This window comes from Gouania willdenowi, chromosome 3, assembly GCF_900634775.1.
Source record: "Gouania willdenowi chromosome 3, fGouWil2.1, whole genome shotgun sequence".
Classification (NCBI taxonomy): domain Eukaryota; kingdom Metazoa; phylum Chordata; class Actinopteri; order Blenniiformes; family Gobiesocidae; genus Gouania; species Gouania willdenowi.
This window is the reverse complement of record NC_041046.1, coordinates 39,974,713-40,046,801: the sequence shown is the minus strand read 5'-3', so window position 1 is coordinate 40,046,801 and position 72,089 is coordinate 39,974,713. Positions and strand designations below refer to the sequence as shown.

The 72,089-nt window shown below is 38.4% G+C and overlaps 3 protein-coding genes across 3 annotated transcripts; 1 reads left to right on the top strand and 2 right to left on the bottom strand.

The window, feature by feature from the left end:
• The first annotated feature begins 26,036 nt into the window (after positions 1-26,036).
• On the top strand, positions 26,037-30,700 carry LOC114458180 (immunoglobulin superfamily containing leucine-rich repeat protein 2-like). Its single transcript, XM_028440484.1, has 2 exons — positions 26,037-26,168; positions 28,022-30,700. Exon 2 carries the CDS (start codon positions 28,022-28,024, stop codon positions 30,119-30,121), a length of 2,100 nt encoding a protein of 699 aa, XP_028296285.1. The 5' UTR covers positions 26,037-26,168; the 3' UTR covers positions 30,122-30,700.
• Positions 30,701-34,579: 3,879 nt separating this feature from the next.
• On the bottom strand, positions 34,580-49,326 carry LOC114458192 (receptor for retinol uptake stra6-like). The gene is made up of 17 exons (XM_028440512.1): positions 49,123-49,326; positions 48,804-48,870; positions 45,991-46,076; positions 45,763-45,902; positions 45,465-45,631; positions 44,462-44,569; positions 41,387-41,454; positions 41,016-41,095; positions 40,200-40,261; positions 39,950-40,112; positions 39,790-39,865; positions 38,408-38,541; positions 37,286-37,403; positions 37,103-37,204; positions 35,989-36,152; positions 35,789-35,926; positions 34,580-34,872 (listed from the first exon to the last, which is right to left on the bottom strand). The coding sequence occupies exons 1-17, from the start codon at positions 49,221-49,223 to the stop codon at positions 34,640-34,642; spliced, it is 2,007 nt and encodes a 668-aa protein (XP_028296313.1). The 5' UTR covers positions 49,224-49,326; the 3' UTR covers positions 34,580-34,639.
• Positions 49,327-53,556: 4,230 nt separating this feature from the next.
• LOC114458083 (photoreceptor-specific nuclear receptor-like) lies at positions 53,557-63,660 on the bottom strand. Its single transcript, XM_028440338.1, has 8 exons — positions 63,567-63,660; positions 61,514-61,664; positions 60,642-60,745; positions 58,959-59,264; positions 57,106-57,284; positions 56,025-56,265; positions 55,314-55,419; positions 53,557-53,689 (listed from the first exon to the last, which is right to left on the bottom strand). The coding sequence occupies exons 1-8, from the start codon at positions 63,658-63,660 to the stop codon at positions 53,557-53,559; spliced, it is 1,314 nt and encodes a 437-aa protein (XP_028296139.1).
• Positions 63,661-72,089: the final 8,429 nt, after the last annotated feature.

Below are 72,089 nucleotides of genomic sequence, written 5' to 3'. Positions count from 1 at the left end.
ATTTCACTCATAACATCTTAACATATAGTTTGTACATGAGATGCAGACGGATTAAGATAGCGAGCTAGCTAGTGTTAGCTTAGTGGTTAGACCGTGAGCAAGCTGGTAAACATGTATAAAACAGGGAACAATGGTCTATATTAGTGTACAAAGTGTACAAAATCCCGAGTCCGGGCAGCCCGAGTCCGAGACAAGACCGAGTCAAAATGCTTCAGAGTCCGAGACGAGACCAAGACCTTGAAAATTTGGTCTCTAGACCAAGACCGGTCTCGACTACCACAACACTAAATCACTGTTTATTCTGGTTTATGAAGCACTGTGTTTTTACTCTAAAGCACTTTGTGATTTCTATCTATGAAAGGTGTTATATAAAACAAATTTACTTACTTACTTACTTACTTATAGAGCGGGGAGGTATTCGGGAGAATAGACACACCTGAGTGAAGACAAGAAAGTGGGAAGAGGACTCATTTACTCAACTAACACACTGACAGCACTGGGAGTGTAGACAGTACAACAGTAACAAACTACCAACAAACTTGATATGATTTAACAACATCCGTGAAACAACGAAAGAAGTCTAATAAATAAAACTCACAACCATTTGAACTAGATGTCACCAACCAAACCCGATGCGCTACTATAGAAAAAAAATACATGTTTTTGGTAATAACCATAAAATTTGTATCTTTAGGTTTTTTACACTCCCAGTCAATCTGTAGCATCTGAATTCACCCTGAGAGATTTTGTAGTTTGTAGCCTGTCTTCGTTTGTCTTTTAATTACTTTTTCCTACTTGTTGGATTTCTTACAATTAAAATAAACAATATTTCTCAAAGATGGCATGATGTCATCATGTATATTTAAAGCCCGTAAGTGGGGAAAAAAGCAAAGTACAGCACTGAATTGGAATGGAAAAGGTACAGCTTCTGTTGTTCTCAGCTTGGCGGTTTTTATTTCAAGGTCCACTAGTTTTTGTTCTCATCTATAGCAGTACTTATACTTAGAGCACTAATATTCTGTTTTTCCAGCTTAGAGCAGGTACATCCTGCTCAATACTCTCGACAGAAAATGGAGAGAACATCTTAACAGGTTTGTTCTAATGACTGAACAGGTATTCTCAAAATCTCTTGAAACTAATGCATTTGCTAATGCACTAATGCAGTTTTTATGTTAAAATGTAGAATATAACAAATGGAGTGGAAAAACAAATCCTACAGGAGGATGTAGAGCAGAGATACGTAACTTTTTTCACAGTGAGGGCCACAAAAAATGTCATAGTCAGATCCGGCCACATTATGCATGTCAGCATTTAAATATTGACCAATCTAAGCATTAACATGGAAAAAACATTCATGTTTGTGTGTTTTTGACGTCATTTCATGTGTATTTGGAGTTATTTTGGGCATTTTGGTTCTTGTTTTGTGTTTTTTTTGGAGTCATTCAGTGTATTTTTGCGTATATTTCCATCATTTTGCATGTTTTTGGAGTCATTTTGGCCAATTTTTGTTGTTTTGCGCTTGTGGGGTAATTTTTGTGTATTTTTGTTGTCCTCTTTATTATATTTCTGTCATATTGCATGTTTTTGTACCAATCTAAGCATTAACAGGAAAAAATAATAGTTTTTTTTGTCATTTCATGTGTATTTGGAGTTGTTTTGGGCATTTTTTTTAATTGTTGTGCTTTTTTTGGAGTCATTCTGTGTATTTTAGTTGCCATTTTGTGTATATCCCTGTCATTTTGCATGTTCTTGGAGTCAAAAAATGAACTGTTTGTGTGTTTTTGTTCTCATTTCATTTGTATTTGGAGTTCTTTTGGGCCTTTTGGTTCTTGTTCTGTGTGTACTGGAGTCCTTTTGTGTATTTCTGTTATCCTTTTGTGTATCTTTCTGTAATCTTTCATGTTTTTGAGTCACATTTGTGTATTTTTGTTGTCCTTTTGGATGTTTGTAGTTATTTTTGTCTTCTTTTCTTTGGGGGCCACACAAAATTAGACTCATGTGACCTCCAGTTACCCATGTTTAATATAAGTGCATCTAAATGTAAGTTCTGCAATAAGATAACTAGTTGAAAGTCTAAAAAATGCTATACCTTTATGGTGGATTGCTGATCCTTGTTCTTGTGTAAAGGAATGAGTGCTTGGCCCGGATACCTGCAACAATGACCTGCTGTTGTGTGGAATTTGATGTATTCTGATGGCATTCCTCGTTTGTTTGCGTGATAGATCCTCAGCAGTTTCGTCCTTGCCTTAGCAGTGGCCTGCTGGTTGATCTCCTCCTGCATCCTGCTGAAGGTCACCACTGATGGGCCAGAGGAACCAGAAGCGATCCATCCTGAGACGGGATGGGGCTTAACAAGGCCACAGAGCTGAGGAACCATCGGTTAAACAAAGCTTTGTTTTGTGAGAAGATAAAGTGTTGTTTAACCCTGAGCCTGCACCTCTACGCTCTAAACAAGGAGGGGAGGGGCATCAAAAACAGCCTTGAGAACTTGTTTTTTTCTCATCAAGTCAGCAATTTTTTTTTCTCCAGACACGAGATCTCCTTCCTTTGTTGGCGTCATTGTCACCTTAATGGATCTTTTTGTGGCAGCAGAACTAAATTTGATGTAAGAGTGTCCTCTAAAAGATAATAAAGCTGGACATTATTTATAGGCTGTCCTCTAAATGGAAAACTTACCACCAGTTTTGTGTTCAAAGAAAACCTAAATTTAGGCTCTGTGATATGCTTTTGGACAACGTGGAGAAAATAAAAATATAGTAGACGTAAAAGTAAATGAGCCTTTATAATTATGAACAATGCATCAAAAATAAATATGAACCATATTTACCCTGCTGGTAATAACTCTATGCTGATGTTGCCTTTCTCTTTATGTGCCTTGTTGACTATCATATGTCTTGATTGACTATCTTACATTTATGTATTTATTTACTAGGGGATGAAGACAGGTTACTTTGAATGTCCTCAGCTTTGAAGTCTCCTGGTGGCTCGTCAGCTTATGCCTATAGTTGCTTACATAATTAAAGCAGAACTAAGTAACTCCCTCTAAAGGTCCCTTTTGGTTATGTCACTGTCTTAAAAACCCCGCACCCCCTGCCAACTGCCCCACCCCACAGCTACATGCGTACCTTTGCTCTCCCAAGACAGTATCAACCGATCATTGAAAAATCCTCATACAACAGTGACACTAAGGGTGCTTCTGTGGACAGGCGTGCCAGTGCATCATAGACCAATGTGCAAGAACCGCTACTGCAAACCCAAGCGCCGCCCTGGGCCTGAAAATGCAGTCAAGCCACCAGAAAGAGCGGGGGCCAAGGAGCCACAGGTCACCCCCCCACGGCCGAGCAGACACCCCTAAGATCCCAATCCTAGAGACAGCCACCGCCCCCCGCATACACACCCGAGAAAGCCCCAAGGCGTCAAGGACCCAAGACACCCCGCTACCGACTCCGACCCCCAACAGCCAGACCACCACACTGGCATGCGGCGCGCTCAGTCCTGAGGCGGTAGAGCCGCAGACCCTGGCCTCGCAGGGCACTGCCCAAGCAGGGGCCCTCCTGTGCTGCACTCGCAAGCATGCAAGGGCACGGCCCGCGCCGTCCGCCTGCCAGACCCAAAGAGCACCCCCCCCCCCAGGACCAAGAACCCCCAAGAGCGAGCCCTCGAACGAAGATCCCCGGGGAGAGCCCCCCACCCAAGACCACAAACCGGCCACAATCCACACAGCCCCAAATGGTGCAAGGACAGCAGCCCAGGCCCCGCCGTACACCGGACAGCGCAAGCCACGGAGTAACGTCCCCCACCGGCACGTGAACGACCAACGGCCGCCACCGCGGGAAGGAGGCACACCAACGGCACACACCCAGTGCAGTACAGCAGCCCACAGCCAAGGCTCTCTTTCAAATCCAACAGCTAATCTTACTATGATTGCTTTGCTTGTTTAAATGCATTGAAGTGCTGCATTGTTATTGACTGATTGGCTATTTCAAATATCACACTAGTGACCAAAAAGGAGTAAAATAAAGGTAACGTGTGTCTAAAATGTCTGTTTCTTCAGTAGTTTCTTCAAACATCTGGAAGTAAAGTCAAAGAGAAAAATCCTCTTTTTCAGACCGTACGAATCCCGACGGAGCCTTCCCAGCTTGACTTTCTCTAACAAGATCAGCCTCTGCCCATATAGATTCTATTACTGCACCGCTCTATTACATTACATCTCCATTTACGAAGCTTAAGCAGCTCGGAGCACGGCTTGGGTGCTCGACCTTGTCAAAGAGGAGAAACTCGGACCGGTCGCAGAGAGATGAGAGAAAAAAGAAAAGATAAACGTCAGAGAGATTGAAGGAAGTGGTGAGAAGAGGGACGGAGGAGAGGGGATTGGGGTAGGTGGGGGGGCACGGGAACATGGAAAATCGATACACCAGGGGAGCAGCAGGATGAAGATTGAAGGATGATGTTGAGAGGATTTAGGGAAGACGAAGAGGGAGGGCGGTGACGGCCTGAGCTGAATACTCATCGATGGACGCCGGGACAGTAAATAGCAGCTCGTCTCCTGGGACACATGGAGGTGCTGGGGGGGGGGTCACAGACCGCCTCTTCTGATCGAAACCTGCCGGTTTTCATTCACCCCCTGATCTGAAACACGTCTCAGAGACGGACTTGAGCTTGTGACAGTCCATCTGCTTCATTGTCCACGAGAAGAAACACGACAATCACATCCCGGAGTGATTTATATTTCAAGGTGAGAGTCAACAAAGAAAAACAAGTTATTCTGTCAGTCTTCACACTTTGGTGTCTTTCACTATTGTGACAGCTTCCTCTAAACACCAGAGGAAAAAAGCCATTAAAGCCATTATTGATTTGTATTATTTACAGTGTTTACTGTTGCCGTTCCTGTGATGGACTGGCGTCATGTACAGGGTGTACCAGTCTAAAGTGGTCTTTGTTGTACTTTGATGCTGAAGGTCACAAAACTACAGACAGAAAATAACCATCAGTGCAGCGTGACATCAAGGCTATGGAACGTCAACATCAAATCCACAACTTATGATGTGTATTTTGTAGGGGTGTAACAAAATAGGTAACTCATGCTACGATATGAAAAAAAAAATTAAAAAAATTCCAACAATGTGTAACAAATCTCTGTTAATGAAAAACAACTCGACTGCAAACGTGTGAGAGTGTGTGGGAGTTTTTAGCTTTACAAATAAAGAATGAAAACAAATGTACCAATCTAACTGTTTTTATTATTATTTCTCATTTCTGTAACATATGTTTTGAACGCTGTATTATGGACCTGCCAAAATAAATCCAAAATACAGCAGGAAATGTTCGGCACCCACTGTAACTTAAATAAGGAGAGAGTAAAATTACTCAAATTAAGCAGTGTTATTATTTATGATGTTCTACATGATAAGTCATACAGCACTCGATACACTTGCTTTAATATGGGAGATACACTTTAACATGGAGGGACACACTTCCTGGCAGTTGTTAATCACTAAGTTTGGCAACAGTTAAAATAGAATGAAAAGGTATATATAAGGATTAAAAGCATTTCAAAGTCCAACAACATAGATTATGGCATTAAAAGTCTCTAACAACGTACGTGCTACCGTGGCTAAGAGATGCCAAATTTGTCCGGGGAAAGTATATTAGCACAACACCGCTCAATGCTCCTTTAAAACTTATTTACTTGTTTTTTTTTTCGTGAACATTTTAATTTTATATCGCTATTTATTGTGCCATGAAATTTCGTTATATTCCTAGTCTTTTGCGTTTTTCTCTGATATTGACTCACATTCTTCTCACCTTCCTTTGGACAAGACATGCCTTCTGTGGGCTGATTGGTATCAGGGTACATTTTCCCCCCTCTACCTAACCCCTAACCCTGAATAGAATGTTCCAATAAGATGTAATTGCACAAAATAACTTCCAATCGAAACACATGATTTTGAAAGTCGTGTCCAGCAGCACGAAAATAGAAACATGTTACCAAGGGATGTCAAACTCATTTTAGCTCAAGGGCCAAATACGGACCAGTTTGATCTCTAGTGGGTCGCAGAGTATAGGTGGGGGGTGAAAACAAAAATTTTAATATTATTGTGCCTTAGATTTCAATACTAGTTCACTTCATTTAAAAAAAAAGATTTAGATTTTGTTACCAATTTTTGTGTAATTTAGAGGAATTTTGTGAAATTGTTTGTGAAAAATTGAGACTTTCCACCATTTACAATTAAAAATGACTGCATTCATGTGATCTAAACAAAGGAAAAAATGCAAGCCCCAAAAAACATCGTGGAGTTTCATTAAATTGGTGAATTCGATCTACAACTGGATTATTTGGCGTTATGTGTTTTGTTTTTTTTTTTATAGTGGATGACAACTTAAATCAGGAAGACAGCAACGTTTTTTCTGACTAATCCTTTTCATATGTGATAGTAGAGCTGGGCAATATGCCTGAAAAGTGTATCACAATATAAGTGTTTCATATCGGTCGATATCGATTATTATTTATTTGTTTTTTTTAACCTATTCAAACTAAGGACCAGAATAAAAAAGGCCAAATTTAAATACTTTTATTTTAAACATAATATTTAACATTTAAAAAGGTCAACAAAACTATGGAAAAAAACTAAAAAATAAGTTATATGTACAAATATAGATATTAAATAAATGCTTAATCAAAGAAAATGTGCAACGCAAGTTTGTAAATAATAAATCAGCGCACTGTGTGTGTGTGTGTGTGCGTGTGTGTGTGCGTGTGTGTGTGTGTGTGTGTGTCTGAGAGCAGTGGAAGGGTGAGCAATGGCAGCGCGCACTGACTGCGGCGATTACTCGGGTCATCATTTCAGGTGGTAAAACATGAAACTACTAATGGACACAGCTACTTTGGAGCGGCTTAAGCTGTTCCTCTGTCTAAATCCCCCAGAATGCCTTGTGGTTCTGGTTCAGGGGCTGTTTCCAGGTCAACGGAGTTCAGTAAAATTATCAAACATTCTATCGCACATATTTTCTATTGATATTGATTACATCTCTATCGCGATATATATCGTTATCGCTTTATCGTTCAGGCCTATGTGATAGATTTGAAAGGAACACATGGACACAAAAGAACGTAAAGATCAGTGACACTCTCAAGATTATCTGAGGAGGGACATTTTTTAGAAATTTAGAGTAGCTGAAAATCTGACACAAATGTCATTTATTAGTAATTCAAAGTAGATTCTTGTAACTCTCTGACATGATGCCACGCCTGATGTTTTACCTCTGATCAAAAAAAACGCCCGCGGTGAGATTACATAGAGTGTATTTCTATCTTCCTGCTGGCCACATTCAGCCCACATGGATGTCTGAGCCGCGGGCAGACGCTGCTTAAAGGGAAGCTGGATTGGTGATGAGACCGTCTGGCAAGTCCATCCAATAGAGGCAATTTTACAGCCCCTCCAGGGACAGGATTGCAAATGCACTCCCTCCTCTTCCCTACTTGCATGCCTCCATCTCCTCCGTCCGTCTGACGTATGCATGAAGCGAGGTGGGGGTGAGAGGCAGGCAATCTCTGTGTGTCCCTTCAAGCTTGTCTTATGGCTTTTCTCTGTCAGGTCAATCTCTGGGGACACTCTGGGAATCTGGCTCTGGAAGCCATCCATACGCTCCAAATTAGATCCTGAACCCAAGCATCCAACCTGTCTGACTTTGCATCACCTTATAAACTACATCACCGCTATTCAACTTAATTTTCATCTGCCCAGATTTTTTTTTAAACTAACCATTATGAGATATATTCCACTGACATTGAGTCTATTTTTAAACCAGCGCAAATGTATCAATTAAGAATAATGCAGTTCCATTTTGAAGCTTAAAAAGATGTTTTTCACTCACTTTAGCAATATGAAACATCATGGCTGTCAAAGTAAACCAAGTTTATGACATTAGGTGACAGTTTTTAACTGTTGCAGCCCTGATTGAGCTGCTGATCTACCTGGTTATTGTGTTTCATCTGTAAAAAAATGCACTAAGGAAGTATCAGAACCAGCTGAAACTCGTTATTTAAGAAAGAAAGCTGATAGCATACACAAAGTTTAAATGTTTAAAAGTTTTTGTTACTGTTTAAAAAATATTTTTGTAAAATACTTTTCTGCTGCTTTGATTCTAACATATTATGTTGGGTTCATGTCACAGATGTCAGTTCTACCTCAGGTGTGTAGTATAAGTTTCCAGTATAATGGTTGTAAATGTTTAAGACTTTAGGTTGGTTCTTCTTCTGTTGCGCAGTTCTTCACAATGTAAAAAAGATTGTGACATTTGCTGATCATTCGGCACTGGTGACCAAGATGAAACCTTCCTCTTGTTCATCTGACATCCTTCCTTGAAGGTTCTTTCAAAAAGTGTTTGAGGAAACTGGCCCTTGGGTTACCAAAATGGTTAACCTCTCACTGTCTACTGGTGTGTTTCCGAATGCTTTCAAACATCCCGTTCCTGTCTAAGATCCTTGAGAAGGTGGTCTGTGAACAGCCGACATTTTTCTTGGATCAAAGTAACATCCATTAGATGTTTCAGCCTTCGCCACTGTTGACCACCAGGTCCTGCTAAGAAGATTGAGGGATCAAGTAGGACTGTCAGGGTTAGTTCTACAGTGGTTCTCCTCATATTTATCTGGGCGTACCTTTAGTGTTACAGCTAACCAAATAATGTCTGAGTCAGCGGATTTGTTGTGTGGAGTCCTATAAGGGTACATTTTGGGTCCTGTCTTATTTTAGTTCAATTTTTCCCCTTGAGAAAGATCGTCCAAATGTTTAGTGATGTTTCTTACCACCTATTTGCTGATGATATCCAGCTTTACTGCTTCTTTAAGCCATCTGAGATCCAGAAGCTTAACTCCTTACTTCATTATTTAGTGGAGATAAAACTATGTCTAAGCGATAACTCTCTGCAGCTCAATGCAGACAAAACAGAAACACTGGTTATTGCCCGTTATAACTCAATACCAGGGATTAAACAGTACTTTGGTGACTTCGGCCAGTCTGTTAAACCAAGCCTTAGAAACTTGGGAGTAATCTTTGACAAAGACCTGTCATTAGTGCAGCACTGTAAGCAGCTTCTTTCAACTATGGAACATCGCTCAACTCAGGAAAATGGTGTCAGAATAATTTGAAGCTTATCATTCATGCTTTTGTGCCTTCAAGTTTAGACTATTGTAATAGTTAGTTTTCTTGTCTGTCTCGACTGCAATTAGTGCAAAACTCTGCAGCGAGAATTCTGACATATTCTCTATTCTAAAAGAGCTCCATTGGCTGGCAGTGTCTTATAGGATCAATTTTCACATTCTGGTTCTAGCTTTCAGAGTCTTGCAGGTTCAGGCTCCTTCATGCATCAGTGATGTGATCCAACCTTACACCCCTGCTCGGGCTCTGAGGTCTGTGGATAAGAATCTGCTGATGGTTCCTCGCGCTCGTTTTTGGACCAGAGGAGACCGATCCTTCCAAGCTGTTGCTCCCAGGCTTTGAAACGATCTCTGTTGACACCTTCAAGACATATTTATTTGTTCAAGCTTTTTAATTAGCCACTCTTGGGCTACTATTATTTTGTGTTGCTTTGGCCTTTTATATTGTGTGTACTTTTTTTTTATTTTAAACTGTTTTGTGAAGCACTTTGTGAAAGGTGCTATATACTGTCAATAAATGTTACTTACATATTACTATAAGTATGATCTCAAGTGGGACACAGAGATGGGAAATCTAACAATTTCATTTAGCATATTCCACGTGATATAAAAGTATGTAGCGTATAAGGCATCGACAATATCCAAGCAATAGGTGAAAGGTAGTGGCTATATTTATCTAATTTGGTGAAATTTTGTCAAATTATTTGTGGATTGAGCAGGATTTTGGAAAAATCTGGTTTCTTTTAACAATTTGAGGGTAAAAATGACTTCCATCGTGTTATACAAAATGCGAACCCCTGCAAATATTGTAGAGTTTCATTGAACTTCTGGCAAATTCAATGAAACTCTACTTGAATAATTGTAAAGTTCTATTCTTCCAAATAAATCTGTGTATTATTTTGCATGGATGCCAATAGTTATGTTTGGATATGACACAGTGATTCAAAATTACTCCCAATTTCTGCTTAATTTCTATAAATAATTCTCATGAAAAGTTTCTATTTTTAATATTGCCAAAAATTCCCAAACTCAAGTTCCTGTGGAAATTTGCCAGATATTTTACGCCCTTTTGCAACTCTAATGAGAGATCCACAACTAAATTATTTGGTAATTTACACTGTTTTGCAGCCATTTTACTTTCCCCTGCGGGCCGATTTGGATGTTTTAAGGTGTCGAATTCGGCCCCCGGGTCTTGAGTTTGACACATGTGGTGTAGAGGTCTCCAGTCAAAAGCCGATCCTTATCCTGCTGTGTGACTGTAGAAAAGCTCTGTGGGTTTTGTTTTGTTCACCAGTGCAGAACTAATGTTCTTTGGATCAATAGTAGCTCAAAGGCAGGGCTGAAATGAAGCCTGTGCCACTGCAACATTAACACGGCTGCAGCCCCACATTTTTCACGTGTGACTTTTGAAAGGTTTGAACCTTTTTTTTTTACTTGCTCTGGTGGTCTTCAGGTGGCATATCTTGCGTTGACAGAGGTTTTAGTCATTCCTTTGATATTCCACAGGGTAATTCATGTTTACCATTCTTCAAGCCAGCTCGGAACTAAATAGCCTTATCGGAGCGCGCCTCGTGTACGGCTTGTCAGAGATGATTGTTTTCTGAGGACATCACAGGCTGATAGGCAGATACTGCTGCGTGCCAACTCCTCGTCAATTCTCAGAGTGAGTGCGTGTGCGCCGCGCTGTGTTATCAGGCGGGAGATTGATTTCTGTGTCCATCTTGTTTGCCCTTCCCTTTGTGTTTCCAAGCTCAATTTGAGTAAGGCCTATGATGTATTGACGTGCGTGTGCTGCGAATTACGCTGCTAAAAGATGCAAGTGCACAAAAAAAAAAACCTCAGAAACAGAGTCCCTCCATTCGGGGCACGTCTTCATTTCGAGGCGAGTGTTTGATGCCTTCGCACAGATGCAGCTAATGTTTGCCGGCTAAACGTCTCACTGCGGTGGCGAAATCGACGAGATTAAACCACGCTAAAATGGGATGTCAATGGTGAGTGATATAGGGAAACTATTTGCCTCGTGGCGAAGATGTTTTTTTTTTTTTTTTTTTACCCGCCTTGAGATCACATTCATCACGGAGCGGCACAATAAAGAAACAAACACCATCACTCTCTACCACATGAACCCATTGTCTGCTCACACACACACACACACACACACACACACACACACACACACACACACACACACACACGCTCTTTATCCACTCACCCTCCTCAAACTCGGGCCTTTACTTCATTATCTCGACAGGCCGTTAGCAGTCCTGAATGCTACACATCTAATTAAGAGACTTGTTTAATTAAAAAAGAGGCAATACGCCTTTAATAGGGACTAAAAATAATGAATGTGCCAGCATGGGACCCAGTAATGACCCAATGAAATACTTTCACTGAAGAGGGATTGTTATGAACGCTGCCGCCTTCGCTTTGCCTTCGACTTCTTCGACCTCCGAACGTCTGAAAATCCGCCATAGTTGTTTGGTCAAGAGAACAAATGAAACAGTTAGCGCTTGTGATAGATGCCACCACGACTACATTAGCTGAGCAGAATATCAGATGCCAAAGAGAGAGGGCATGCAGCTAAATGCCAGAAGGCCACAGCCATTTATCTAATGTTTGGAGACTATTATTATTATTATTCTCATTTGTTCAGTGTGATGTACAGAGTGAAGAGTTCACTAGGTGTGCTACTGTGCTAATGCTTGCATTTGTCAAGGTTTTAATGCTAATTGACGAACATTTGACCCTGCTTCCACTTAAATCTGTATAAAAACTGTAATAAACACCCTGGAAAAGAAGAAAGTCAGTGCGGGAATCAGACTGTTGGTAAGGTTGTCAGAGTGAGGTGAACAAATATGTGAAGAAAATGCAAAAACAACAATTGTAACTCAATTTAGCAGAAAGTATCAAGATTTACTACCTCCACCAAGAAGGACCCAAGAACCGGAGTTTATTTGTTTGATCAAAAGTACTTAACGGATTTGGACAGAATTTTAACCAAATATAAACCTTGAGTCATGGAAGATTCCTTTAAAATTTGGATCAATAAACTGATTCAGGATCATTAAAAAAAAAAAAAAAAAAACAATCTCCGTCTCTCATAATTGGCAAATTTCTTTTAATTATTATCTAAGAGAACGATCTTTATGAAATTTGACTCAGTTATGTCAGGTTAATTTGTCAATTGCCCCACAGTTTAATTCAGATTGGATCCGGATTGCGCATTTCATCACGATTTTTAAAAAAAATGATTGTGCCCATACATTTGGACCTACTGTATGGCTCTTAATGGTGATGAAAATTTCTTCCAAGTCTTTCCAAGCCCACCTTAAAATAGTCGACTCTTCCGCACCCCTTCCATAGTCCTACCCCAACATTCTCTTCCCTATTCACTTCTCCCTCACATAGGTGTAATGGCGCGTTAACACCAAACGCGTTTACATTCACAATATATGGTGGACGCGCTTCTTGGGAGCGTCGGAGGTCCCGCTGTGTGTCCCGCGCCTCCTGTGTGGCACGTTTTGAAGCTTTTTGTGCGGCGGACGCTTTTGACGTGCATCCGGCACTTCCAAGCTGACGCTAGAGTTGGGATTGTTGAACTTTTGGGGCATATCGTGGCGTGTCGACCAATCAGGAGCATTCACCAAACGTGACGTATTCAAATTAAATGAGAAGAAGAAGAAAGAAAAAAACAGGAGGCGGCGGCAGATGGACAGGCTCTTCTGCTGGAATAGAGCGCCTGTAGTTGGGGTCCTGGTAGGAGATACGAGCGCCAATGCCGGTCAGCAGGTCATCAAACTGGGCACGGGAGAGATGGAAGTAATATTCAATTCTCTGTCTTCGTGACCAAAATTCCTTTTTTTCAATCAAAAGATGCTCAGCAAAGTCAGATATGATAGAAAAACAGGCCCTTTATTGCCATGAATGCTCTCAGAAACACTGTGAGATGTCACAGCAACTCAAGTTCCAGTAAATAAAATGACTTGTTTTGTGTGGATGAAGAGACTCGTCTTCTCTCACCGGAGGTAAAAACGGAAATGTGCGCAGCTTCTTCACAGTCCTCAGGGTCTGCAGGTTCAAAAGGAAACAAACGGATCCATTTGATATGCATGAAAGATGTTGACCTTTGCCATGACCAACACTACACTAACCCTGACCGCTGCCCTGTGCTCTTCTCCACTCGCTAAGCTTCAGAAATATTGCCTCTTATGTTGAGCAACAAGCATTCATTCATTACTGCTTCAAACGCAGTGTTTGAAGTCGATTACGCCAATCTCAGCTTGGCCTAAAACGAACAACGGGGACACTCATCCTTGACTTCATCCTCCTTCTTCTCTCTTAGCAGGCTGGGTCACGTCACTGCAGTGTTTCTGGCCTTGTGTGAGGAAATTTACAGCCTTGTGCAACCATCTGTTGTGTAGCGAATGCTTGATGCTCAAGCTCCCTCACCTTCTTGAGCGCGCTGCTTTGTGTTGTAAATGCACCATTAGCATTCATGAAGGTATTTACATGCATTTCCGAGACACGCTCTTGGTATTTATATCACGGTCCACACACTGCCGGAGTTATGGTGTTCACCCAAGTTATAATGGCTCTCCTTTGAGGGACGATTGACTGAACACCTTTCTTCCTATTTAGTCCATCTGCAGATGAGAATGTTACATGGTGTGTAAAACCAGGACTTTAAATTACAGGAGAAACAAGAATGTAATGTCTTTTCTTTATTGACAATAAGGTGTCTGAGGGATACAGGATTATGTAGATTAGATCAAAGGTGTCTTGAAAAAAACTAGTTGCTGTAAGTATATACTGTATAAACTGGATGTAGGTTTTTGGGGCAATTGCACCTCGGGTGGTAGAGGTGTTGACCTTCTGAGGGAGACCCTACATTATTGCTAACCACTAAGCACAGTGGATTAGTGGTTAGCATGTCTGCCTCACAGCAAGAAGGTCCTGGGTTCAAGCCTTGGGGTGGATGCTTGGGCCTTTCTGTGTAGAGTTTGCATGTTCTCCTTGAACTGCGTGGGTTTTCTCCGGGTACTCCGGCTTCCTCCCACAATCTAAAAACACAACTGTTAGGTTGATTGGAGTCTTGAAATTGAAATTGAATTGAAATTGTCTTTGTGTTGCCCTGCGATGGACTGGCACCCTGTCCAGGGTGTACCCTGTACCCATTAAGAGCCTGAAAAACGGGTCTGAAAATGGATGGATGGATGTGGCTGACCACTAGAGGGGGAGTATTACAGTATGCGTATATGTGTAGTATGAGAGATGTGTATGTTTTTAACGTTATCTCATCTTGTCTTCACAAATGAATATGTTCAGCAAAATGACAATAAAGCTAGATTTGGGGGGGGGGGGGGGGGTGGGTGACGACGACGGTAACGACTGGGGTATACATTTATTAGCAACCATCATATTACCATAAAAATATCAATATTAACATTAGCTAATATATAGCATACAAGTCTCCCAATCTATATTACATGCTTTGTTAGCACTTAGCAGAGTTTATAGCTGCTATCTTATTAGCCTTGGGTCAGCTGTAGGTTCAGCTAATCATAGCTAATGAAACAGTTTGTTTTATTAAGATCCCCATTAGCTGTGGTAACGCTCTTATAGCTAAAGGAGGATACGAACAATATAATATAAGAAAAGTTACCCAGCAGTGACTTCGGTAAAGTCCAGCACTTCAGGAGCATGACTGGTCCGGTATGCTTTCACTTCGGTAGTTGTAATGTCCCCTTGGTTGTTTATTTTAATATGTTGAATATATCCCTCCACAGCACATATTGTAACCCCTTTTGCCTGGATCTGAAGGATATCGCGCAGATATTGCTTCAAAAAGAGTCATGAACTTGCATGGGGAGACTTATCCCAGCCATTACAGACGAGGTCAACTCAGGAAAATGACGGACATTCCAAAAGTAAATAAGGGGGCGGGGCTTTTGCAAAAGGTCAATTCTTCTTCACAATGAAAATGGTGGAGCAGCACTGCTCCCAGCAGTTCATGTATGGTACTGCAGCAAAAATGAAGCAGAAAGCGGCCGCCGGTCTGATTTTATCATGAATTTACAACATTAAACGATGCGTCAACGAATATTTTTGTAGTCAACATTATCAATTATGTTTTTAATCATTTTTGCATTATTGTTTATGTTACACACATTGTGGTTGGTGTGAATCTTGAGACGGTTTATATATTATTTAATTCTATTTTTTCTTATGACCACCATGGCAAGAATCTCAAACTCCAACTATGTCTTTATTCCTCCCAGAAAATCTGTATCTATCCATCTATCTATCTATCTATCTATCTATCTATCTATCTATCTATCTATCTATCTATCTATCTATCTATCTATCTATCTATCTATCTATCTATCTATCTACAGTATCTACAGTATCTATCTAGTGTTACCTATTGTACATCAGACTAGCTTTTCTTCTCTTCACAGCCTGTGTGATGACGGGCTCGGTTTCAGTATCCTGACGAGCACACGGACAATGTAGTCTTAATGGGTTGGTGAGTGCTGTTTTAATTTCCCATGTGGAGGCTGGGCGCTCACTTCTTCCTGACCCTGGCGTGTGTCGGACAGCCCTTCCAGAGCTCAGCGGAGAAAAACGGCCTTATTAGCCCAGTTCATTAAAATCATTAATAGTCATGAAATGAGAGGAGCCAGAGTCCAAAAGGCTTAATGCTCCATCCATATTAATTAGACGCCCACCAATCTGAAGTGAGAGAGAGTAGGGTAGCACACACACACATAACGCAACACAACCACCTCACACCCACCCTCTGTCTGACCATTAGAAGGCTGCCCTCATGTTACTACTTGCGATTAAATTCAGTTTTAATTAAAACTGATCACATTAAGAAACCGATGTGCTTAATTAACTGGACTCTTGTGGAAGTCCCCTCCTCCACATCTGAAGGCACCGCATTGTAAAACACTTCCTGTTCAGGGTGGGCCAGGTGAAAGCTCCCCACTGTCTTCTCCTCGACGTTGCCATCAGCACGCCTCTTTAAATTCCCTCAAACTCATCCATCCTTAATGAGTCAGTTTAAATTCACCTAATTTAAGGAAAAAACCTTCCATGAGATTAAATCAGAAGCGGCAGTTTTTCTCCCGCTGCGATGAACATCCTCAAAGGTATCATTCACCACTATGTGTGAGAGAAAGATTCAAACTGTTCTTTCTCCGTCTCCTGAACTTTTAACCACAGATGTAAAGAAGAATGACATATTCTCGCCAAGTAGAAGTACCATTACTTAATCAAGTCACACATAAAATACATAAAAAGTAAATTAAATTAAATTGTACTTTCACCCCCTTGTTAATTTTTGGTAATATTTCTTGCCACGGTTCCCTTGCAAACAGTTAACATGTCATGTATAAACTTAAAAAGGAAGAGATCAGATATTGCACGATTGGAATTTAATTTATTTTCCACAAAGGCATCTGTATGAAATAAAACGTTTGTCAAAATGTGCAATTCTTTTCAAAAGAAATAACACAAATGAATTAAATTCAAAATTAAAAAAAAAATATCAATCTCTAAAAATAAAGCTAAATTTATGAACTCTAAAACAATGCCATGTGGGCAACAACATAATAGGTAGAAACTACCACCTGAACCAAAGAAAGTGGAGTTAAACTAAGAACATATGGATTATTTTCAATGTGCCTTCAAGAGACCATGAAATGGAAATTTAAAAAAATATCACAAACAATAATAATTTACTCAGTAACGGTTGGGTTTATGAATGTAATTATTTACTTTTCTTCTTTTAAAACATACTTAAATACCAGTAAAATTATTGATTTATGAATATACTCAAAAAAGTAAAAGTACTCATAAAAGCTACTCAATTACAGTAACTTGAGTACTTGTAATCCATTACATTCATCTCTGCTTTTAACTTCCAAATGTTTTTGCTTTTTCATACAGTAGCTTCATTTAAAAGTAGAAAAATCAATCTATTACCACCTCCAAAGAGTTCATATTTTAAACAGCATTTCTTTGTTTGTGTGTCAGAAGCAGTTCACAGATTCTGATCAGATTTTAAACAAAGATAGACCTCACAACGTGAAGGATTCCATTATATTTTGGAGGGGATTTGGACCAATATATTGATTCTGGATCAGTTTAAAAAGATGTCACATTATTGGCAAAACTTCAACAAAAATTTATATCTCGATTTTTATTTGATTGATCTTTATGAAATGTAACTCAGTTATGTTGGGTTGTTTACTTAACTACCTCTACCAAGTTTCATTCTGATCTGGATTCCGCATTTCATCACAATTTCAAAAGAAATTCACCTATACTGTATGGTTATTAATGGGAATTAAATTTCTTCCAAGCCTTTAAAGTATGAATCAGAATCATTGATCCAGATAACTTGTTCTACACTATTGTGCCCTAGTTTTAATACTCGATAGTCTATAAATTGTGTATATTTTCCTTAGTTGTAAAGCAATAATTTACAGATGTCTGGATAAGAACATTAAAAGTTTGACATGACTGCTCTTTATCCTCTTTAGGTTTGAAACTGAATTTGTATTTGCAAAGCATCCTTTCTAAATCCGGGTATCATTCCTTCATTCGTTTTTCATTATGTAACAAAAACATGATAAACGAAAAAAAACACTCATTTGATGTTTGTTTCCAAAACCAAAATTAAAAAAACACTTTTTCGCTATTTTGCTTTGGTACAGAAAACGAAAAAATGGAAAAACGAACACCTTATTCATTTTCTCTAGTACCGATTTGCCAAAGTACGTGACCCGGAAGTGAAGCGTTAGACATTCCGAGATATCTTTAGCTTTGCAACACTTAGGAGTCTCTAAATCCTCTGAAATGTTCGTGAGGAGGTTCTGTGCCCAACACCAGCTAAAGCAAAAAAGACACGTTTCGGATGCACAGTTGGAAGCAGCGATCTTGTCATGCCAAACTGCCGTTAGCATAGCCATTAGTGTCGGATGAGAGTACACTTCCGGGTCACGTACTTTGGCCAATCGGTAATGGAGAAAACAAATAAAGGTGTTCGTTTTCCGTTTTTCGTTTTCTGTACCGAAGCAAAAGAGCTTGAATTTGAAAAACAAGGCGTTTTCTGTTTTTTCATTTTGGTTTTAGAAAGAAATATCAAATAATGAGTGTTTTTGTTACATAATGAAAAATGAATGAACGAATGATACATAGATTTTTCTACCCTTTCTGCCAGTAATCGACCTATTACACTGAATGTTTAGTACTTTTCGTCAGAATCTGTGTATCATCGAATGATACACGGATTCGTCTGGTTTTCTACATTCCCATTCACTTCGTAGCATCGTATGGCTGCTCTCATTTCTTTTTCTTAGCCCTCCGCTCTCTTTCTCTTTATCCTTTCCTGTTTTCCTCCCTCTTCATCAATGTCTTCCTCTCCCAGCTGCCCAAACACACAAGCCTCCTGCTAGCAGGGAGAAGTTATGGTTTGTGGCTTGTGATCTGACAGCAATACAGCAGAGGGCGAGATAAGGCTGTGACCCCTCCCCCCCCAGGTCAGAGAGGATGGGATGAATACATTTACTCCCATTGTGAAGGCAGTAGCTGGACGCTAGTAGACACTGGACTATAAAACTATTGAAAATAAATACAACATGCGTGGAAAGAAAAAGCTAAAGAAGAAAGACTTTCTTCTACTTCCTTAAACTACATAGAGCCAGGTTTGTCCTAAGCTACACCTCGCAAACCCTAAATCCTGCTGGTTTTAGACATCACCCAGTTATGACACCTCAATCTGATAAAGTGTAATCATGCCACTCAGCTGAAGACTTAGGGGTGGATTCACTATGATCTGAAATAAAGGGTGGTAAACCAGGTGCGTCCCTAAATCCTTTGGTGGCGCTGTTTCCTCACCTGCTGTGGGGAATTCACTAACATTGCGGTACTAATAAGTGCACGTATAGATGTGGTTGAGAACGCCCTATTTAAATGAATATTTTGCTCGTTTTACGTGGAGAGGTGAGTGGAGAGAAGCACAAAATGAATAAAAATGTGAAGAAGTTAAATTGGAGGCAAGTAGACGTATCTGTCTGCTGCACAAACATTCAATCATGTAGAAAACGAAATCAACGAATAAAAAAATGCTGTTTAATAAACTTTAAAACCTATTTTTTACTATATATTTTTTTCCCCTTAATCTAATGTGTCTGCACCGTCAGTTCCTGTAACTTTGCTCTTATCAGTCCATGGAAAACATCATCCAGCAGGTCTGAACTCCTGAGTACCGCTGTGTCACACACACTGAAATGTGAACATTGTTCCATTTCTGGGTAAATTGCGCAGCTGATCATCTGATTCTGGTCTGATTCTCTTTGCCATCAACACGAGACTTTGGCGATAAAAACATAGAGATGAAGACACAGGAGCTCCCTGGAGTGTCCGAAGCGACATCCATGGAGCTCCGCGCACAGCGACCCTCTGCACCACAGCGGACACACACACCGGACTCCACACGAGCTGCCTGTTTCTGTCCCTCACACACACTCAGTGGCTGTTAATAATGCCTATTGTATTATTTAAACTATTTTCTTATACTTGAAAAGTTAACTGGTGCCTTTTTTCATCTCCGCTGTGTTTTGTGTCAACACTCAGTGCAGCTGTGATCTCTGTGTGTGAGATTGCACCTGCCTGTGGGTCGTACTATTTTCAGGGCAGAAACAGTCACCGCAAACAGTTCCAGATTTGATGAATTCCATTGCGTCCACTACTTTAATTTCTTTGCATTTCCCCCTCCCATTTATTTGGACCTTGTATGAGATCTGCCAACATTACATATTCATCAGAGGGAAACGTGCTAAATGGATTGTGGGCACATTTTCACGCGCTGAACATGCGTAGTCCTCATTCCCTGGGGTTTGTACCCATTATTAGTGCATGGCGTGATGTTTACACATAATTTAATATCCCTAAACCTTTGGTGACTCCGCCCCTTAGGAACAAACCTCTCAGCTGCGTTAAAGTCTGTCTGCAGAGATCCTGTGATGATGAACTGGATGAACTTCTTTAGTACAATAACCGCCTGAGCCTGTTCCTGAGAGAGGTTACTTCATCAAGAAAAACCTGAACCCAACCCTTAACCTGGTAAATCAGATTTTACTTTGTACAATACATTAGTGTTGAGCAAATGTCCCCTTTTTGAGTTTGTGGGTGAGAAAATATCTGAGTACTGTATCGTTGTACTTACAGGAACCTCATAAGAGAACATGTGGTGGTGTTATGGAAACCCCACCAAAGACAAAGGACATAGCGCAGGACTTTAAGTGGCTGATCTCTCTCCTCTGGCACGTCTGGGATGTACCATTATCAAGTTTGCAGCTAAAGAAAAAGCTAAATAATTTGTTGATCCAGGAAAGGATCAACCTGTTCCTACAGGTTATCAGTCATTGTCTGAGGAAGCCTCGGTTATGAGGGGAAAATGTTGAAGAAGAGAATTCAGCACAAAAGGTTTTTTATGGACAGTGCTAAACACCCCCTGCAGACCAACATCACGAAAGGAAAGAATCACAGTCATTGCACTCAGGTCACACAACGGCTCCACTCAAAGATGGGAAAAGGTTTTTGTCCCAACAGTCATCAGGCTTTACAACTCCTCATTGGCCTCATTGGAATATTATTGACAATATAGTTAAAGCGACCGACAAAAGTGTTTCTAGTTCGTCCCAATTTGAAAGTTTGATCATATCTTTGAGTGTGTTCCTTGTTTTGGGTCGTGTGTGTGTGACCATGTCCACTGAGACCATCATTTACCCAGCAGCCAAGAAGCAAACACAACCTGCTGCCACTATTGATGGTTCCTCCTGCAGCACCTGTTTGGATTGGGTTCAGAGGTCACCAGTCACAGGCAATCAGGAGTAAATGGAGCCTGTGTAACTCTAGGAAAAAATAAAAAAAACCTAACGACAGAGGGCTTTAGAACAAAGCATAGGCGCTGTCCTCTGTGTGTGTGTGTGTGTGTGTGTGTCATCATTGAACTCAACCCAGCCACTGTAACAGGATTAATTCCTGTTTATTTCTGAGTGTCTGACCTTGCTGTAGATCCTTTTATCCTCACCTTCATCCTCCTAAAGACTACAAACCTTCACTAAAAAAAAAAAAGTGAAGTCCTATCGTTTTTATTTTTACCTCAGTGAAATGACTGCTGGGTGACCGTGCCCTATTTCCAATCCTTTTATTCCACTACCGTGCTTTAACACTTTTAGCTCCTCATACAGTCAGGCTCATCCAACACTGGTTTATTGTCTTATTGACTCTACGACAGCAGCGATTTTAAAAGTGAGGGTGTTCTAAGGGTAGGGCAACTGTCGACTCCTAATTTAGTTTATTAAATTAATTACTAAAACCATGATAAAGCTGCTATTAGGTCAGTGATGCTATACATGTGGCTCTTTATGTCTTAATTTTGTGATTATTTCCCCCCAAAAAATGAAAAGGTGGAAACTTTTTAACCCCTTTTTGCCTTTTTTTTTTGGCCATTTTGCAACTTTCTTTGTCCCATTTTGACACTTTTTTTTCGGATTTTAGCTCCATTTGCCAATAAATATCCCTTTTTCCAAATGTTTGTTCATTTTTGCAATTTCTTTTTGCCACTTTTCATCCAATGAAACTATCTTTTGCCCAATAAATACCTTTTCCCCTGCATTTTGCTCCACATTTTTGCCCTTTTTCACTATTGTTTACCACAATTTGCTTATTTAAGCTTACTTTTGCCATTACATGCCACCTGTTTCCTTTTTTTGTTCATTTTTTGTCCACTCTTGACTGCATTTGGCATATTTTACTCCTTTCTTGCCACATTTTTGCCGCTTTTGGACCATTTTTTACCACCTGTTACTCATTTTTTGTCACTTCACTTACATTTTACTCAGCTCTGTTAACTCTTTGTTTACCTTCTTGGAACAGTGGCTAATGGCTGGCTGTGATTGGCTTTGATCACCATTCAATCAATCTAACAGGACCAATATGTTTTCATCAATGAATCCCTCTGTAGAAATGGGTGAGACGCTCCTGCTCTCTGAGCCTAAACGCTGACATTCACTGGCATGGATGAAAAACTGGTGAATCCATAACAAAGACCTGCTCCAGGATGAAAAATAGGTTTTAAAAGCACTGGTCCACTGTGCCTTAACTCATTCTTACATCATCATAAAACATCATCCAATTTACCGTCCTGGTCAGAAAGGAACCATAACACATTTGCATAATGCAGCATCTTCACTATGTTAATTCTTTCCCCTTGTGTGTGTGTGTGTGTGTGTGTGTGAGAGGGCTTTATTCTATGGTACCAATAAGGTATAAATGAGGCGCTCCAAAGCCTTCTGAAGCTCCTCATGCAGCTGGCGGAATGTGTGCAATGCAGCAGGGTATCACAGGAGGAGCAATAGAAACACATTACTGCTGAAATCACATTGCTCTCCTCCACTGAGGGGTGTAAGTTACCGGGGAAATGGGATGGAGCCCACAGGGGGAGGTGACTGAGTGTGATGGAGGTGGAGCTGCAGCTTCAGCCTCTCCACAGTTTGCATAGACACGTGATCTTTTAATTTCCCTGCCTGCGTGAAATATGAAAGACGACTTGATGGAATTTAATCTTGGTATGATTCAAATGCAAACCAGTGCAGACTGGGATTGGTTAAAGAGTAAAAAAAAAACTCTATTTTGGATATTTGTGATGCTGTGTCACTGCTGTGTCTACATCAGGGATGGGCACAGGTGTGAAGATGAGTTATCCTACTCAAGTAGAAGTACTGTTACTTGATTATACTTGTACTCGAGTACAAGTTCAAGTCAGTCATTCATAAAATACTCACGCACGGTAATGTAAATTAGTATACATCTATATTCTTCATGCCTTTTACATTATTTTCTATTTATATCTCTATATAAATCTTCTTTTATTGTATTATTTATTTTATCTCCTTCATTGCACAATTTTTTTGGTGTCTTTTGGGTATTCTGTGTGTTGCCTTCTGTTGCTTTTTTCTTGCACTTTATCTGAGCTGTAATGACGGTAAATTTCCCCACTGTGGGATCAATAAAGCTACTCTTTTAAAATAAAATACAATAACACCAATAAATTCAACCCTAAGCCTTCAATATGCCTTCAAGAGGCCATGAAACAGAAATATAGAACATAATCACAATAACTAATAATTTACTTGGTAAAGGTTTGGTTTGGAAATGTAATTAATTACTTTAATTCTTTTAAAAAGTACTTAAGTACAAGTAATATGACTGATTTAGAAAGTACTTATTAAAGCTACTCAATTACAGTAACTTGAGTACTTGTAATCCATGACTTTTACCTTTGGGGATGGGTAACTCTGATCACATGTGGCTGTGGGGGCCACAAAACTGTCTGTCTAATCTGAGGGCCACATTAACAACATTCACTGTATGTAGGCCTTTAGAATCATGATTAAAGGGTCAGTTTTTAGTCATTTTGCATATTTCCCTATCATTTTCAGATTTTTATTGTCGACTTGTGTGTTATGGGTTTCTTTTATGGGTTAAGTGGGTTTCTGTATTTTTGATTTGATTTTGTTTATTTTTATATAAATCTGTTGGCTTCAGAGTCATTTTGTGTATTTTTGGAACCTTTTTGTGCATTTCTGTTGCTACTCTGTATACTTGTGTGGGCATTTTGTTTATTCTGCTGTTGCTTAATGTGTCTTTGGAGTCATTTTGTGTATTTTGTTCAGCTTCATATTCATTCCAACTTCTTGAATTACAATTTTTGAGGGATTTTGTTTGGGGGGCTGGACAAGGGCCACACGTGGCCCCCGGGCCACCAGTTGTCCATGGCTGGTCTATATTCTGGAAAGGATTTCATTTTTGTTTGACATTTTTAAGAGACATCCATGCCACCCTGTGGCTCAAACCAGCTGGATTCCCACTTTTTCCATCGATCCATCTTCTAAGCTCTGAGCCAAGAACAGTCAAGACTACGCACCATTCATCCTCCCACACACATTCAACCCAAATCAACAGTATTGTATTGTTGGCAGAGAATCAATAGCCGAGCTTGCACATTTTAAGTATTTGGTCTTTTTGTATCTTAAGGACTAAAAACCAAACCCTCAGAGCAACAGAAACGCATCTGTTACAAATGGGTTGTCATCAGGCACTCAGCTGTATGTCTGTTTATCATCATTAATGGACATTTATGCCATGTTTCATGATGATAAATGTAAGCATGTAAATACTAAAATGGTTTGGGTTTAATTGATAACCCTGGGGGGTGGGGGGGGACACACCAAAATCTATTTTACTACTACATAATAATCATTTCTAATGACAAGCTCTTTAAAATAGGATTTTCAATAGAAAATTAATGAATTGAAAAGTAAAAAGGGGATTTTAAAATGGTTCATGCGAGACATGATTACAACATTCATTGTATTTTACGTGCTACCAATAAAAAAAGACGTGCACATGCATTCAATAATCACTGGGTATGAATGCATGGATCTGTTCGATCCATAGCGCTTGTGAAAACAGTGATCATCATATTCTAGTGATTCTGAGGATGGAAACGCCACCAGAGGCGTGTGTTTCAGTAGATGTCAATCACCTGGTGCTGAGGCAGTGACATGAAGTCTCAAAGAGCAGGAATTCATAACAAAGCACGTGGAAGGCCACGTTATATCTTATAGTTTACATGATCTCTGTGGTGTGAGTGTTTTAGAATAAGGAAATAACAAACATTTGACCACATTTGTACTTAGGTCAACATTAACCAAAGTAATTTATTACTTACACATCAAAGTAAATCTGTTTAAAAGTCAAACTTTGATGCAAATCATCTAAAACATTTCTCATAATCCATGTTTTCCCACTCATTTTCTCTATCAAACTAGCAAACTGATTTATTAAACTGCATATATTACAACCTAAGAAATGTATCTACATATGTCATTTACATGTGGAAATGTTAAAATAGGAAACAATAACACAGTGTTTTTCTGGTTCACCACTTGAGACTGAACTGAACGAACATGAGTTTGTTTGCAGACACTGCCCTCTGCTGGAATAAAGGAGATTCACAGAAACATCTGGGCTTTCTTACTTTCATCCCTCCCGTGACGTGTATCAAGTATGCAAAACTTGAAAGATTATTATTATTATTATTATTATTATTATTATTATTATTATTATTTTATTTATTTTTTTGTATTCAAGACACTTTGATGAGAATTGCTGCATATTGTTAACTGCACTTTTTGTTGTGAAAAAATCACAATAGATTTTGTTGTTGCTCATTTGATTCCTGAAAACATTTCTTTTTTGTGTTTATTTGATTCCTATTCAAGCCACTTTGATACAAAGAATGACTGTATATTGTAAATATAGGCTAAAAAGTTTCTTTTTTAAAAAACATTTTCGGTTGGTGGTGTGCCTTTATAGAGTTAGATTTGTGTCTTCATTATCCACATCATTTACAACACACTTTTCAACCAAAAGGAAAATCACTTGAATCAAAATGTAATATTTTCAATCAAATGTACATTTTTGTCTTTTTTTTTTTTTTTTTTTTGATTGAAAAGTTTTTTTGTTTTTTTTTAATTATTGAATAATAAAGACACAAATCTACCTCCATATGCCTTGGATTTTTTTTTTTTTTCAATGAAAAGATGTACCTTGGCTCCAAAAGGTTGAAAAACAGAAAGCTTTGTGTATTGATGATGCATGAGCTAAGTTATTATTTGAAGCTGCAGAAACGTCAGAAGCAGAACAAATGAAAGTGGTGCTTTCCCCTTTAATAAAAGGCTGTGGAGATGTGGGTGCAGCTGCTCTGTCTGATGGGATGGGATGGGCTGTGGAGGACGAGCACGTCACACAAACCGGGCAGGATACGCGTGCACAGACTCAGACTGTCTGAGAACCTGTAGACAGACAGGATGTCACTGCACTGCGAGCATCAGCTGACTGGTGTGGAGAAAAGATAAACTACCGCACACAGGTAAGGTCGTCCTGCACAGTTACTCTGGTCTGTGAAGCTTTATTACTGGTGCTGCTCTTCAGCACCAAGGACAGCAGCCAGGGTTTGCTGCGATGTGTGAAACCTGATGCGTCAGACTGTGATACAGCAGGAATTCAAGTGCATCTCATCAGGGCTTTTCCTGTAGTCAGGGATTCTATACAGCTAAGGCTTTGCCACCAACATCTTAAAAAAAATGTTTATTTTTAACAATGTAAGAAAATACAACTCACTGATCCTATTTCCTTAGTAGAAGAAAAGACATCAATCAGTGTTTTCTCTCAGATTAAAAACATGAAAACTGAAGAGGAAAAAAGAAGTTGCACTAAACGTCCAAAACACACGCCAGGAAAAAAGAATACAGTTCAGTTTTTTGGTTACACTTTACCTGAAGTTTTATAAAGGCTGACATTACATTGTTATTGAAGGCTGTTATTAATTGTCGTTTGCTAAATTATGACACGTTTGGAGCTATGATAGCATTTTTTGGGCTAGGTGGAGGGATAGTGGGGTTAGGGTAATGAAGGGTTAGGCTGGGGTGGACAACTACAGTCTTCGTGGGCCGGATTCCTGAGACTTTTAGATGTGTCCCTGCTCCAACACACCTGGTTGAAACCAATGTGTTGTCATTAAGCTCTGCAGAAGCATGATAACGTGTGTGTTGGAGCAGGGGCACATCTAAAAGTCATAGGTATCCGGCCCTCGAGGACTGGAGTTGCCCACCCCTGGGTTAGGGTAATGAATGGTTAGGGTAATGAAGGGTTAGGGTTATGAAGGGTTAGGGTAATGTCAGGTGTAATATAATAATAATAACAGCGTAATGTCAGCCTTTATGTATAAAACTTCAAGTAAAGTGTTACCAGTTTCTGATTCACACAGATTTTCTACATTTATTAATTATATGTCAGAGCCAGAGGCATGAATAACTATTAGAAAAAATATTGCACAATGCAATATATAAACTCCACCATGAATAAGAATTTAATTCAATTCAATTCAATATTATTTATATAGCGCAAAATACAACAAAGTCATCTCAAGGTGCTGATAAGTCCATAGTCATTCCAATAAAAACTTACATACAGAAAACTGAATAGGAATCCTAAGTAAAGTCCCACAGACGGACGCATTGAAGTGTTTTTACTTCATTCTTACTGTGAATTCTTGTTTTTTACGAGACAAGGACTACAGTAAATAGCTTGACTCCTTTTTTCTTCTAGTTTGTTCCCGGTATTCCCTGTGATATTACGTCACTCCGCAAGACATTCAATATCGGTCGGATTCAGATCTTTCAGCGTAAGCTCCAAAATAAACATCCACCATTGTTTTGCTGTCAGTCCATGAAATAACCAGAAATGTGTTGGGAAGTCACTATAGCAGAGCTTTTGGAGAAAATACAAGAAATCACAGTAAGAATGAAGTAAAAACACTTCCATGCATCAGTCTACGGTACTCCACATCCCACAATGCAATGCACAAAACTTAAGAGAGTGTTTACAGCTGAGCAGCAATTTAAACTTTTTATATCTTTTTTTGAGCAAATGTTGTTTTTTTTGTATTATTAGGCCTACACTAAGTCTTTATTTAAAGAATATTTATATAATCTTCAGCAGCTTTAAAAAGCACATTACCAATGAATTGAATTATTTCAACTAAAAGTGTGATTGTTTGTGACTGTCCTAGTAATGGACTGGGGCTTCATGCTTGTTTTGGATATTTTTATGAAAAGTATGTAGACCTGCTTTGAGTAGAAAATAAAAAAGGTCGTCCGGAGGTTAGTTATCAGAAAATCAGGGCTTGTCCCCTCACCCTTATTGATTGATTTTGTGTTGCAGATGCAGAAAATGGAAGCTGTCTTTTTCCTCTGGGTGACTTTATGGACGTCTGCCGTCTTCCCTCCTGTTCTCGGCTGTCCTGAACTCTGCACCTGCTCAAATAAATACAGTCGACCTTTTGCTGAATGCTCTTTTAAAGACTTATCTCAAGTCCCTGATGGTTTCCCTCCAAACGTCACCACCATCGGTCTCTCTGCCAACAAGATTGGTTTACTGTCTGTTAGCAGCTTTGATAAAGCCACTGGGTTGATGTCTCTGTGGTTGTCCCACAATAAGATAGCCTTCATAGAGAGAGGAACTTTTGCTCAGTTGCTTCGTCTGCGTAATTTGGACATCAGCCACAATAAAATAGTGAACTTTCCTTGGGGGGATCTGCACAATCTAACAGGGCTGCATTTGTTGAAGATAAACCATAATGAGATGTCCAGTCTGCCAAGGGATGCCTTCGACAACCAGAAAGAGCTGCGCTCCCTTCGACTTAACAATAACAAGTTTGTGAGCCTTGCTGAAGGAACGTTTGACGGTTTGGTGTCTTTGTCTCATCTGCAGATTGCCAAAAACCCTTTTGCATGTACTTGCTCCATGGAATGGTTCAGAGACTGGATTTCAACCAGCACCATCTCCATACCTGACAAGAAACTCATCACTTGTGCAACCCCCAAGAAACTCAACGGTCAACCCATGGGGAACTTGGCTCAGTCAAAATGTATAAGCCCAGAAGTCATTATACGACCTGAGTCAAACGATCACAACAGAAACTTGTACGAAGACACTGAACTGGTCTTAACTTGTGAGGTTAAAGGAAACCCTAAGCCTGAGGTCACATGGAGCATTCACAGCAAACGCACAAAGCTTGAACTTCCTCTTCAGTTTATTGACATTGACTCAAGCGGAGAGTTTACAGAGGACTCCATGGGTCCAGTTACAGTCTTTAATGATGGAACTCTTCTCATTTCAAACCTTAGAAAGGAAGATAGCGGCAAATACAAGTGCTTTGCCACAAATGAACTTGGCAGTGCAGAGGATTTTGTAACAGTCAAAGTGGTGGCATCACCACAATCAATGGAGGAAAAAGAGATACCTTACCAGCACACAGACCCATCTATACACCAAACAACAAAGAAAATACCAGCCTCGGATTTGGTGCCACCATCTGAAACGGACTCTGTGACGACTGCATTCAACGCTATAACCGAAAACGTCAGTACTTCTTTGGAAAAGACAAAAAGAAGTGCTTCAAATTCCAGTAAATGTGGCTTGACAGCAAACACTAGATATGTATCTGATCATAATTTTAGCACAAGTTTAGATGACATCCGCCTGCTCACGTTTGACTTTGGTGTTATCGTGTTGGGAGTGTCCGAAACTGAAGCAAGAGTGCGACTCAATCATCGACTCATCCCACAATCCTCAAGTTCAAGTGAGGAACGTGTTGATGACAGTGGTGAGAAGCAGGATCTTCCAGATGCCTCAGCAAAAGCTCCATCTGGCGGTTTGTACCTGTGTGCTGCTGCTGACCAAAAACACTCCGCTGTGCAGTGGTCGAAGATCAAAGACAGCATCAACACGTATCTGTTCAGTGGGCTGCGACCTGCCACTAACTACTCCCTGTGTCTGACCTACCGAGAGGAGGACTGTGAGGTCCAGGTGATGTTCACCACTAGAAGACGAGTGACAAACCTGCTCATCATTGTATCCGTCAGTATCTTCCTCCTGACCATCTCTACGGTGCCCCTACTTGCTGCAACCTGCTTCCACTTGGTGTACAAGTACCGCAGTAAGACCTATAGGCTGATCCTAAAGGCCAAAAACCGATACCACGTGGAGGGAAATCTAACTTCAAACTTCCGCGTAACTCACACCAAGCTCCAGAGAAGGCTTAAAGAAAGCCATCTGGATGAAGAGAAAGAAGGGGACAGTGAGAGCGGAGACGGAGAGAAAGAGGCCGAGACAGAAGAGAGTGTAGTGACCGACTCTCTGTGTTTGTCCCAGTGCAGAGTGAACTTAGAGGACTGTGAGGCGGAATCGGAGTCCAGCGATCGACTGCCTTTGGGGGCAGAAGCAGTAAACCTCTCAAGAGACATCACGTCACATCAGTAGGTCGTAGTTTGTGGTCGGCAGCTGTAACTCTCATGCACGCTCTTTTAGCAACAAGTTGTATTGTCAGGTAGACTCTAGTTTTAATAGAGCTGAACAAGTCGTGTTACTATCTGATCAAATTAATCACATCAAAACAGTAGAATAAAAAAAAATAACCCGAAGACCTGAACAGAAAACAAAGAAACCAAAGCTTGTTGAGAAAAGGAAACATTTAGATTTTATTTTGAAACTTTATTTCGTCCCACAATACTGATATAGGTGGATAGCTTTCTCTAAACAGCCAAAAAAAAGTGTAAACATGCACATCTGGAATAGACTGGTGTTCTGACCAGGTTATATCAGCCTTGTCTGGATAGAATAAAGTAGTTAACTGTGACCCCTAAATCAGAGTGAAAGCAACAAATGTGATTCTGGATACTGTGATTCTAGAGGGAACTGCCTCACAGTCAGTCCACTTTCAACACACTCCAGTACAGTAGGTGGCAATTTGCACCTATTCAAGTTGGTTGGAACACGCCAATAACCAAGACAGAAGAAGTGTGATTGTCTGATCTGAGGGTCACATGAATTAACAATTATGTCAGCATTTGGAATAATGACCAATGGCAGGAAAAAAACATTGGGTTTTGCATGTTTTTGTTGTCATTTTGTAAATAGTTTTCATTTTTGTGTACTTTTAGTTGTCCAATGCAACTTTTAGTATTTATTGTTTTTGTATTTTCATTGTCATTTTATATCAGGTTTTGTTATTTTATTGTCATTTTGAGTATTTGCCTGTTCATTTTGTATGGTTTTCGAGTAATTTTGTGTATTTTTGTTGTCATTTTCTTTATCTTCCTGTTTTGTTTGGTTTTATGCTTAGTTGTCTTTTCTATTTTTTGTTAATTTAGTGTGTTTCTGTTGTCATTTTGTGTAATTTTGTTGTTATATACATTCACAGGATGATGGAAATTCATTCTGTTTTTTTAAAAAGTACACGTTTCATTTTTCAAATGATTTTAATTGAATCAGAACTAAAGGACAATGATTGATGCGACAGCCTCTAAGTGCTAAAATCATGGGTTCAAGTCCTACTAATCCTATCCCAGTGCTCCTTTACAATAGTATTCTCATTTTGTGAGTAATGGGCAGCAGATTTATATATTCTTCTATATATTCTTCTATTTTTTAAATTTATAACCTGTAGCACTTTGAGATTGATTTTAATGTAAAGTGCATTACTGATAAAATGTGTTATTATTTATATGCCGCAGTATATACAAGGGAATGTTTCCAGTCCAATATTGATAATCACAGTAAAATAGAAAACACTCCTTAAACTGGGGCAGTGCTTTGAACTCAATTGAACACAAATGTGTTTTCTTGTGTGTATTTTTTTAGTAAAAACATATAAAGATCTCCAATCAGTGAGTTCAGATGATAGCTTAGGAAGTAAACAATATTGTGTGCTTCAGCTCTGAGCTGTATTAGCACTGGTGTGTTGAAATAAATGTGCACCAGTGAGAGTTCAATATGGGACATTGATTCACCGTCATCCACTGGTCAGCACACACACACTCACCGATGAGTATGTGTGTGAAATTGCTCCCTCTTTTATCTCGGTCATGTGTCCTTCCTGTTGTGGACCACTGTTTTAGAAGACTTGCATGCTGCTGCTTATTGTATTTATCAACACAGGGTTGACTGTTACAGGTAGTCAGTCAATACTGTCACTGTTAAATCCTTAATGTGCCTCAATAAAGTCTGAACATGTAAAAAAAAAATTAAAAAAAATGGTTAATTTCTTAGTTTTTAAATAATGTTTGATAAAACATTGTGGCTCCAATAGATGTTTTCTTTTATCTGCTGGGATAAGGAAGTTTGTTCCCTGTCTGAGGCCCTACTTCACAACTTCCATGACTTCGTTTTTTTGTCAAGTCTTGGTGACAGAAACACAGAACGTTTTCAGAGGTCTCAAGGAGTCCTTATCCTTAAAGGTCTGCACAGGCACCAAACATACAGGTGGTTTTAACATTATGGCTGTATAGTGGAGCAATAACGCCAAAAACAGTCCGATTCAGGTCTAACACTTTTAAGCCTCTATTACCCATTTTAATAGTAAATGAAACTAAGTAAGTAACCAACCTTTATTTATAGAGTGCTTTTCACAGGTAAAAACCACAAAGTGCTTTACACAAAATTCAGTATCATCCCGTCTAAAGAGAACATGGACGACAAGAACGGGAGAACTGTGGGTCGCCAAGGGCATTGGAGGTGCCCCGTATTTAGATGAAAAAAAAGGGAAAACAACATAAGGAGAGATGAGCGTGAAAAAAAAACAGATTATGAACTGAATTCTCAAAAAGAGAAACAAAGTACAGAACCAGGAAAAAGGAAAACCAAAGTAGAGAAGACGTAGAATCAAACTTTGCTCTGATAAGTCACATGTTATGTTTCAGAGCCGAGAGTTCAGCTGGTAGTACGGGTAGGGAGAGGGGAGAGTGAGGACAGAGTGTCACATCTGTTAACATCCCGGTGAAAATGGACACGGTTTTGGATGAATACACAAAGAGTCTCCAAATAGCAGCAGACAAAACAAGCAGGCAGATAGGACAGAAGAAAAATACCACCACCTTCATCAAGAGCAGAAGTGTTCTTGTTTGCTTCAGCTGAGTATTTTACATTATTATGTTCTTAAAGCATTGAGCATTTTAATAAATAATCTCAAGCACTTTTGAGCCTGCTCTTGACCAATCACCACATATGGATTATGACTCATGAGGGTGTTTCATCTTTGCGACTTTTGTGGCTATTTTTAACGTCTTTTCTGATTCATAGCGCAAAGAGGGCCAAGCCCAACACTGACTCACTATTAGGTGGTGGGAACATGAGGGAGATGTAAAGCAAAGAAGATACAGTCGCTGCCCAACCGCTGGACCCACGGCCTGGGCCTGGATAGGCAGAAGATTGCGTGCCTGGATGTAATGTAATGGGGAAAGTACCCGTCCCGGTTGCCTCCCAGAGTCGAATTGTTCTGGTAGTTTAAATATACACAGAAAGCTTATTTTAGCCGACAATAGTGGAAAACTGTGGGTCAATAAAAGGTAAATACACTGTATATGGGCCTCCTTGTACACTAGGGTGGTTCACACTAGGATGCTATGATGAAAAGTTTTCCAAACTTTGCTAGATCACATTTTTCCTTATTTCTAATGACATTTTGAACATTTGTACCAAAAATATTTGCCAAAATAACATCAGTAAAGGGTGACACATAATTTGCCTGTTTTTATTTGTCAACCAAAGAATGCATAACTTTCACAGATATCAGAAATTTTAACAATATATAAGAATGGTCATTGATAATTTTTCTCTGTAGTTATACTAAATGAGTAAGAACATTACAACAGTTCAAACACTATTCCTGAAAATAGAAAACATTGTCAACATTGGAAAAAAGTTTCTCCCCCTTAAAAGTGCAGCAATTGACTATAACGTCAGTTGAAAGAAGGAAAAAAGCGATCTGGCAAAATTTGGTGAAAATTAATTTTGTGAACCACCCTATAGACCCTTTAATTGTTTGTAAACATTGTGACGTATTTTGTTGGGCGGGACATAGCGTGGAGGCAAACCACCATATATATGATCACTAGATGACATACCGGCACTGTTATACAATGGGGAGCAATAATAAAAACGCGGCGCCCATCTTACCTCAGACAGCTGTCATTGGTGCATGTACTATTTAAATAACCCTAACTTGCTCAATTTTCAAACGGCAAGCGGAGATTTCAACATGTACAAGAATCCTAGTTCATACCTACATATAATAAGGTTTGTAATAAGGAAAACCGTTTGTAAATTCGTCAATATTTCATCGAGTTAAGGTATTTTTGTTTAAGCTGATAACTCACATTCCAACAGCTACTGTAGAGCGTCAGAATGTCAGAACGTTAGATGTCTGAGGTAAGATGGCCGCCATTAAGCTACGCTGGCGAATCCCGCTTGTGTCATCTAGTGTTTATATATATATATGTGTGTGTGCGCGCTTTATTCGGCTGCATTTCCAGTTTTTGCCTCTGGCCATTGAGCTTTGACCATGTTGTTTGTTTGTATTTCAGGAATCAAAAACTGGATGCTGGGACTAAATAATGAAACCACTCAAAATCAGTTTGTTTTGTTTGTTTATGTTTATGGGTACAGTAGTAAACATCTCAGTGGCTAATCTAACTAACCACCTCATCCTGATCCAAATATCCACCTTTACCTGCCATGACTTCTCTAACCACTAGAGGGCAAATATAAATACACCTGGGTAATTCCCAGCAGCGTTTTCATTGACAAGGAGAGAGAATCCAGCAGAAAAACTCACATGCTCACATTCAGATCTTTCTACAAGTGGAGGTGATCTTTGCAGAGGAGTCAAACAGTTGTGAAAGGGCCTTTAGGGGTCCTTCCAAGTCTATCAGGAGGTGGAGTTGATGGTGAGGCGTTTCTGTCCTGTCTTTGATCTGATCTACACAGAACAGCAAAAGGACTTCAGTCAGTTTTCTCTGGTCCTTTTGGGACGTCGGTGGATTGAGCTGGTTCTGCCACGGCCTTGTTGGATTCCTTCCTGGAGCTTGGGTTGGGGGTGCCGTTAAGCTGCGTGGTCTGGAAGTGCTTCCTTGAGCCCAGCAGAGAGGGGTTGTTGACCAGCGTGTAGAGAAGCTGCCAGCGGGCGCGGACTCTCCGACTGTTAGTGGTCTTGCTGGGCCGGTTCTCTGGGTTGCCTGAAAGCACGGAGGAGGAGGAGGAGCAGGCTGAAGGAGAACAAGACAATGTACTGAGTGGCTGAAGGTCCAGGACCAATGAGAGGGTTATAATCCAATTCCTCAAAGGATTCTAATTCAGGAACAAAGTTTTAGTTCTAACACATGAATTTAATGACTAGTTTATCTCTAGAGATAAAACCCATAAGACCCTTCGACCCTGAACGAGAACAAATGGGCCATAGGTGGAGTTTGAGATTCTTGCCGGGGGGGATAAACGAAAAAAAGGAAGTAAATATATGAAACGTCTCGAGATTCGCACCAAACACATTGTGTGTAACAAATACAATAATGCAAAAATGATTAGTGACATAATTGATCATGTTGAGTACAAAAATTTGCGTCAACTCGCCGTTTACATCCATCGTCCCGAATACGGGTCAAAATGCATGTTCTCACTCGTTCATGCTCTTAAGGGATTAAATGCTTCTCAAATACAGCAGCATATCACAAGTACCAAATGCCGTTTGAAAGCTTAGAATCTTATGTTTTCAACCATGTAAGCCATTCTAAGACACAACCATCACAGCAAAAAACAGTTAATTATTTTGTCAAACTTTGAAAAACAACCATACATGAACTGCTGGGTGCAGTGTCGGTTCACCGTTTACATTGTGAAGACGAATTCAGCAACAAGAGAAGAACCAAGTCACATGACCCGAGCACCAAAAAATTACTAGTATCTCTAAATGAACAACAAATGAATTCTTATATATTTTGTCCATTCACTGTTTCATGGCACTTAATGTAATTGTAAATCATGTATATTATATTAAGAAATTAACTTGGGAAAACTGTAATGAAAACTTTTGACCACTAGGGTAACTCCGCCTATTTTCACGAGTTGTGAATATTCTGTTTGTTGTTCAGCTTCTACCTTCCTCTGCATCTCGGATCTTCTGTCCCACTCGACCACCCTCGATCATCAGGTCCAGCATCAGTCCACAGAAGGCCTTCAACACCGGGTGTGTCTGACTCACTTCCACTTTCAGGAAGTGGCTGTAGTATTGGAAAGCTGGGCGGAGCAAATAGAGGCGTGGTTGGTGGCAGCTCTTCTTTGTGCTTTAATGTTTGTACCTGGGTCAAAGGACTCTGCAGTGCGGTGCAGAAGACTGATGTCGATGCGGCCCAGATGGATGATGTTAAATAGGGCTGTGATCACGATCCTCCATATTCCAACAATCAGCCCCACCACCACATTGACCAGGAACAGCAGGTAGGTCAGGAGGTAGAGGCTCTCTCTGAAAACCATACCAGATGAGACCTTCCTTAAAGGGATCCTCCACTGTTTTTACAAATGTGGCCTAAAATCTTTGAAATGTCCTTATTAGAAGATCTATGCCTAACAAAACACATTATTTTGCACCATATTTGTTGTTATTAATTGATAAAAAATGGGACTACTTTAACAATTTTAGAATCTGTGTTCTGCCATCTTGAGTCACGTGATTGATGATGTCACTCACCCCATTGGCCTGTAAACATCCCAATGTTTCCTATTGGAGTGAATCATTCAGCCAGCTTTTCATGTCATTTAGCAGATTTTTAGGTCAAAATTACAATTTGTGATGCTTTTGGTTGCTCTGAATAATCAGGAAAAGTTAAAGATGTCAATGTAAAGCTCTTTGGTTTACCAAAAGAAGATAAAAATAATCTGACTGCAGGGGGCGACAGTTCCAACTCTGCAGTTTGGTAGTAGACAGTGAAGCAGAGAAGAAAAGCTCTCGTAAGGGATCTTTACTCTCCCTTAAACAGTGTGCGGCTGATGGCTGAAGTCAGAGAATAAATCACGGACCACAAAAACTCTGCCAAAGTGACATTTCTGGTGTTTTCACAGATTGAAGGTTTTGCCAAAACAATGGCGAATATTGATATTTTGGCTTTCCACGGAAACACCCAAACACGGACAAATTTAATGTTTCAAAGATGGATATCATATTACAGGGAACATTATAAAGAAACCAGATTAAAAATGGTGTCAAGCGAATCACTGCCTTCCTCGTCTGGCGAAGAAACATGAGAAATGCCAGTAAAAATTAAGTAAAAACACTTCTTAGAGAAAATGTTTCTGCTTCGGTGTCGCCTTTGCATTTTTCTACGGTCTTCCCAATCCCACAATGTTTCATATTTCACACACCATCCACTACTGGATGAAACCACATCAGAAGCAGCCTAAATCTGAACAACAGACCTGTTCTTCAGGTCTCTTGTTCCTGCATCCTTCTTGATGAAAGCAAACCTAGCCGCCACATGTTGCAGCACCGTAACCAGTATTACAGTAACCCAGGCCGGCCTGACAGGGACATGGTGAAGACAAATTAAATTATCTGTTATTCAATGAAAAAATAATGCAGAACAAACGCTAAGGACTCACCATGCCTTTCCAGCTATCTCAAAGACCATGAGGTTACGCTGGTAAAAGACGGGGATGATGACCAAAAAGACCAGAAACAGGAAGCAAATGAAAAACACAACGGTCTGGATGACCATTCCTGTCAGGAAAGCACAGGAATCAGTCGCAGCCCGACAGTAGAAACAATGACAACATATTTCATTAACTATCTCTGCTGCTTCACTCCTGATGGGAAATGCTTCAAAGCAGTTCACAGATTTTTTTTTTTTTTTGTTTTTTTCTTCATTAAACATAGAATAAATAATATCCCACTGTTTTCATTTTAAATCCTGAAAAAAAATGTAAATATATAAAGTAGTAATAGAAAAAAACACATATGGAGAAGCCTGGTGGAAAGCTGTTGAAAAAAGTACTTCAAATGTGTGTATTTTTGTTTTTTAGAAATAAATGTAGACATATTTAATATTTATGACTAAAATGTGAGGTTCCCGTCGGCCACATGTGTCAAACTCATGGTCCTGGGGTTGAATCCGGCCTTTTGGAGCATCTAATTCGGCCCGCAGGAGAAGGTAAAAATGACGGTGAAAACATGAATTATTGTGTAAATGAAACTAGACAATATTTGCAGGGGCTCACATTTTTTCTGGTGCTTTTATCGCATGGTGGCAGTCATTTTTAATGTTAAACAGTTGAAAAAGCTCAAAATTCTTACAAAATTCTTCAATTTTCCTCAAATTATTATGTGATATTTCCCTTATTAAATATAAATTGGTCACACAATCTAAAGTTGATTTAAAGTTAAGATCCTGTTGGGACTGATATATATCCCTATTGTTTGGATTTTGTGGGTTTCTTACATGTTTTGTATTTTATGTATACATAGAAGTGTAAACTAGGGCACAATAGTGTTGAAATTACACATTTTCCCGCATAAAATCTTCGGCCCACTTGAGATCAAACTGCTTTGTATTCGGCCCCTGAGCTGAAATGAGTGTGACAGCCCAGCCCCAGGCAAAAACCTTCACACTCAAAGAAAAAAGCAACCTGAAACCCACAACTGCTTCCCTGTATACCTACATGTCCTGCTTAAGTATGTTTTAAGGTTAGGAATTAGGCTTTATTTGTGACTTTAATTCTCTTTACCGAGGCAAGCAATGGCAGCCTGGTATCCTGTCAAACCCATCCAACAGACGACGCCGACATTAGACGGACTCATGGTCTTCTGTGTGTTATAGATGTTATAAATGTCTCCCTTATAAAGTCCTCTTAGATTTGACCTGCAACAGATACAACCAGTTTAGTAAAGCAAGCAACATCCAAACAGTATTTAACCACAACAAATAAGACAGGAGTGTCAAACCCTTTACATACTGTTTGTTTTTGTGCATGGGGTTAACACTAGCGCTCATTCAGGTTCATTTAGAGTTTTTTAAGTTGATACTTTCTGAGTTCCTAAGTGGGGAAATCCTGTAATTACATCAGCAGCATCAGAGCGGCTAACATTCAATTAATTTGTAAAAGTAATAAATAAAAATTAAAAGCAGCCAGAAAGCAAGAATTCACCCTTTCAGACATAATAAAGATATACATCACACTTTGACCCTGTGAGCATTGGTGTGTGTGTGTGTGTACGTGTGCGTGTGCGTGTGTTTTTACAACAAAGGCCATTTGAGCCAAAGTCACTTGTGTAATACGACACAAATTGGAAAAATGTTGCTTCTCGTGTCAAATAATGTTATGAGATTAATCAGTTACAAAGTCTCTCATTTATTATATTGTTTGTTTTAATGGAGTCATATGAATATATACAGTATATATATATATATATATATATGAAACAGAACATGAAAATCTTGCTACAGCCCAGCCCCAGTGTGTACGTCAGACATGGGCAACTGGTGGCTCGGGGGCCACATATGGCCCTCAGTCTAATTTGTTGCTGCCCCCAAGGCAAATCTCCAAAATTTGTAATTCGAGAAGTTGTAAGGAATTTAAAGCCCAATATATTACAAAGTACACAAACACACAAAATGACTAATGAAACAGAAAATGACAACAAAAGACAGACACAGCAACGTCTTAAACTAACAAAATTACTACAAAAACATCGACAAATTACAAAATAGTTCCAAAGACACAAAAACTGTTAACAAAAATACACAAAATGACAGGAAAACACAGAAAACAACAAAAAACCAGAAAGCGACCCCAAAAACACACAAATCCACAGCGAAAATGCCAGAAAAATAGAAAAAATTACCGCAAGAACACAAAAATAACAAAAACACATAATGACAAAGGAGCAAACAAGACTACCCCCCCCTAATAATGGTGGTCATATCAGACAATCACATTTTTGTGGCCCTTGCTGCGATATAGTTGTCCATCCCTGCTGTACGTTTGTGGTCGTCCACATTTGTTTAACTGCTTTTTTAATTGTGGTTGCTCAAGATTAATTGTGTTTTGTCCTAATTTGTGTTTGGTTTGTAACTCTCATGCAATAAAGCAACATCTCATACACCTACCTGTGGAGGACCATGGATCTCATGAGCATGACAATACTGACCAGACAGGACAGGGTCATTGCACAGAGGTAGCACACTGAGAGCGGAAGTAAGTGTGTCAGTGTCATGTTTACTTTGAACGCACATAGATGAATGCTAACAGGAAGTAAGACCCAGCTACCTTCCAACAACCACGTGTAGAAAATGACGATTTGGACCACCTCCATCCTGTCGTCTGACAGGATGATGCCAAAGCCCAGCAGGAGAAAAGCGATGTTTTCATCGATACCAGCCCGGACGATGTGGAGCGTGGGAACAACCAGGACCACCAACAATAAAGCAGTCTATCGGCAAAACAAAAGAAATAACATAAAAGAAACACCAAACAGAGGATGTGTTTATGATGTCACGTGTGAAAAGTGAAAGCTCACGTGGTAAACTGCAACGCAGGTCACAAAAAGTGTTACCGCCAACTTGAGCGGAAAATGGAAAACTAAGAGACAAAAGGAAGGTACATGGTTACGCAAACCAATTATTAGTTTCAATTATTTTTTTATTTTGGTTTATTAGTTAATTAAACAGATGCATTATAATAAACACTTACATATCCTACATACATATCCCATTACATATCCCATGTCTGCAATAATACAACAAACAAAATACACAAAATAACTCTTAAAAAAAAACATACACAAAATGACAAAATAATATACAAAACGAGAGGAACAAAAATACACACAATTAGAGAAAAGTACACAAAAAGACAACAAATGGATATAAATTGGGAAACTACACAAACCCTTTGTTTTTATCATGGATTAATGCAAATATTTGTCATTATCGAAAATGCGTATGACATGGACGTTGATAACGTGAACCTCAGATCAGATCAAAAATCACATTTTGTTGCCCCTGCTGTGAAAAAAAAAGTTGCCCATCCCTGGAATAGTGGGTCACAAGCAAAAAAAAAAAAAAGGAGGGGGGTTAAACTGCATTTATTCAGCCATTTATTTACATTTCTGACAAAAGCTGGCATTATTTATGGCACTTGAATATTTCAAAGCAAAGTGTTGTGGATTTTTAATTAATATTAAGTAGCATTAAAAGAGAAAAACCATTATTATCACAGGCTGACAGATGCATTCACCTGCAGATACTCTAACTCATTTCCATTGGAAGGACCACCCTGATGAAGGCCAGGTGTACCTAATGAAGTGGCCGGTTATTTGTATAGGGACTCTTACCTTTTTCAGGAATATAAATGTAGCTCTTCACTACTTCCTTTATTCTCTCCACCAGTGTTTTCTCATCTGAGGCAGAGGAGCTGCAACAGACATTAGACAGTGAAAATGTGTTTTTTTAAACTCATTATGATGGTTAAAAAAACCCAAAAAATCACCCATTTAAATGAAATGACATGTATACAGTTTATCTCTAAAAATGATGCTACAAATATTAGTTTAAGCACAATCTAAATGTTGTATTATAATGTTAAAACTGTTAAATTCTGTCCAATCAGATTCATTACTTCAAAGTTTTTTTACAAAAGCCAACTCATCTGTTTCCTAAAGTGCTGCTATAATCTCTGTCATGCAATCATTTGATCTTTTCTCACCTGTTAGTTAAACCTTTCTTCTTCAGAAGTAACTTCACATAGTCTGTGTAATAACTGCTGTCAAGATCCTGAGAGAAACAACATTGAACATAGAATATGATTGAAAACTTTACGCAATATTTTATCTGTGATAAAACAAAAGCCACACAGATGAGGTCTGACCAAGTGTGTTAGAAGTAATGAAGGAAAATAATAAATACAATAGGATGATGTACATCATGTAATAAAATAAATACTAGTGTATGACGTTTCTAAAGAAGCTCCAGTTATGTACCTGCGAAACATAAATAAATTGTTAATTATTCATTATTACTGATCTCCTGTGAAATGAAACAACACAAAATTGCAGGGCCAAAGATAATATTTTATATAGAATTAACGGAAATCATGCAAATAACTTCCTGAAATGAAAACAGCTACGACACAGACATTGACGTGCCGTTAGGGTAGGCAAGGTAGGCACTGCCTACCCAAGGGTGAATTGATATTTTTATTATTTGTTTTAATTATGATATAAATATAAATTATTTATTTTTCAATTTCCGACCTATACCTACCTATAACTTTGTGCGTTTCAAATTACTAAACAGCGCTATTTCCTCGTACAGCTGCACAGTCTCACTCCGCTGTAAGGCAGGAGGAGGCCACACCCTCCAAAAGCACGTTGCTGCTCTGCCTCTGCCTCTGTCTCTCCCTGCTGACAGTGGAAGATGTGGAGGACATCTATCTGCTAGGGGTCATGATCTTTGGCCTGCTAATGATAGGGGTATGTGTATGTGCATGTGCCTTTCTGATGCATCGTAAGCTGAGGCGACTTTCAGAGGATATGAAGGTACTCCGAGAGAAGAAGAACTTTTTGTTTGGAGAGTTGGAGGAACGTAAACAACGACTGGAAAAGAAAGCTCAAGGAGATACGGAAAAAAAGGACAGTGAGGAGGAGTAACAACAGGAACAATGACTGCAGACGAGAACACATCACATAAAAAGGACAAAAAAAAATAAATAAAAAATAAATAAAAATTAAAAAAAACGTTAATGAAAAGATGAAATTATGAAGAAGATGTGAATGTTTGACTAGGGAAGAAACGAGGTTTGATGTAAAATTATCTGTGTTCAAATCAGGGGACGGATCTGGATAAGCATAATGCTTTTTTCCGTCGCCCTTTCCGGCATGCAAAAGGACAAAAAAAAAAAAAAAAAAAAAGAAAAACCAATGATGTGATTTTGCTCTGAATGTCAAAATGAATTTCTGTGATTGCAACCATGTCGGAAATGAACTGAATAAATAAATAAAATAGAGTGTTTTTACATGTTTGTGCATGCTCAGTCAGTTTCCCAAGATAAAAACCAATTACGTTAAATGGCAGCTCTACGCTGCCTTTTGTGTATTTTAAATGCTATAGGTACATTCAGAGTGCATTAGTGAATTGATAGAGCGTGGCCACTACAGCTGCTACATTCTCTGGCTAGTGGGCGGGATAACACTACAGTGTGGATGACATCGCTAGAGACGATAAAGTAACTTTCTTTTGAGGAAAAACGACAGCTTTTAAAAGATGGAGACCAACACCTGAGCTACCAGACCTTCAGCAAAGGTAAGGTCAGAACATGTTTCATACTTTTCACAGTGAATGGTACAAAAGGAAGGATTGACTCTGTGGATGCTCCTCACTGAGGCTGTTCTGAGTTGTTGTTGTCATTTTCTCTGTGTTTCTTTGTTTCCAACACAAACAACAGATAAGCTGACGTTTTATAAGATATATGTTGTTGGGAGAGTATGGAGGCTATATTAAATATGTTTTTATGTTTCTTTAATGGTGTTTAAGATGTTGATTTTTGTTTGATTAACACTTGCCAGCAGAAACATATTAAATTGTCATTGGTGGTCTCGATTTGCAACGTGCCTACCCAACCCTAGTGGTCATGGCACGTCACTGGACACAGAATATATATTCACATGTTTAGGCAGAATATGTTGCATTTTTACCATAATTTATCTATCAAATGGGTGGCTAAATGTGTCGCAAGTGCTTGGAAGAGATAAACACATGTACTTGTCAAAGATGATGCAAAATCTCTCACCATACCAGCCATGCATTGCCCGATCCCGTTAGATCTCGGAAGCTAAGCAGGTCTGGGCCTGGTTAGTAGTTGGATGGGAGAACACTGAGAATTCCAGGTGCCACAGTGGGGTGGCAGTCACCCAGTGGTATCTGTCATTGTACCCTTGGGCAAGGCACTTCACCTACATTGCCTAGTATGAATGTAGTGTGTGAGTGAGTGTTGGTGGTGGCCGGAGGGGCCGATGGCGCACTATGGCAGCCTCGCTAGTTTACCACCACTAAGTATAGAGTGAAAGAATAATGCCTTAATTCTGTAAAGCGACTTTAAGTGTCTATGATAAAGCTGATGCATTATTATTACTACAAAAAAACGTGAGGCTACACCTTTGAGCTAAATCTCCTGAGACTTCAGCGTCTTGTTTCTCATTTGTTAACTTAATTAATCCATATTAAGTATTTTTGGAATGATTTAGGCTGTTTAGTATGTCATCATCTATTATCAAAGTAGGCAAACTTATAAAATGCACTGAAAGCAGAAGCACTAAAACTGGTACAAAACTCACAATTTACAGTAAGGAGAAGATAATCTATTTCCAAAGAGTTAAAGAAGATGACTTCACATTTTAAAATCTGTAGATTTGTTCCGAGTCCCTGTAAAATCAAAAAGGGATGAAAGCGTATTTTCTTTGCTGCTGGTTCCATGATCATTTAAAAAGACTGGCCAGGCCATCGACTGAAACCTTTCTGTTTAAAATGAGAAAATGAGTCACTGCTCTTGTCATAATCTGCTCCAAGAATGCTGAGTTGAACCAAAAGCAGCTTATTCTAAGCATGGCTGTTTTTTTTTTTTGTTTTGTATTTGAAATCCACACAGGGAACTTGATCTGCACCAGGAACTGCTGTGAGCTCGGCTTAAATGATCTTACACACGTGCTTGGCAGGAGGAAAGCTGTGCAACCACAGGAGAAACAATGTTTTTTTGGTTGACTGATCTCAGAAGGCCTTTTCTCACCTCGTCAGTCTCAGGTCCTTTGACGAACAGCAGAGGAAACTGGATGCACAGATACGCAAGGCAGGCCATCTGAGGCAGAGTTCCCAGCAGAGCGTAGAACTTATAGATCTGTGAAGATAGAAAATACTAAGTCAGGGCTCTCGCCAGCGCTGTTGAGCATAGGGACCCCCTATGGTGTGATTTTGATCCCTGACGCTGTGATGTCTGCCCCTATACCGTAGGGGGATTTTCTGTTGTTTTTTTAATCTGTTCCGTCATAATACTTGTTACACACTTGGACTCAAAAGGGACTTCCAGGAATGCACAGGTTGTTTTAACTCTCTTTTTAATCTGTAATATTGAGAAACACATACATCAGCTGCATCGTCTCTTTAATACAGAGGACTTGCTCGGATGCTCCCGTCTTCACTTGAGGACCTCAGCAGCTACAAAGCTGGCTCCTGTGTTGCCTGTGTGCATCCTCCGCTACGTAACCCATAATCACCGTCCAATATAAACAGTTTGCTTCAACCGCCAGCGTGTAGCGACGCATGAAGCTGCTCGTCATCCTTATAACTCACAACGGATCATTCTACATCAGCGCACGGTTGTGAATACTGTTGGGTTCAAACAGTTTCAGCTTAAAGAGACATCGGCTTCATTCGTGTTTGGGTCAGGTGTTCTTTTTTAGCTCTACTGTGTGCATCCACCGCTTCGTAACCTATAATCACTGTCCAATACAACTAGTGTGCTTCATAATCTAAACAAAAACAATCAACTAAATAAAACAATTCAAAAATATAAAATCAATGAGTTGGGGGGAGATGGGGCATGACAGTAACAGTCCCAATATTACTGCGAGTCCTACATAATACAGTATATATATAGTATAATGTGATTTAAATAGTACTCATCAAAACGATAATGAAAAAAATAATTCTTGTTGGGGTTTTTTATGTTTAAGTACAGGAAAATTACATGTTTTGTGGTCAGTGTGTATAAAACAGATATGTAGATGTTTTACCTCCAGAGACTTTGGACAGTCAAACTTCTGCCACACAAGGACCCCAAAGTGAGTGAACGAGAGGAGTGTCCCCAGAACGTAGCCTGTTTTGAGCTGTAAGGTGCTGCAGACCAACAGAGGGTAATAGAGGAGCGAGTAGTAGAAAATGGCAATGATCTTCATGTATTCTACAGGACAGAAAACAAGGAGAAATACAGTTAAATAAACAAACAATTACCTACCCCGTAACACATGAAGTCAATTTAAGGCCCTATTAGTCATTCTGCTAAAGAGAAATGATGAATGTCAATAAGTTTACCTTTTATATCTGCTGGAGTGTCTTTGCAGAAGGGAAGAGGATCAGGAGCGATGACCAGCATGGCCAACTTACTAAATACCAACCCAAAAACAGCCATGATCAGCCCTTTTTTTTGAGTTTGGTCCAAAAAGTTGGCCGGACTGAGATTACAAAAAAAAAAAAAAAAGATTTAGGGTTCACACATGGAGGAAAACGTTTTTGTTTCCTTTCAAAAATACAAAGATTCACCTGAAAATGCTGGAGGATCCTCTTGCAAACCCCTGGCAGAACTTGTGCTTCCTGGTGAGAGCTGCTAAGATCAACATGACCACGAGCTACAAGAAAGACTTTTTATGTTTGTGCATCACTATACAAAAAAAAAAATAGAGTGAATGTGTCTAGTTTTCAACATGACCACGAGCTACGAGATAGAACAACAGGAAGAAAACAATTTCATCTTTCTTTGATGTTATCAGTGAACTAAAGTTGGTTTCTAAGTTAAAACTAGAATGAATGCTTCAATGTGAAGAAAGACATTCAAACTGAGTTTAAAATGACAGGAAATTAACATTTTTCTGATGATGTCATTCATAAATTATCTTAATAAACATGGCAGACCTTGTCGTTTAGTATTTCCTTTCAACTTTGCTTCAACATCATCTTTCTGATGAATCATTGTTCGTTATTTTGTGTTAAAATACTTATTTCCGGAGTTGCTGCGTTTGCCACTTCTCAGAACAGCATGAAAAGCACTGTTCGATAGATTTCTGAGTGCATTCTAATCCAGACCTTTCCCTAAACAACCCACACCACAGAACTCACTCACACGTGTTGTCCCTTACAGGAGAAAAAGCCATAAGTGGCACATTTTATGGAGCTTAATAAATGTAACAAATTTAACCCAGAATAGTCTTTCTAAGACTTTACCGAGTCAAAAAAAAAATATTGACATTTATATTGTGTTGCATTTTGAGAAAATATCGAGATATGAATTTTGGTCCATAACGCCCAGTTCTAGACAAAACCCATACTTGTTTCCAGAACCCTTGCTGCCCTTATAAAACATGTAGAAATATAGCAGGTAGTAACACAACATAGCAAAACTTACAGCGATAAATCATCCTCTTTGGAAAAAAAGTTTCTTCTTGAGCTTTTGCAGCTGTCAATCAAAAAACTAACTTCAGTGCTATTTTAACTACACTCAAGCACATATGATTGAACCATTCAGAGAAGAATCATGCAACAACACAGATAGTACACCTACAGTAAGTAGTGACTGGGCATGAGAAATGTATCTGTAAGGTTGTGAGATGTGATCTCTCGGCATCAATGTCTTTGTAACTAAACCAACCACAAAATGGAGTTCCATTTGTGTTCCTTACTTCCACTCGTTAGTTTCTACACAAATTAACACCTGATTCCAACAGCAAACTTTGTCAAAGCTTGAATCTCTGTAACTATAGGAAAAATGTTCCGAGGAAACACATTTGAACACTGCTGCCACAGTCAAGGGTATCCATTCACTCTTTAGTCCTGCATGATGCTATCATGATTTACTGTAAGGTTGAAATCAAGTGACGTAAACCAGATGTTGTAGGGCCTCCGATTTTCCGTGATCTTAGAAATATGGACGGACAATACTGAATTAACTTCCAAAATCAAGTTGCAATTGCAAATTCACACTGAATACTCCCTCACATGCATGTTTTAGTAAAATATCATGCGTTTACTTTCAATTTGTCTTTGTGAACAGTCAGTCTGAGAAACGGAAATGTAATTTATCGTATAACGTGATTTGACCTGCTTGCACTCAGAGATGAAGGACGCTATTTTCCCCTCACTCCCTCATTTTTTCTTGCTTGCTGCTCTTTGTCTTGTTTTAATCGAACAGGAGTCTCTATCACCATCCCAATCCTGAATCTAATTATGGAATTGATTATATGGTCTTTCTTCGCTTTTGGTCAAATCTCTCTACTAGAAGAACAGGCAATGGGAGAGTTCGCAAGTTGCAAGTCCTGAGGACGTGGAACCACCAGATTGGAATTCATGATATTGGGTCTTCTGCTGATTGGATCTGGCATTTTCCTGATTTATCGCAAAATTGGATTAAGTTGGCAGCACTATAGAAGCCGCAGTCATCGACGAAAGGAGCCAAACTCTCAGAACTCTCTCAGAACTCTCAGATGAATTTCACAGGAAATGGCCAATATTGATCGAATTGACCAGGAACAGTCGGGCTGGCAGTCACGTTATGGCTAGCTCGTCGTGGTCTGTTTTTTTTTTTCTCTCCAAACTCTTAAAGGAAGGAATGTTGATGCGACGCTCTGACCTCTCCCTCACTTTCCATCTACACCTGGACTCAGCTCTGCCAACAAACTCTCGAGGTCATCTCTATGGCAACGCCGTCCCACGTCATTGGCATTTGAGACGCACTGTGTGAGAGTCAGCAGCAGAGTCCGAGTAAACAGGCTTATCTCAACAAACACTTTCACTTCTCCTACATCACTACATATCCTGTCTTTGTCAGTTTTGTTTAACATCATGTTTTGGGACAATATCATCACACATTTCCATGATATTTTTGGCTTTATAAAGTACAGCAAAAAGCCGGACGTCTAATCTCACGCTTGTTTTGGTGCATTTCTGTTGTGTGTAAATATGAAATTATTGACGATAGTTAACTCCATTAACTCTATTTAGTATGTTTTGCATGATTGTGGGAAGTTGACAAGCCTGTAATTATATTTAATTAGAACAATGCGATGAAACGGACACAAAAAGAAACGTAAACTGAGATGGCTGAACTCGGAAATTGGGAAATTTGAGCCTCTACACATTTCAGACAGACAAAACTGAGTTTTAAAAGAATTATAATATTTACATAAGAATGGATAATTAATATAAACTCCATATTCAACATTCAATAAGACTCCATTATTGCTAAGGTTTGTCACTTCTAAAGCCTTATGAGAACACAGTTTAACAACTGATCGTCAGATACATTTAAAAACATCTGAACAATTATCAGAGATAAGCGGACATTTAACATGTACTGTACTTACAGATATGGACAGTATGCATATGTGAAAAAGCCTGTCATCTGCTGTCGGGTCACATGGTAAGATTACTCTGTGACAAAAAGGGACATAAGCCGGTTAAATATTTAATTTTTTGTCATCTTCTAAACACAAAACCACCCGAACTATCCAAAATCAAAATAAGTCACATTCTGCATCGATGCATTAGTGTTATTTAATTAAACCATTACTGCTTACGCCCTAAATGGCACAAAATGGGCACAAGAAGTAACATTTAATTATTTTTTCTCTCCAATGTAATTAATTATTCAGCCCCATACATCATGAGTACTAAAATACTCACTCTTTAGGTGGTTCTGTTGGCTCTGCGTTGTCTGTGTACCAGTCTGAATAATCATAATAGGCATATTCAAAAGGCTCGTCTTCAGCCTTGCTGTGATTCATCTCAGGTGGATTTGAATCAAACAGGTGAAGAGACAAAAATAAAAACCAGAAGAATCCTCCAGATCGGCCAACGCTAGGGTGACCTGGCTAAACACTCTGCTGGTGCAACACACTCACATCTGACTGAGATCTGAACGAAGCAGATTAACACATAAGGGGTGGGTGAGTCGGGGGGGGGGAATGGAGAAGTTACAGGGTCCACATCAAAAACTGTTTCCCCAGTGAGGGGATTTATTCATACTCACACAATCTGAAGTCACAATAGAACAAAAATACTGAAAATGTATATATTCATCTAGTTTGATGTTTATTCATTAAACTATCAAGTTTGTTGCATGTTGAGGAATTAAGTTGATTTAAGTCTGTTAAAGATTTTGGTGATTTTTTTTTTCTGACTGCTTTGAGTAGGATGATAATAATGCTAATAATTATTATTATTCTATTAGTTAAAAATAACGGCGTCACACTGATTTTAGTGCACATGATGGCAGTCATTTAAATCTCAAAAAAAAAAAAAATTCAAAATCTGGCAAATTTCCTCAAATTATTCCACTAAATTAAATAACAATTGTTCATAGTAAGTTTAATGTCACTTAATGCTTGGATGTTGTCAGTCCCATACAGTTTATATGTAATTTATATCTGGAAGGGTAAACTAGGGTACATTAATGTGAACATTTCTTTTTTTCTGTGGCCCACTAGAGAACAAAGGGTCTGTATGTGGCCCCTGAACTAAAATGAGTTTGACACCCCTGGCTTAGAACAACCCTATTGATAATCTGAGCAACCTGCAATTCACATTTAATGAGAATTTGATCAGAAAATCATATTCATATTGAACCACAGTCACCATAGCAACAGTTCCAATTGTGACTAAACTTCCTGTTCACTTCAAAACAAGAGCCCTATTTACAAAAGAGTTAAAAAAAAAAAAAAAAAAAACTGAGAAGAGATGCTTTTATTTTGAAAAGGGGATGTTTGATTTTTAGCTGAAGCCTCTGTCATGTACTGAGTTTGTCTTGTATATGCACATAGATGCGCATGCGCACACTACCGGAAAATTTATTTTTGCTAATAAAATAATTTATTTTTGTCTATTTTTGTTTTCAAAGTGAACGGACACATGTTTTATTTGTTTATTGTATTGGGTTAGGGTTATAATCTCAGTACGGAGGTAAATTCCAAGACCATTTTACATTCAGTACTAATTTGCAACTTTTAACCAATTTCTGTGGTTTATCAAAGTCTCATTTCATCACCTTTACCACCATTTTTGCTCACTTCTAACCTATTTTATTTCTCATTAAAACAATGATTTACATATTTAAGATGACTATATACTATGGGTGACCAAAGAGAATATCAACATGGGGTCATTCGATCCCTAAAACTCATGTAAACACATTTCATTTCCACATTTTGGAGATTTTCGGAAACCCTCCGTTGTGCTACTTACTAAACTTCTAGTTAACGTAAAAAAAGAGACCTATTTACGAAAGTAACACAACAAGAAGAGATGCTTTTATTTTGAAAAATATGTTTATTTATTAGCTTGAAACTGGTCCCAGGACCATTTTACATTATGCTACAGTTGAGTATGACTAGTGTGCCCACCGTGCATACTTAAAAAATGTCTCCATATAATATGGCTGGGCAAAAAATCAATTTTATCAAATTTGTAGATAAAAACAATTTTTATTTTGCAAATGTGAGTTTAATAATAAAAAAATTAATCTAACCCAAAAAATAAATAAGTAATTGAATTAAAAAAAAAATTAAAAAAAAAAAAATCTAAATTATGTTTTTGTGTAACCAATCTTGAGTAAAAAACAGTACTTTGGGCTTCCTGGTTTTCAATTAATATTAGCGATTAATATATAGCCTACACTTTTGATAATTTTTAACGTAGGCTTTACAATTTATTTGAAAAAACAAACAAACCTGATAATTGTTTGACAAAGTTGAAATAATGTGAATTTTAGCTACATAAGAAAAGTGTGAACAACACAATATACAGTCTGGTTACTATGCATGGGCTTTTCTATTGAACTAAACATAACGCCCGGTCGTTAACCGACTATTAATAAAAGTTTAACTAAGACTTCTAATCCTACTTTCTGTTTCTGGCACTCACTGCTGTCATTTGGATTACAATAATGGGACACGGCAAGCCATTCAGGAAATTAAATATATATATATATATATTTATTGACTTGAATATATATGAAAATTTGAATATATATAAGGAAAGTTTGAATATGTATATGAAAGTTTGAATATATGGAATGAAAACTGACCGATACGCCCACCATCTTTGTAATCATTTTTTCCATACAAATGTATTTATTTACCTTTAGTGAAGCTGCACAAAACCATATCTCTGCAATTTTAAGAAATGCAAATTTTATTAACTGTGTATTTTTCTGTCATTTTCTGTGTTTTGTGATGTATTATTTTCATTTTCATTTGGGCCAGCAACAAAATTAGATTGAGGGCCACTTGTGGCCCCAGCCCCCAGTTGTGTATTTGCTATATTGCCCTGTGTGTGCTGTGTTCAGGCACCTTGCTCTGTGATTTCCTACCCAGATTAGTTCAAATGCTGTTTCTGCAATGCAATGTGCTTTTCACCTGTTGGCCTCTTGCATGTTACTCAAGAGACTAATCTTATAATAAGATAAAAATCTCACATTTGAACAGAGGAAAGCTTTGTGTGAAACAAGCTCCAAATGAGAATGCTGACACGTGAAGCAAAGCCAGTTTGCAATCACTTTTTTATTTCATAAAAACAAAGGAGAAGCAAAATGATTTGATGATTACACGCTAATGTTATTAGTTAAGCATTACTGTATATGCTTTGAGCGATTTCTGATTTTTCTACTATTGGAAGTTCAAAGTTTTGTAATCTGAAGCCGTGAGCTCACACATGTGACATTAGAGGCCTCAGAGGGTTGGTTGATCTGATCCCAGGATTTTCCGACCTTGTGGCCGTCCGATGGCGTGGCACAGCACGCACAGCGCTACTTTTCATTATACAAAGGCCACTGGTGATGTGCAGGCAGTCAACTTTACATTAGATACTTAAGAATTACACACTGAATGAGTTAAAGTTTTTCACAAGTTTGGGAACAAGCGTGTAACTGTAATATGTCAGTCAAATTGATTCCAATTAGTCCTATTTTTGATCATTAGATGTTGCAATTTGGCTTGAAATAAACACATAACCATTTGTATTCATGTTTCTGCTGTGCCATGCGTAATACTATTTCTCGTTCCGCTCTTTGATGCCGTTACGCATGCATCTAATTCAGCATTGCTTTGACCAATCAGAATGCTCGACATTGCGTTGTAAAGCTCAGAGCCTGTAGAAATGGGTGAAATCAAACACTATGGGACCGAGTTTTAGTCCTGGCTAATCAGAGCTGGATAAAGGAGGGATCTGCCATTTTACACACGAGTGCTATGCGCTCATTGGACGGATTTCCCGACTGAGACATGCCCAAATTAGTGTAATGACAGTATCTATCCGACGACATGATTTGTATTTATCAAAAATGTGGAGTTTTATGCACAATGGAGCAACATTTGAGAAGAAACAAAAAAGGTAAGACACAAGTTGTCATCATTGCTGACTTTGGCCGCTGTGTTTTCAAGTTTTGTGGTGTGGTTTTCCGTGCATAACATACCCGACCTGCATATCAGTGGATTCAGCTCAGCCTGTAGTTTCACCTAGTATCTCGTTATAGAGCTTTATGTTTGTTTTGTGAAGCATAGGACTGAAAAATGGCTGAGTTTGCAGAGTTGGCAACTTTTCTCTCTTTGAACATAATGAATATGAATATTTGAAATTTTGCCAATCATGAGAGATAGGAATTTTACATTTATTAAATTGATCCTTCCAAGGCAAAAAGTCTATTGTTGGTTACATTTTTGGTTCAAATCTGTGTAGTACTTTTCAACGCTGGTGAAAGACAGCCACAAACAAATAGTCTATCAGAGCTGTGTTTACTTCATCAAGGCTTTGCAACACAAATACAGTAGTAATAGTCAGCAGGAGCACAGCTCACTTAGCAACAAACACTCAAAGATCTGTTCAACAAAACAAGAAACTAAAAGAACAAGAACCCTTCAGTGACCGTAAACCACACAAATACGTCTAAATATGATACAAATAGAACTAGGAAATGAAAAACATTCACTTTTCAGACTGATTTAATGAGGAAACGGCAAATCAAGCAATTCAGTGGCTGTTAGAAAAACAAAATGCGTATACTGACATGTATACAGTCATGGAAAGCAACTGGACAGTGCAGGTTTGGGTGAGTTTTGTTGGATTTTAGTTTTTGAACATATCACAAAGCAGCTTCTCCATGGGAGTGTTCCCAATGGTCCTATGGAAGAACAGCAGCTCTATCCGCTCTGAACTCACAAAACGCAGAGAGGGAAGAAGAAGAAGAAGCTTTCCAAACCTGGAAAAAAAAAAGTTCAATTCTGATCAAGTTGCTGCTCGTAGGACCGGTTACATACAGTATGCTTTTGTTTGCTTGTTTTATCTTGTTGGTTTTAGTCAACAACACGTATTCACACAGAAACTAAAACTAAACAGAACAAAGACAGGGAAACTAAAACATTACAAAAATCCTCCTAAAGCACTGGTTCCCAACCTTTTTTGGATCGTGACCCCATTTTTATATCATGAATTCCTAATGGCATTTTTTTTAGAATTACTTTTTAATCATGTTTGTTATGCTGCATGACAAAAACTTCATTTTATTATTATTATTATTATTATTATTATTATTATTATTATTATTATTATTATTATTATTATTATTATTATTATTATTATTAATAATAATCACGATAATAATAACTACATTTATACTTGACAAAGTGAAAGTATAGAATATAGTTGTTTAAGATTGTGTGTTTTAATTTGAAAAATAAATACATGTATTTCTAATCAAGTATTTATATATATATATATATATATATATATATATATATATATATATATATATATATATATATATATATATTTCAGGTGACCCCATTTAAACTCCAGGCAACCCCACATGGGGTCCCGACCCCACGGTTGAAAAACGCTGTCTGAGAGTAAAATAATAAGCACATTTTGTGAAATTTTCTGCTCCAAACAAATTAGTAGGAATGGGGCAGGACATGAATGCATTATAAATGAGCCAAATACCAATAATCTGTGTGTGAAAAGTTAAAGACATGCATTTAAATAAATACACACATTACAAATTTCACACTAATGATACTAGACACATCTTAAGCTAGAAAAGAATGTAAGTAAATTAAGACTAATTGCATATCAGTTACTAATTTAAAATAATACTACTGTGGATGAAATGTTATCAAGCGGTTGAAAAAAAAATTATTCTTGTTTTTGTTTTATTAACAAACAAACAAAAAATGTTTTAATTGCAAATGGTTTGTCAAAGCTTCATGAATATATATATATATATATATATATATATAAATAAAAAAAAATCCTGCAAAATTACTTAAATTAGATTAAGAAATCCTGGAGTTGTCAATATCTGCAGGTGTCCCAGGATGTTCCAAGTGAATTCTAGACATTTTTTATACCCAAAATCTAACCTTTTTTTTTTTTTTTAATTGTTTTTTTACCCACAAAAATCTGTATTTTCTGTTCAAGCTCACTTGGGATTAAAATACGTTGATTGTGACCCTCCTGAAATAAAATGAATCTGACAAAAGAATAAAGGAATACAGTCATTAGTAAAATACAGAAGGGGATGATAACTATTGCACACATTATCAGCGCCCCCTGGTGGTCTAAATAAACCCTACTAGAGACTGCATTGAACTCAGAGGGATCAAAATAAGGCCCTGGACTGCTGAGCTGAGTCTGCAGGAACCAGCAGAACAGCGACCCTCCAGGACACCCCCACAGTCTAATCCTTGTGTGTGTGTGTGCGTGTGTGTGTGCGTGTGTGTGTGTGTGTGTGTGTGTGTGTGTGTGTGTGTGTGTGTGTGTGTGTGTGTGTGTGTGTGTGTGTGTGTGTGTGTGTGTGTGTGTGTGTGTGTGTGTGTTTGTGTTACCTGGCTGGTTGGCTGGGGTAATGTGTGCGTATGTGTTGTCCCAGCATGACTTGTGACTGATCCTGTAGGTTCTCCACTTGTTCTGGATCTTTTAAGCCTCGAGTTTCTGCAGAGGAGAGGAAGAGGATTCTGGGTAAGCCTCTAAAGTATAGCTGTAGTGTCTGTAAAATACTACAAACTTTGTTGATGATGCACAAGATCACATTAAATCAAACCTAAAGGACCGCAGAAAACGTTGGCTTGTCAGGGCTTTAAACCCAGCCCCACTCCACGTGGGGTCGCCTGGAATTGAAATGGGGGTCGGCTGAAATGTCTTGTTATTTATAAAGAAAATACTGATTTAATTTATTATTATTTTCCATTTAAAACTACCAAATACAATCTCAAACAACTGTATTCTATACTTTCACCTTGTCAATAATGAATGTAGTTAAAATAAAATGTGAATACAATTTAATTATTTTTTTTTTTTTTTTAAATGAAAATAAAATTTAAAAAAAAGTATCAAACTATCTGAGGTGGTGCTTTGTGCTCTAATCCTGGCTTTTTTGTATTTGTATTTGTAACAACAAACACAATCAAAAACTATTTCCAGAGGAAAACATGTCACGACCCAGAATAGGTTCATTATTTATCTGTAAATATTTGGATTTTCTTTGTGAGCTGCAGTCATGCTAAGACAGAGTGAGCCTGTAGTTTTCTTTTTCTGACCTGACTTAAAGAGGACGATGGCTTTGAGGCAGGCGAACTCTGTGGGATCGACGGCGAGCGCCTTAAAGCGGCTGAAGACCTCCTGCAGCAGGCGCAGGTCCAGGCTGGTGTAGCTGGTTTTACCCTGCATGCCTGGGCAGAGGTCAGGGAGGGAGAGCAGTGGGCAGCTCTCCAGGGGCAAAGTCCACTGGATGGCACAGAGCAGGAAGAGTTCACTCCACGCCTCCTCCAGGAGAATCACCTGAGGAAGAGCATCACCCCCAACAGAAGGTGAGTTTGTGTTATTATCTCCTTTTCCTTTTGACAAATATTCATCATACTCTATTTTTTATATGTTTTGCAAAAATGCCAAAAACTGTAAAAAAAACAAAAAAACAAATGTGGTCTATGATCTTTGAAATGTCCTTATTAGAAGATCAACACATTGCTTAGCACCATATTCATTTTATTAACTTTTAAAAATGGGGCTACTTTACTGTTTTAAAACCTGTATTTCACAATTTTGAAATCACATGATTGATGATGTCACACGGCCCCATTTGCCTGTAAACTTCCCATCGCAGGAGGAGGGGCAGTTCCAACAGACAATGAAGCAGAGAAGAAGAGTTCTCCTAAGGGACCAATACTCCCCCGTAAATAGTGCACAACCGATCCTCTGATGGTTAAAGCTAGCAAGTAAATCACAGACTGTTGAAGTCGAGGGAGAGTAAAGGTTCTTAGGAGAGCTCTTCTTCTCTGCTTCATTGTCAACTACCAAACCACAGAGTTGGAACTGGTCTAATAAGTACATTTTAAAGGTTTTAGGACACATTTGTAAAAACAGTGGAGGATCCCTTTAAAAAAATTAGAAATAAAGCGGTTTTCAGTCCAACTTTGACGAATAAATTACAGTACAGTAATCAATTAGCAAAATGTATTCAGCCAATAACATACAGAATAAACATGCATGAATAAATTGATCTAATCTTAAAAATTCTAATTTATATTTAGCAGGTTAAACTAAAATAGTATGTACAAAGATGAACAATGGTAAATCTTATGTCTATGGTCATCATCAGTTAAACTGGGAGTAAATTCACACCTGGTCTCTGAAGGGAAGGTTGGAAAACACCGGTAGGTTCTTTGCCCACTTCACTGACATGAAGAGCAGCCTCGCTGACGTCTCGTACACGTTCTCGGTGCTGGACGGGTACAGAGCCATGTGGTACTCCGAGGACGCTCGCTCCGGCTCGTTACTGGTCACGTCAATGTTTTCATCAACTGAAACACAAACAAGGAACAACCTTATTTTAACTGTTTGGTCTAAGCCTCATGACAGGGATATAAAATTTGGTATTTCTTAGAACATTTTCTAATATTTGGGCAATGTAAACATGCCCCTATTTCCAAAATAAAAGTTAAAGATTGTGCAGAGTCACTGGTGTTAGAGGTAATGTGCTCAACTATGATCAACTGTATGAACTCACAAACACTTACAGATATTTAGACTATTTACCAGGTGAATGAAGTTCTCTTTTTAAAGAAGAAAATCCTCTATAATCTTTATTTCATAAAATTTAATTCACGAATTGTAAAATGTGCCTTTTCATGCCTAAATGTATTTATTTGTTTAATTATTCTATTTTTTAAATTGGACTCAAATTCATGATCCAATTTTAATTTAGGAAATATCTCTATGCGTCCAATGTTTCAGAGAAGAAAACAGATCTTCTAAAGCAGGGGTGTCAAACTTGTTTTATTTCAGGGGCCACATATGGAGCAGTTTATCGAAAGTGAGCCACATATTTTATGGGGAAAATTATTAATTTGTAGTTTGCACTTCCACGCATAAATAAAGTATGACACTGATAATATCAAAGCAATAAGTGACAGATTTCAGTCCCTGCAGGATCTTTACTTTCAATTCATTTCATTTTGTGACACATTTTTATGTCATTTGAGGAGATTCTGTGGAATAATTTAAAGAAAATTGAAGGATTTTGGAAAAATTTAGAGTTTTTGTGTTAATTTAAGATAAATTTTAAAAAAATTTACTGCCATCATGTGATAGAAGCATGGGCAAAATGTGAGCCCTGCTAATATTGTGGAGTTTCATTGAATTTGTCTATCATTTTGGAGATATCTAGCTGAGCGATCTACAACTGAATTAGTTTGTAATTTACACAATGATTTATGATTATTCTGACTTTTTAGGCCGGTTTCCCGGACTCAAAACGCCACTCACTTTGTTGTTGTTGTTGTTCTTCTTCTTCTTGTGTACACTAGTTAAAATCACTACTCCTCTGTTATTCGTGAACGGAAATTTGGTAGCTATAATCTATGGATGTGTTCGCATCGACGCTCGAAGCCCGATTTTTGATTTGGGGCCCAGGGGGGTTTCTCATTTATTTGCAAGTCAAATAGTTGGTGGTACCAAATCATTGGCACATACCAATATATAAATGGGGCCCATTACCCCGTACGTATCACGGGGGTGCCAAGGGGTCCCCGGGGGCCCCATCTTTCAAATGACTACTCCTCCATTAGTTGTTGTTAGATCGGAATGCAGTTTGGTATGAAAACTCTATGAATGAATATAATGAGATGCTCGGAGCCCTTTTTTTAAATGGGGCCCATGGGCCCACCCCTCATTCTGGTAATTTCCAAATTTATGTGAACATAGTCGTGTGATATATTGTTTCAAAGGTAATTCAACGTAGATTACGATTATGCCTCGCATCATTTCATTTGTTTTACTCTGTGGAACCGAGTCATTTGACTGAATTCTGGGGAACTATTCGGCGCAGAGATGTTTCGCGGGCCCGCCAGTAGTTCATCTAAACTTGTTTTGCTCGCTGCCATGTGCCGAATTGGAAGCTATGAAGGGCCGGATTTGGCCCCCGGACCTTGAGTTTGACACGTCTGATCTAATAGTGACGTAAGAATGGCGCTCACCATCCTCAGGCTCTAGTTTGGCACAGGTCTCTGCGGTCATGAGGCTGGCCATGAAGCGGTGGTTGTTCTGTGGGCTGATGCATCGTTGGCTGGCCACAGAGGTGGAAGTGATGGACATGGAGGAGGTGATGTGAGGCCACGTGATGACGGAGCTGCTGGAGGACGAGGAGGAAGTGGAAGAGGAAGAGGAAGAGGAAGAGCAGCTGGGATCTCGTGTGGTGGCCAGGTGGTCCTTCTCAGGGTCCACGTCGATGGAGTCCAGGCGTACCTGAGCTGTGCTGCGAGGCTGACGCTCGTTCTGCACGGCTGGAGTGAGAAAGACACCATGGGTTAGACCGGGAAACAAATGAGCGACAAATTATCAGAAAAACCTATTTAAAGAAGGAAGGAAGTATTAATCGAGCTTGGGTAGTTTAGTTGAAACATTTCCAAAAATTCTCTCTAAATCGAGTCAAAAACTGATACTTGAAAATCACCTTCATATTTGAGTTTGCGTTCATCTATTTACTCCGTTCTACCTTCAAAGTCTTCACTTTCAAAGCAAGCTTAGTTGATCGAGAATTTCTGCACCGATCACATATTTGGTGAAAAGATTTTTCTATAAAACATCTTTATGTTTGTTGTTAATGGTATTACAGAATTAAATAAATATCACCACATTTTATAGAGAAACACTCATTGATCTTTTCCATAATTCATTCACTAAATCTAACACACACCTTATGTTATTTATTTTCTTCTATTACTATTTTTATATTCACTAACTCTCTTTACTGATGCAGTTGTATACATGATATATGTACGTGTGTGTGTGGTTTATTAAGCTGTTAAAGACCTAATAAATATATTATTATTATTATCATACACACCTTATGGACTAAAGCAGTGGTTCCCAACGTTTTTTGGGTCGTGACCCCATTTTGATGCATTTTTATTGACCACAGGGGCTTTTTCTTTCTAGAATTAGTTTCTAATCATGTTTATTTAAGTCGTGTTACGAACACAGAGGAGCCAGGATTAGTGCACAAAGTGAAAATGGCAGGATATTTTTATTTTAACTACATTTGATAAAGTTTAGAAAACAGTTGTTTGATATTTAGTGTGTGATGTGTTAAATTTAAAATTATAATTGTAGCCAGTAATGTTTCCTTTTTTTTACAATTACTAGACATTTCAGGGGACCCCATTTTAATTCCAGGTGACCCCACATGGGGTCACGACCCCAAAATATAAAAACCTGGAATACAGCTCCTTTTATGGAGTTGGTTCCCTTCTGATTCTCTGATATGAAAGTTTTCTGTAAGAGAGAAGAAGACTGGGTGTACGCAGAAAACCCACCTAAGCCCCTTGGGAGAACATGCAAACTCCGCACAGAAAGGACACAATTGGCTTCAACCCAGAACCTTCTTGCTGTGCTAACCACTAACCCACCTTCTGCCTGATGCTGCAGCGTTTCTTTGGAAATTCCTTTCTGTGTGCGATTTGCATGTTCTCCCTGTGTTTGACTGGATTATCTTTCTCATCATCCAAAAACATGTATTTTAGGGTTAATATGACTCTCTAAATTGGCCATAGGAGTGCGTGAGAGTTTTAGTTGGTCATAAAGTGAAGTGGGCGGCCATTGTTCTCCCTCCTAGTCTCATACTGGAGCTTTGATGAAAGTAAACTAAAGCAATCACTCACCGTCCTTGTTCATGCCCGCCTGCAGACATTTCTTCAGTCGACACGCCTGGCACTGGTTACGATGCGCTTTGTCCACCGCACACATGCCGGTACCCGCTTGGCACCTGTCAGACAACGATCAGCATTTTACACCAGCAGAAACATGTGCTTTTAATGTGTTTTTAAGGCCAAAAACACAGTGAAATAGTCATGAAACCTTTCATTTGAACAGAACCCTGATTATTTAAACTTAGAACAAAAACTTTATTTTCCTTTTATTTAAATATGAAACACATTCATTCAAAGTTATTTAGTTTTCTTTGATTTGTTTTAAAAATAACCTATTTGAACTAAATTAGCCTATAACATGTTTAATTGTTTAATACATTTTTTTTTGTTTGTTTTTTCTAACTCTTTAAAGTTGCCTCCATTTCCCACAATGCCCCCTTGATTAGTTTAGCTTGAAAATCATTGTGTCTTGTAGGGCTGGGCAATATGGACCAAAATTAATGTCTTATCATTTTTCTATATACGATGTACAGTAAATCACGATAATTTTATTTCAAATGAAGTCCTACCAGAAACACAATTCAGGGTTGCTAATGCAAAATGCCACAAACAATATGTACTTTGGTTTTTTTTTTCCTATAAAAGGACAGCATGTGTGAGTGAGTTGTGTAGCATGGCTTGTTTAGGAGAAGGTCTGGTTTAGGAGGACACACTCAGAAATCCACATAACTGCTTTTCATTGTTCTGAGAAGTCGCGAAAGCAACAACTCTTAAAACATGTTTTCAAACAAAAAAAGCTCTTTTTTTCCTTTATTAATTATCGCCAAAATAGAAAACTCGATATATCTGGAATGTCGATATATAACCCAGCTCTAGTGTTTTACCTGTAAATAAGTCTCCTCCTCACGCTGCGTTTGAAGAATCCGCTGCAGCCGTTGCAGGCGTAGATGCCGTAGTGTTTCCCACTGCTGGTGTCACCACACACTCTGCAGACCAGCGTTGGACTCAGGGCCTTCCCCGGGGCTGGACTCTTGGCTGCGGGTCAAAAACAACCACACACCCACACACACACGCACACACACACACAGAGAGAGGAGGTCAGTTGAGTGTCTTTTGTTTAGCCTGGTATTGTTTCATGCCATCTGCACAAACAGCTCCATCAGAGAGTGACTCAGCACAGGAGGCAACAATTAAACAGACTTTATGGTCTAAAAATCCCAATTAGTGAATATTATTGAAATGAGACCAAACTGCTATTAATCCACACAAACTCTTTTTTATATAGAAATTTTCAATAAAAATGTTATAGTTACGGTAATAATAACGAAGTAAAGCAGTTTGAAGAATATGTTATGGTTTAATTTATTCAGACAACTGTTACCTTGCTGTTCAGACATGTTTTGATTGTCAACTGCCAGTCTTCGTCAGACTCGTCTGCTCATAGCTTTGATGTTTCCTTTGTAGTTTCCTTGACTTCCGCGTAATAATAATAATAAAAAAAACATTATTTTGGGCTTCAAAGGAAACATCAAAGCGATGAGAACACACCTCTGACGAAGACTGGCACTTTCAAAAAGAAGACAAAAATGATCTTACTGGAGTTTTTTGATGATTTCACCTTTAGGAAACAGTCTAAACCAATGATTAAACCGAAACATTTGTGATGAAACAACAAACAACTGTTTTTTATTTTGAAATAACGTAAGAAAAACAACATTATGAAAATAAAATATTTGCTTTGTTGCCTTACATTTTTGTGGGAAAATTGTGTTTTTAGAGAGTTTATAATCCATCTTTATTATACGCTGGGAGCTTTATTAGAAACTTTTCGGCTCCAGTCTGTAACCCAATATTCATGTTTTTTATACTCTAAAGCACACGTGTCAAACTCAATGTCCTCCGTACTGTAACAACTACAGGTCAAGCATTGCTCATTTATGAAGTGGTTTGCATCTTTGTTGATTAGAAATATGACTGAAGAAGGGAAGCCTAACCCTTTGACATTATTTACTGTAAGTTGTACATTTCATTTTCGAATGCAGACCAAATAAGAATAAATCTCGCCGTGTGAGGCCCGTGGACTAAAATGAGTTGGACATCCCTGCTGTTAAAAAGTGCAAATATTCTAATGTTAAAGTTATTTTAAGTTATTTAAGTTGTTGTAGTGCTGGGCAATATATCGAGATTCAGGATATATCAAGTTTTCTTTTTTGGAGATATAGAAAATTACAATATCACCTATATCCATATATAGATGTATTTCTGAGTGTGTCCTAACCCAGACCTTTCCATAAACAAGCCACACTACAGAAATCACTCACACGTGCTGTCCCTTACAGGAGAAAATGCCAAAAATTGCACACTTTGTGCAACTGTTAATAAATGTGCCCGTGTGGCATTTTGCATCTGCAAATTTAACTTAGAATTTCTTTTCTGGTCAGAGTTTGAGTTAAAATTAATAAGATTTATGTCATATATTGCCATTTTGAGGAAAAAATCTAGAGGTATAGTTTTGGTTCATATTGCCCATTCCTGGCTGTACATTGAAATTTCAAATCCGGACCAAAATAGAATAAATCTTGCCATGTGAGACCCCTGGACTTAAATGAGTTGGACATCTCTGCTATAAAGAACTGCAAATATAATATATATGTTAAAGTTATTTTAGGTTTTTTAAGTTGTCGTAGAGCTGGGCAATATATTGAGATTCAAGATATATCGAGTTTTCTATTTTGGCATTCTAGAAAATTTGCAAATTTAACCAAGAATAGTTTTTCTGGTCAGACTTTATTGAATTAAAAATATCAAGGTTTGTATCGTATATCGCCATTTTGAGAAAAAATATTACAATATGAGATTCGGTCCATATCGCCCAGCCCTAAGTTGTCATAATCACTGTCTGTAATATGTAACTTTTGAAACACATGGCTTTCTTACCTCCTCTGCTGTCATCTGTCCCGACGCTTCCCAAGGATTCAGATGGAGAAGAGGACGGCATCATGGGAATCTTTGTCAGGTGATCCTCCATCATATTGGACTGGTGAGAAACTCTCAGAAATAGTTTGTCCTCTGAGTGGATGTCCAATCACGATGAGCAGGAAGGTTGTTGTCCCGAAGGGCCTTTCACTGTGGGGAGGTGCAGGAAGGCTGAGGTCCTGTCACCTGTTGACTGTGCTGTCTGAGTGCGTCCCTGTTTGTGGTCTCTCCTCTTTCTCCAGCAGCAGGTCCTCAAATTGGAGCCCCGGGGGGGCGGGTGGGGGCAGAGAGGGGGAGGATTAGTCCCCTCAAGCGCTGTGTAAGCAGCACGCTTATTTGTCATCCTCTTAATCTTTACCGTTCATCTACTGGATCAATCAGTCACATTGCCAGGACACTGGTGCCTCTCAGATCTTCTCAAACAGTGAACAAAGTCTGGATGATATGTTAAGGTTTTATTTATTCAGACATGTTTCGACTGTCATCTGCCAGTCGTCGTCAGAGGCGTCTGCTGATCGCCTTGATGTTTTTTTTGAAGTTATCTTGACTTCCACGTAGTAATTCCAGCAAGATTCTTTTTGTCTTCTTTTTGAATAATATGTAAAGGTTTCATTAATTCAGACAACTATTCCTTAGGAAACCTACTTTGATCTCCCGACATGTCTCGACTGTCAACTGCCAGTCTTCATCAGAGGCGTCTGCTGATCGCTTTGATGTTTCCTTTGATCATTTTCCTGACTTCCACGTAGTAATTCTAGCAAGATTCATTTGTCTTTTTTTTGACAAAGTTAAAGTTTCATTTATTCAGACAACAGTTTCTTAGGAAATCCACTCTAATCTCCTAACATGTCTCAACTGTCAACTGCCAGTCTTCGTCAGAGGCGTCTGCTGATCGCTATCATATTTCCTTTGAAGTTTTCTTGACTTCCGTGTAGTAATTCCAGCAAGATTCTTTTTGTCTTTTTTTTAAATAATATGTTAAGGTTTCATTTATTCAGACAATTATTCCTTAGGAAATCCTACGTTAATCTCCCAACATGTTTCGACAGTCAACTGCCAGTCTTCCTCAGTCTGGATGAAGAGACTAAACTGCTGCTAGCGAGGAGAGCTGAAACTCCATCCCTGGTGTCCTCATCAGTCCACACTTCTCCTCGGTGTCCGTGACCCGAGACCCAGTCGTAATTATCGCATTCACTATTCTCAAAACTCTGCATTGTATTTCCTTCTTTCCTTTCCATATTCCACATTCGTCTCCCATCGTATTTGATCTGTGTGATTGCCTCTCGTCCGTAATGACTCCCAGTGTTTGCGAAGGTGCTGCATATTAACTCCTATTTCTGCCTGTTTTTTGGATAAATTGAGATCACCCTCTTTCATCCTACACAGCCTGTCTGTCAGGACACAAAGGTCACAAAGGGAATGATGGAGATTAAATGGCTCGCCACTAATTTACCTCATCCATACAAGGTCGCTCATTCATTATTAAGAAGGTGGAATTTTCATACATTTGGCATTTACACAAGCAGCCGATGTTAGCTGCAAATAACACCAACCAATGTACAGAAAGAGGCTCCTATCTTTATTACAGATAAGAAGAGAAAAACTATAAATGTTTATATTCTGGTTAGTTTTCCCTGCGTATTATCCTATTGAGGCTGTATATACTGTATATTTATAACCACAAGGCTCTCTTTATGCTCATTAAATACAGTAAACCTTATAAGGTCCTGTTGTGAAAAAAAAAAAAAACCAAAAACTAATCATTGTTCTTAAAGTTTCATGTTTTCAAACTTGAAACATTGTGTCAGAAACACTCATTTACACTCTGGATTGTCCTCCATTTCCCATAATGCCCCTCTTGATCCTGCATGCTTCAGAAAGTAAGAACCCTGCATTGTGATCCTGTTTTATTCCATGCAACATTTTACAGCCTTAGAAAAATGCATTTTAACTTTGTCAAGATAATACATGCTATATAAACGAAATGTATAATAATAATAATAATAATAATAATAATAATAATAATAATAATAATAATAATAATAATATATTACATTTGTCAGCCTTTCCTTAAAAAAAAAAAAAGTAATTAAAAGTCCATTTTGAGGACACAAAGTGTAACCTGGTGGCCACATATTTACTAAATTTACAACTAATAACCAAGAAATCCCCAAAATGTACATTTCATCTACAGATGTTTGACTGTGAAAAACAGAACCGCACTGAGAAAGTTTATATATTCCTTTTCATACAGATAAAATGCAACACACACTGCCATCAGTACCACTATGCCACATTCCACTCACACACAGATATAAAACCCAAAGCCCATATAAAATATAAACACAAATAGATAATAAAGATATCAGATAAACAAATAGGAATCTTTAAAAAAAAAAGTAAAAAGAAAATGACTGGACCATTGAACGCAGTCGACTGAATCAGGTCACGCTCAGCCACACCCCGTGCACCAACCCCAGAGCCCCACCCTACCACGGGCGAGTCAACCCAGGGTGTCACTGTCAGAAAGAGTCGTAACAGTAACACAAACCAGTACCACTGTGTGACATTTCCACACTGGTGCCAACATTAGAGCGAGAACTTTTCCCACAGATTAAAACCCATGTTACGCTGTAGAGATTACATTGTGCGCCAATTGTTGCCTTTGAACCTAAAGGTTTGTCCACGCTTGAACTAAACCCATCAGGGCTCAACAACGATAGAAATCTCATTTAAAGACTTTCCTGCTGCAATCTAGATTTGACTCAATTTTATTAATATACACTTAAACATTGCCTAGCAAAAATGTTTTTTTATGGGACCACTTGTGCTGGGAGATATATCAAGATTCAAGATATACTGAAAATTACTATATCGCCAATATCAATATATACAGTATACATATTATACCTTGTTTGTTTCAAAATAGTCGTTTTAGTAGTGGCTACTTTTCCTACTTCTCAGAAAGGCATGAAAAGTACAGGATTGCTGAGTGCTTCTTAATCCAGACCTTCCCCTTAACAAGCCACACTACAGAGCTCACACACACGTGCTGTCTCTTAGAGGAGAAAAAGCCAAAAGCGTCACGTATTGTGCAGCTGTTTGTTAATAAATGTGTCCGTGTGGCATTTTGCATCAGCAAATTTAACCCATATTTTTTCCTTCTGTTAAGACTTTATTTGAAAAATAATTATCGAGATTCATATCGTATATCGCCATTTTGAGAAAAAAATATCAAGATATGAGTTTTGATCCATATTGCCCAGCCCTAGAGACCACCATAAAAAATGTACACTTCAACCGTCTTTTTTTATTTCATACGTGCAACATTTAATGAGTTCCGAATTCAAATAATGAGTAAATATTGGCTTTTAAAACTGAAATGAACATCTTAGAAATTGCATTTAAAAAGAAAACTAAAAGAAATTTTACAAAATGCCTTAAAGGGATCCTCCACTGTTTTTACAAATGTGGCCTAAAACCTTTGAAATGTCCTTATTAGAAGATCTATGCCTAACAAAACTCATTATTTTGCACCATATTCGTGTTATTAACTTTTAAAAATGGGACTAGTTTTAGAGGCTGTGCGTCACCATGTTGAAATGATGCCTAAAGTCAGATTTTTTTGGGTCACAGACTTTGTTTCTCAAATTTTGGTAAACAAAAGAGGTTTTTTTCACTTTTACTGATTTTTAGAGCAACCCAAAGTAGCACAAGTTGTCAATTTGACTGAAAAAGCTGCTAAATTACCTCATATAGAACACAATGGGCTGAATGGGGTGATTCGTGTCATTAATGATGTCATTTCAACATGGCGGCGCACTGGCTCTAAAACAGTAAAGTAGTCCCATTTTTAAGTAATAAAATGAATATGGTGCAAAATAATGTGTTTTGTTAGTCATAGATCTTCTAATAAGAACATTTCAAAGGTTTTAGGCCACATTTGTAAAAACAGTGAAGGATCCCTTAAAGCTTAGAGGTTATTAAGAAAAAAAAAAGTTAAAAATCATAGTGTATTCCAACTATCCCAAACAAAGATCTGGTTCATTGTGTTTATACAGGATCTCTTTCATGTTGTGTGAAGTCCAAGGTGGAAATTAGCTTGAGCCACAAAATAAATGTGGATGTCAGCATGTTTAAGCTCCACAACAACAGGGCTCTAGCAGAATTAGAAAAACAAAGTGGAGAGCGGCTAAGGAGATTAGGGTCCGACCACATTTTGTGTTTCACCAGAAGACTTGGGGAGGGGTAGGAGACACAATTAGCTCAAAAGATTAAAAGAGCAGCGAAGACACACTTCTTGTGAGCATCTTTAGCCATACGGCGGCTACTCTCTTCATCCTTGGCCAACCAACTGTTGACCTTTGTAAGATTTACCAGTTAATTAGTCGTCTGAGGTCAGCAGTCTGCCGGTTTTCTGCTTGGATTCACCCAATTACACTCAGATTAGTGATGCAGATATCAAGGTTGAAGGTTCAAGCCCATTTTTCTTGCTTCGTTGCTCGTTACTTGGGAGCAATAAATGCCTGTGAGAACGGAATCTGTGCCCATGTCACACAAGGTTTTGGTGAAATTTGTGTTTATTGCTTCATGCATTAGAGCAGTGTTTCTCAAATGGGGGTACGTGATTGTGATGGCACTACAGGGGGTACTTGAGAGAGAGTGTGTAGAAAATTACAAATGAAAGCATTAAACATATAGGGTTTCATAATGTTTTTAATGATAATCATACTAAAAAATGACCAGCAACACACAAAACGAAAACAAAGACACACTGAATGAGAGAAAAATACATGAGATCACTACAAAATACACAAAAATAACAGAGAAACATACAAGATGACATCAGAAACAACCAAATGACACCAAAAACTCACATAATGAGAGAGAATAATTTGAATAACACACAAAAACGACAACAAAAACACACAAAATAAGAGAAAAGTATAATGAATAATAAAAAGAACAGACTAACAACAACAAAATACACAAAATTACAACAAAAACACACAAAAGAGGCAGTCTTGGTCCAACACCAGGTGGGAGATGACCAGAAACAATAAAAACTAGAGAAATAAATCTATTCAGGAAGCACTAAATACTGTTTCATTTCCTTATTTAACAAAATGTGTTATTACTCATTATGCTCTATAGTTGTTTTTTTCACAGAATTCTGAGCAAAATGTGTTGGTCAGACAAAGGTGGTACTTGGGCCAAAAAAGTTTGAGAATCACTGCATTAGGTCATCAGCTGATAGACAAATTTAGTTTAATCAGGTTTGTCCCCTGGACAATTCTAGATAGGACCATATTAGACCAACTCACCTGGACCATAATTAAAAACAATAAGTCACTGTTAAGTTGGAGCACAAACATCCCACCAATAGTTTAAAGACGTAGAGTAGACTCCAGGCCTGAAGGGGCAACAACAATTCCTGGAAGTGGAACTTAAAAACCATCCACCAGTGTTTCCTTCAGGGACCATATTTGAGGAACACTGTCCTCTAAGTATGGCACAAAATGTTTGTCTGTCTGTTCATTCAACTTTTGACCAACTGAGAAGACACAAGCACACAGATATGAAGATGCAACTGGTAGGAATCCAATTGTGAATGACTGTTTAAGGAAGAATCTGAATTTGCCTTATAGTAGCTTTCATACGTATAATGTTATAAATGAGTACATTGGAGGGGATGAGAAAAATGTTTTTTTACCATCACTTCTCTGTGTTATTTTAATCCCTTTTAAAAGCAGGTGTCATGATGTTTCTAAGCCAGGCCAGTAATCTTCCAGCTAGCAGCATTTCCACAGATTTAGATAATAAATCTCTGTGTCTCAAGTAACCATGAATGTATTTGTAATGAGCACAGCTTCTTTAGCAGAAATATCTTCTTGTCAGAAGGTGAAAAAGCTCCAACTGTATGAAGACCGATCCTGCAGAGATGACTCTCCTTCATATAATATGCAGCTTTAATTTACCGATAATATGCTGGAGGCTGCGTTTAATATTCTATGAGCAAAGAATCTTATGAGTGATTGCATTATTGCTTTATTACTTATTGAAATCAATATGTGCTTTAGAAAAAGTTTGATTTGACAAACTAGTCATTATCAACTGCATTTCAAATCATTTCAACAAGAAGTATAGAGTTTTCAACTTATTTTAAAACCAAATCTTTACATTTTTGATGCTCAGAACAAAGTAATCCAATGTATTTCTCTGCAGAGTTTGCCTGTTCTCCCTAATCATGCATAGGTTATTCATTCAGATACACAGTCCAGCAACAGGCATGTTTGCTGAGCATAAGGCAGGATGTATAAATCAGACTCCGTAGTGACACCACGGTGGTTAGTGTGACTGCAGCCATCAGCCAAGTCACCGTGGGAACGCGCATCTAATGTTTGTTTATCCTCGGAGCACAGCTGATGGACACCCAACCAAACCCTGATGAGACCCGACGGCACCAGACGGGTCGGGTTCCGACTAGGGGTGTGAAAAAAAATCAATTTCACGATATATAGCGATTTATTTATTTTTTTGACCGCTGATTTTAAATAGTTTTTTTTATTTTAAAAATCGATAATATTTTTTACATTTCTTTTATTTATTTATTTTTTATATATATTTACTTAACATTTCAGTGGTGGTTACAATGCTTTCAATGTGTTGCAATGGTTATTTCATGCACTTGATTTTATGATGGCAGTGTGTAATGCCTGCAATATTTATGTATGCACAGATATTTTATATTCATATAATCTGTTCAGATCAGTGTTTAAACTTATACAATGGGATCAATTATTTTTTCTTATTTTTGTGCATTGTCAGTAACTCAGCGTGATTTATCCTTTATGTTCTCACTTACAGTTGTTACAATGCCGTCATTATGTTGTCATGGTTACTTTGAGACTTCTACTCTGTATTAAAATAAACTTGTTGCACTTTATTTTATGATGGCAGTGTGTAACACTGCACTTTCTTTTTTTTCAGTGAAAATGTGCAAAAACACTAATAATAAATAACAATTTGTCCTCTGAATGATCAATATCTTCTGATGAACATATACTGTAACTCGATTTTTCATCTCTACGTTAAATTTTGATATTAACTGGGTAGAATATCACGATATATTATATAATATTGTATCGTGACCCACGTATCGTGATACTTATCGTATTGCAACATCCTTGCCAATACTCACCTCTCGTTCAGACATATTTAGAACTGGTGTTCGGGTTTGGTCACATTAGTGTTGTTTGCCCTGCAGCGTTCTTCTTTTCCTGCTGCAGCTGCCACAGCTGATCTGTGGTGGATGTAGAACGAAGCAGAGGACAATTTTAAAGGAATACATTCCTTTTACTGCACAATAACATGGATTATCTTTATCTTTGATACATGATGGATATTGTGCCACAATATCATGGGACTGATCCACTTCAGAGTAATTCGTTCAGAAGCAAAAGTTACCTCTTAAGTATGTTTGTTTTTTTGAGGTCACCTTTAGAACAATAAACAGTCGACATGTTGTTTTCTATTATTAATAGGTGTTTTTTTCCTTTGATGACCCCGGTAGTGCATTGACGGCCTGCTCAGCTTTTAGGACTTGCTTACACGAGCAGGCCATAGATTATGCCAAGACTAATAGGGAGCGATCTAATATTAGGATTCAAAAGGTGATTATAGGAGCTTGATTATGTAACCATAAAAGTCTCTGATAAATCTTTGGAAACCAGCTGCACTATCGTCATTTGTTCAGTGGCTGCCACTACAGTAGGATTTTATGCAACTTTAAATTTTAAAATAACCATTGTGAGATTCAGATTTTTGATTTTGATTCAGATTTGTTTCATTAACAGCTCATCCAATGATTTGTTTTTCCAATTTTGAGACCACAATGAATGTCTTGTTTCTTTGTATTATTTGCCTTTATTTGCTCTTTTTTGTTTTTGTGGGGGGAAAAAATATTTACTGGAAGTTTTGCATTAATGGAATGTTTTAATTATTTCTTTATATATTTTCATGGTCTGGAAAGGATTATTGGTAACGTATCATTAAATCTCAACTCTCTCACATCATAGGAAAACACAGGAAAAATGTACAGTATATGCTTATAATATGAATGACTCCAAATGATAATTGTTACATTCTTTTTACTCTACACACATTTTATGATGTACATGAAGCTGGTTTATTAAACTCAACTTAAATTCAGGAGTCACGAACGACCTAGTTTAATCACCACTGCACCAACACTGAAGACCCCCATCAAACAGACACACACACACACACACACACACATACTAAGGATTGTTACCATGGATCACAAAGGACATTCAAGCAGGAGTGTGTAGATTTGGGGGGTGGAGGGAATTAAACCTGATCTGTCCAGTGCTGACGATGGCAGTGTGGCTGTGTCCTCACATCAGCCCCTGTGTGTGTGTGTGTGTGTGTGTGTGTGTGTGTGTGTGTGTGTGTGTGTGTGTG

What these genes read in the sequence shown, in the direction of transcription:
- LOC114458180 (XM_028440484.1), top strand. Translation starts at nt 28,022, where the DNA reads ATGCAGAAAATGGAAGCTGTCTTTTTCCTCTGGGTGACTTTATGGACG.
- LOC114458192 (XM_028440512.1), bottom strand. Translation starts at nt 49,223, where the DNA reads ATGAATCACAGCAAGGCTGAAGACGAGCCTTTTGAATATGCCTATTAT. An exon ending in GGCTGCCATTGCTTGCCTCG is followed by an intron (nt 37,404 to 38,407) that starts GTAAAGAGAATT and finishes CTTTCCTGACAG; the next exon opens with GAATGGTCATCCAGACCGTT. An exon ending in ACAAGAGACCTGAAGAACAG is followed by an intron (nt 36,153 to 37,102) that starts GTCTGTTGTTCA and finishes TATGGTTTTCAG; the next exon opens with AGAGAGCCTCTACCTCCTGA.
- LOC114458083 (XM_028440338.1), bottom strand. Translation starts at nt 63,660, where the DNA reads ATGATGGAGGATCACCTGACAAAGATTCCCATGATGCCGTCCTCTTCT. An exon ending in AGGAGGAGACTTATTTACAG is followed by an intron (nt 60,746 to 61,513) that starts GTAAAACACTAG and finishes GTTGTCTGACAG; the next exon opens with GTGCCAAGCGGGTACCGGCA. An exon ending in ACCTTCCCTTCAGAGACCAG is followed by an intron (nt 56,266 to 57,105) that starts GTGTGAATTTAC and finishes GCTCTTCCTCAG; the next exon opens with GTGATTCTCCTGGAGGAGGC.